Source organism: Triturus cristatus, chromosome 12, assembly GCF_964204655.1.
Source record: "Triturus cristatus chromosome 12, aTriCri1.1, whole genome shotgun sequence".
Lineage (NCBI taxonomy): Eukaryota > Metazoa > Chordata > Amphibia > Caudata > Salamandridae > Triturus > Triturus cristatus.
This window is the reverse complement of record NC_140595.1, coordinates 73052253-73124341: the sequence shown is the minus strand read 5'-3', so window position 1 is coordinate 73124341 and position 72089 is coordinate 73052253. Positions and strand designations below refer to the sequence as shown.

The 72089-nt window shown below is 43.1% G+C and overlaps 1 protein-coding gene across 2 annotated transcripts; it reads left to right on the top strand.

Moving 5' to 3' along the window:
• Positions 1-14363: 14363 nt before the first annotated feature.
• Positions 14364-44951, top strand: LOC146772560 (mucosal pentraxin-like). Of its 2 annotated transcripts, XM_085639620.1 has the most exons (4): positions 14400-14441; positions 20272-20477; positions 32675-32746; positions 44284-44951. In XM_085639620.1, the coding sequence occupies exons 3-4, from the start codon at positions 32689-32691 to the stop codon at positions 44949-44951; spliced, it is 726 nt and encodes a 241-aa protein (XP_085495746.1). In that variant the 5' UTR covers positions 14400-14441; positions 20272-20477; positions 32675-32688. The 2 variants fall into 2 exon arrangements, with proteins under 2 accessions (XP_085495745.1, XP_085495746.1); XM_085639619.1 differs by lacking the exon at positions 20272-20477 and having other exon boundaries at positions 14364-14441.
• Positions 44952-72089: the final 27138 nt, after the last annotated feature.

Here is a 72089-nt window from a genome sequence, read left to right as displayed (position 1 = left end):
AACCATCCACCAGGCAGCACCCCACCGAGGAAAAACAGCTTGAGACGAGTTATGTCAAATGCATAGGTCTGATCTGTTTATTATTAAAAGTTATGGTAAATAAAGGCTGTGGGCCTGAATTCTTTATTCTTAAAAGCCTATGCTAAATCTAATAGGCCTTCGTGGAACAGCTTTCCAAAAAAGATATATGGGGTGGCTTTTAGAGAAGGGTGGAATTTGCGTAGTCGTGCTACTCAAAACTCCGCAAAACGGTAAAAAATCTCCGCGAGCACGCAGAATTCTGCGAATATGCGGAATTGCTTGTTCCGCCCGCTCGCTATGCTTTTTTCCTGTTCGCGAATGCTGTTTGTGTGCTGTGTGGGGGAAATATCTCGTGAACACGCAGTTTGAAAGCGCGAACAAGCAAAAAATTCCTCGAATCCGCGGATCGTGGAATTTTTGGCAATTCCACGTTCTGCGCGGAACGCGAAATTACCCATTTGTGAGTGGAACGGAATTTACCGCCCAGGCTTAGTGGCTTTACACCGTGAGCATTATATTTGAAACTATCTGACAAATACAAATGGAAGATGGTGTACAGTGTGAACTCTGATAAATGCAATCGGAAGAGGCTTAAATCATATGTACCTTTCTTGTTCTGCCTTCGGAAAATGCTTGATATCCAGAGACAGAGATTTAAGATTCATGTAATGTATATTTTGAGTCTGCCTAGATCTTTGATAGCTCGCAATAGGCGGAGCTCACATGTACATGTTTACTTAGTTTCATGTTAAAGCCAACAGGTTTGCTTAATTGACTATTAGATGTGGTGAAAAATGCTGCAGTCCTCTCACTTTATATTTTGAATGACTTGACAAAGCTGGTAGCCTTTGCTTGTTTGATAGAAAAAAGGCTCATGTTTTCCAATAAGCCGAATTGCAATTTTTAAGTATTAAAGCCTGCTCGTGAGCACATTGCCACATTCTCACATAACTGGTGGGGACATTGTCGACATCACTAAGTTAGCATGAGCCCCGCAGCCATTATGCTGCTTTGCGCACGTTACTACACAGCTTTATTTTTGTAAACAACTCTGTGCCTTTCACATGAGAACTCTCTGCTGTGTTTGTTCTCTGCCTTTTCCTGGAGTTTAAAACATTATGTGCAAGGTCGATAAACAATGCCCCTTGTTATTTTGTTCTGGTCAGGCCTTAGCACCTAGACACAACATACCGATGCAGCTGTTACATGGGACAATGTACTTTTGGTCTTATGGGAATACACTCATAGGTGGGACACACTTGGAGAGCGACCTTTCCAGGGAAAAGAGCGCTACAGCACCTATGATGTAGAACTACCAGCTATAGTCTAAGGTATGGGGTCTGCAGACAAAGGCCAGAGATCTTCTAATATATATTAATACTTATTTTTAGCAAGGGGAGGGAGGTTAGGCTCTGTTGTCTTTTCATTATGGCATCTCCCTTCATGATAGATGGACTAGCTGCTATGCTGACTGTATTTGTACTATGCATTTTTCTGCTGGTTGTGGCACGTGTCCTGCATGTTAGGGCACGTTAGTTAAAATAAATATTTTAAACTGTTTTGTGTCTGTCAGATTTTATTGTGAACAGGTACAAGAGTGTGAGCGAAAGGGTGTGTCTTGTTATCGCGATTCCTGAGAGATCTGAGAGTGTTGTGTTCTGGGGTGTCTAATCACTTGTTTCTCTGTGAGTGAGTAGGAGAGCAAGTGAGACACTATACCTAGTCGGTCCTGGGCTTATGGGTACTCAGGTGGTAGGATGACTCAGTCCCCACTCACCAAGGCCCCATAATCCTACGCATAGTTCTGTTCTTGGGCAGAATCCCTGCAACAACATGGTATCTCACAGGTAATGGCAGCAGGCTGCATTTGCAGGGGGAGTTGTCCCATGTGATACTCCTTTAGGGTACGTGGTTTGCACCCTGACTAGTCTGTTTAGGCCTCTAAGGAGAGGTCCCAACTTGTAATTCCACCAGAAATCTTTTAAATATTCTGTACTGAGAGAATCATATTTAATTGTATGTCAATTAAAGTACTTTACTTTTCCAAAGAAGCAGCTGTGGTTGGTCATTTATGGGTTGTCTTTTATTGTTGTGTTTTGCTGAGCACTGACTTTCTAGCCCACAACACTTCCCTAAATCAGGCTTAGACTGTTCTGACTCTGTATCCTGAGGCGGGGTTTACATTGTGAACTCTTTGACAAATGCAAGAGGAAAGAGTTTTACTTTGAGCTCTTTGTGACAACTATAAAAGATGAGCATCCCGTTGTGAACTCCTCAATGAGGGTTAAACTTGGATTAAAAGACCTTAAAAAGAGCTCTGGCTCAGGTTGTGAGAGTACTGATTTCAATATAATTATGTTTATTATTTAGATTTCTGTAAATTAAAGTACTTTTTTCTTTAAAAAATTAAAACAAAAGTTATTTACTTCAGATTTATTGTTCACTTTGTAGATTTTTTAAAAACTTTTATTGAACCTTTTTTGTTCCCTTAATTTGTTAATTTGCATTTATTTTATACCTGTGCTGTTGGTATTGTATTTCTGATAAAACAACGTGGTAGCGAAACTGCCTTTCACCTGAAACTTCAAGAATATCTTGCTTCATCTACATGTTTGATGAACACTAACTGTTGGAAGATGAATGCAGACAAAACTGAAATGTTGGTGATGGGGAATGATCTGTAGACCTGGACCACTGTTTGCTAGTCACTGGCTCTTCGCCCACCCTCAGCCCAGTGCTTAATTTGAGCCGGTGCTTTCCGGTACTCAGCACCGACACTTAATTGGTTTCCGGTGCTTGGCACCTAACTGTTCTAAATATGGTGTTGACAGTCTTCCACATTGTGGCGCTGCTTATCTAATTTAGAGATGGGCAGAACAACCCTTGTTTAGGAATACAATATAAATTACAATAGTGCTAATACCTACCTCCCCAGCCATTCCTTTAGCTTTGGGGACCTAGAATAATGTGAACTGTCACATTTACATGTGAGAGAGATGGTTAGTAGTTGTTTTAGTAACGATGACAAGGATGATGTATGGTGCAAGCCTCAGTGGCCTCCTGGTCGGAGCCCTGGCACTTAATATTTTACAAATTAAGCACTGCCTCAGCCTCTGCAACTGTGACCAAAAATGTTGGTGTTACTATCAATGTCGGTCAAGAACAGGCTTGTAAATCTTGATCAACTTTAGAGAGTTTAAAACAAATCCTTCCTGGCCTCTGCGTCGAAGGAGAGGGTGAAGATCTAGGCAGCCATCTTACCCTGTTTTGACTATAGGAATGCAGTCTTGCTTGGCCAACCTAAAGATCTTATCTGTTGTCTTGAGATTGTGCCGAATGCAGCTACTATATCGATTACTTAATTTACTTCAGTGTACACTGTTAATTCACAATTGTCTTTCCTCTGTAGGTAAACAGTGAGTAAATGCATCTTTTATCGTAAACTTTGTGGAGTGCAGAAGGCACCTGCTGGCACTCACCCTGAGTAGCTCAGCTCTCGGCTGCAGCATAACATACCCTCTCCCATGCATCATTCCTCTTCTCATGCACTCTTAGTTGTCTCTCTGTTGCATCACACCAGAGCAGGCAGATGCTCTTTCTTGGTTCTCGCTCCTATTCCGTGTTCACCAGATGTAAAATACTCCACCCATGTGAGTGCAGGGTGAGTTGTGTGCCTGTGAGAGTGCACGGTGGAGCACATGAAAGCCTGACCTTTTGCACTGCCAATGTTTGTTTTGTTTCCTTCTTAAGTCTGTAAAATCCCCAATTATGTCCGTTCTTTCAAATCCTTGAACTTGGTTCAGCAACAAAAGGACTTCCGTCTTTTCATGAAAAACCATATTGGCTGGCCTTTAGCAGGCAAACCACATCTGGAGTGTTAAGGAATAGCTCGTCAGTGGAATACTTTGTCTTAGTGCGTCGTGGAGGAAAACTGATAAATCACTGTAGTAGCTACTCTTAGGATCTTCTACGTGGCTTGATGTTTCACGTGTTCCTTCTCTCCCACTATAACGCTTTAAGTGTCAGGACTCAAGACAGGATAAGAGAGCTTCGCTGGTCACTCACACATGATAACAAAATGCCTCCCGCAGAGAACCCATTGCAGAGAGATCCTTTCAACCAAGCGTTCCCTCACAGTGCAGCGTGCATGGTGTCCCAAGAACTCACTGGTCACTAAAGGCCAGATAGGTTTTCAGGATGACAACTATGCAAATAATCACTCCAAAATGTCATTTGCTGGGTCTAATGCAAACTCATTGTAGATGTCTTGAAAATCTGACTCCATTTTGACCTTTTGTGGACCCAGGTGCTCAGCCCTAATAACAACTAATAGCCGCAGCAATGTAAATGGTAATGTAGGATTTTAAAAATATATAAAGTAGAACACACAGTTCTTACTTGGTGCCATTGGTTGCAGGTGGTGGGCACTAGTATTCCTTTAGGGAGAACTTGGGCTGGTTTTCTTCATTGGTTTTTGACCAGAGCAAAAGAGAGAGAAAGTCACAAAATGGAGAAAGAAGGATGAGAACAGTGACAGAGGGAGATAATACATAAGAAAAAGAGCCTACAAGAGTGAAACAAAGAAAAAGAAGACAACTCCAGCAACTCCAAAGAACTCTTCAGCATCATCCAGGAATTCACCAAGCCCCCCAGCGAAACCACAGACAACACGCCATCCCAGGACCTCTGCAACAAGTTTGGCTCCTACTTCCTCCTGAAAATCAAGGGCCTCTATGACAACTTCAACGACCAGACAACCGACGCCGAAACCACCTCTCTCTCCAGCAACGCCAGCCTGCCCACCATCTCCTACTGGACCCCAGTCACCACCGAAGACACCACTTTGACTATAAGAGGCATACACTCAGAGGCCCCCACAGACATCTTCCACAGAGCCGCCATCGCTCCAGAACTACGACCCACCATCAACGCCACCTTCAATACCGGCATCTATCCCGATGACTGGAAATGCACAGAAGCCAGACCCCTGCTCAATAAGCCCACCGCAGATCCCACGGATCTCAAGAACTACCGTACCATCTCCCTCCTCCCCTTCGCGGCCAAAGTCACTGAGAAAACCGTCAATGCACAACTGACAAAATTCCTTGAAGAAAACTCCATCCTCAACCCCTCCCAATCCGGATTCCGCAGCAATCACAGCACCAAGACCACCCTGCTCGCCGCCACAGACAACATCCGCACCCTCCTCGACCAAGGACACACCGCGGCCCTGATCCTACTCGACCTCTCAGCAGCATTCAACACTGTCTCCCACCGCACACTCACCGCCAGACTCCATGACGCTGGCATACAAGGAACCCCCCTCGACTGGATCCGCTCGTTCTTCACCGGCAGAACACAAAGAATTAGACTACCACCCTTCCTTTTTGAACCCACAGAAATCAACTGCGGAGTACCCCAAGGTTTGTCGCTCAGCCCCACACCCTACAACATCTACATGGCCCCCCTCGCCACCATTGTCAGACAGCATGGTCTCAGCATAGTATCCTATGCCGACGACACCCAGCTCATCCTCTCCCTCACCAAGGACCCCATCACCACCAGAATCAACTTACTGGAAGGAATGAAGGATGTAGCTTTGTGGATGAGCAGCAGCAGCCTAAGGCTCAACTCTGAGAAGAATGAAGTCCTCGTCCTTGGACCCTCCCCATCTGCATGGGACATCACCTGGTGGCCCACCGCCCTCGGCAGCCCTCCCATCCCCACGGACCATGCCCTGAACCTCAGCATCATACTCAACTCCTCCCTCTCCATGACCCGACAGGTCAACGCCGTTGCTCCAGCTGCTTCAACACCCTCCGTATCCTCCAAAAGACCTTCAAATGGATCCCCCCGAATCAAGAAGGACCATCACCCACGCACTCATAACCAGCAGACTCGATGACGGCAACCCCCTCTACGCTGGGATCAACAAATCTCTGCTCCGCAAGCTCCAGACCATACAGAACACCGCAGCCAGATTCGTACCCGGCATTCCCCGATACAAACACATCACCCAACACCTACGAAACCTCCACTGGCTCCCCTTTCAGAAGAGAATTACTTTCAAGATACTCACCCACGCCTACAAATGCCTCCACAACACCGGACCCCGATACCTCAAAGAAAGAATCTCCTTCCACCTGCCCAAGAGAAACCTACGATCCGCCGACCTCGCCCTTGCCGAAACCCCACTCATCCACAGAGCAAGAATAGGTGGAAAAGCCTTCTCCTACATCGCGGCCAAGACCTGGAACGAGCTCCCGATCGACATCAGATGTGCCCCTTCCCTGAACATCTTCAGGAAGATGCTCAAGACCTGGCTCTTCGACTGAACGGAGCTGCTACCCCCCTACTCCCCAGCACCTTGAGACCCTCACGGGGAGTAGTGTGCTTACAATTCCCTGACTGATTGATTGAGATTGAAGGAAGAAAGAGGCATGAGGGGGTACCAAGGTTAGGCAGCTTTGGTATTCAGCAAACTCATTCTTCTGCAGTGCCAGCCTAAAGAAAAACTGAGGACCAAAGCCCTTTTTAAAAAAAAAAACTAAGCTTTGAGAATGTAGTAGTGTTTGTTGGACCAATCTCTTTCCGCTTTTGGGTGCAAGTGTTGAAAGGAGAAAATTCTTAAGGGAAGAGCGGCAATGGCCTGCCATGAAAGCTTGGGCATTAATGTTAATAGAGAGGAAGGTTTTGTTGTGAGATATAAGTAAATAAAAAGCAACATTTGGTTTATGAAAATGTGTAAGGTTTTTCTTTATTGTTGTTCATCATCCGATAGGGGTAAAAGCCAGATACATGTAAAGTTTTCAGGACATTTATACTGGATGCACTTATAGAAAACATGATGCAAGTCATATATATAGGTGGGGGATATCCGGAAAATGTGACTTAGAGTTGACCCTTCTGGGCCTAGGATGGAAACCCTGGTGATACAGAAAGAGTGCCAACGCGTGGTTGTGCCAATTAAGTTCCAATTTTGTATACATTAAATGAATCTCTCTATCCACATGCCTCATTCTTCTTTAAGGTGGGTTTGTAGGCTACAGAATGTCAAATCCGTCCAGGGAGTCAGGAACATTTGGATTTTAGAGGAGTCCTGTGGAAGATTGTCAGATATATCTTGCTCGCCGGTGGGGGAAGGGCAGAGCCTTTTAATGTATGGGCAAAATGAGAAACTGCCCAGGGCCCCCTCCTTCCAAAGGGCTCCTGGTAAAGCGAGGGCTCTCTCCATCTCTTTCTCTCAGCCTCTCTCCCTCTCTATCCTTGGCTCTATCTCTACATATCTCTACGTTATTACATTCTACCTTTCTGACTATCTCTTTCTTGCTACACCTGTCTCTTACTATGTCATTTCTCTCTCTATCCCTATTGTATCCGGCATCTTTTCATCTCTCTCTTTACTTGTCTATCTACCTCCCTCTAATTTACTGGCTACCCCACATCTCTCTGTCTACCTTGCATCTCTCTTTACCTTACCCCTCTCTACTCCATGTGTCTTTGTGTGACCTCTACCTCTTTATCCTGTGGTATGCCATCACGCTGTACCTCTCTAATCACTAACCAAACCTTCTTTCTACCTTACTTCTGTATTTACTCCTTTCTCTAACTATCTCTGTTACCTATTCCCCTGTTTCATCCATATTTCTTTCTCTTCTCTCCCTTTTTTTCACATGATCTCTTCTGCATAATCTCTTTCGTTTTCACTTTCCCTCAACCTATCCCTGCATCTCTATCATCCTGCCCTCTTCTCTACTTCAACTCTATCTCACGTCTGTCTACCTCACTTCTTATCTCAAACACACCCCTCTATACCCACCATCTCAACCTCTCGCGCAGCCTCAGCACTCTCATTCTCTCTCTACTACTCTCTGTGCCTGCATTTACATCTGCGCCTTTCCACATCCTCTCTCTACCTCTCTTTTCTCTACCTGACCCTTCTTCTGCACCTCACTGCTCTGTGTCCATCTCATATTCATGTTTCTATCCTCCATCTGCTTCAACATTCTCTCACCTGATTTCTTTCTTCACCTCAACTCTATTTTCTTTCTCTCTCTCTCTTTATACCTCAGCACTCTCTACCTTTCTCTCACCCCTCTCTACACCTCACCATTCTCTTCAGTGTCTTTCTTAACCTACATCTTACTCACTACTCATTTCTATACAAATCCTATCTCTAACTTCTCAATATACCTAACCTTTCATTTTCTACCTCACCGTTATCCCTCCCAGCTAAGTCTTTTCTGTCTACCCCATCTTTCTTAATAACATACTCATTTCTCTTTACTTCTATTTTTCTCTTTTTTATATCATTATCTCCTTTTTCTCTTTTTGTCATCTGTCTGTATTTACTTCCCTTTTTCAATTCACCTCTATACCTCAACTCTCTCAATTTCTCCTTTTTCCTCTGTACAATTCATCTTTTTCCAGCCTTCTCCCCTCTCACTAGACCATTCTCCCTGCTTCTCTATTGACTTTTCTTTCTCTACTTCGCAAATGTTAATCTCTCTATGTCCTTCACCAATCCGTCTCTACCTTCCATGTCTCTCCACTTCTTTCAGTACCTCACCTCTCTACTGGTCTACCACTTCTTCTCCACCCCTAGCTTTAATTCGCTTCTCTTTCCAACTTTCTCTACTTCACATCTTTTTGTACCCCGCCCCTCACCTCTTTTCTACTTTTCCTTCTACCTATCTATAGCTTTCTCCACACCTTTACTTCTCTTCCTTCCTCTAAAATCTTACATATCTCTCCACCTACCGCTTCCTCTTTCTGCTTCTCTGTATCAGTTTGTCAGCTACGTCACATCTATGTCTTTACCTCGCATCCCTCCCTACCTCGCCTAGCTCTCTATCTCACCTCTATATCTGCCTCCTCTTTTCCCTATTTCACATCTCTCCCTTCTCATTACCTCTCTTTACCCCTCCTGTCTCTCCTTCCTTTTACTCAACCATCTAGCGATCACAGTCTAGCCAGAGACGTATACACATGCAAAGAGGAGAGGCATGGTGGGGAAAGAGAACTGATGCTAAGATTATAGAGATTTCATTTGATGAAAGGTAAACATTCACAGAGCAGTGCTTTGATTTTCTCTGTTGCAGGAGAATGACACTTCTGAAGGGAGGTGTGTTTTTGATTACAAACACCAGGCATTTGAAGCTACATTTTTTTGTGCTACGTGAATAGATCTTATTGTAATAATATGCAGTAGTCTCTGAGTGTAATAATATGCAGTAGTCTCTCAGTGTAATAATATGCAGTAGTCTCTCATTGTAATAATATGCAGTAGTCTCTCATTGTAATAATATGCAGTAGTCTCTCATTGTAATAATATGCAGTAGTCTCTGAGTGTAATAATATGCAGTAGTCTCTCAGTGTAATAATATGCAGTAGTCTCTCATTGTAATAATATGCAGTAGTCTCTCATTGTAATAATATGCAGTAGTCTCTCAGTGTAATAATATTCAGTAGTCTCTTAATGTAATAATATGCAGTAGTCTCTCATTGTAATAATATGCAGTAGTCTCTCTGTGTAATAATATGCAGTAGTCTCTCATTGTAATAATATGCAGTAGTCTCTCAGTGTAATAATATTCAGTAGTCTCTTAATGTAATAATATGCAGTAGCCTCTCATTGTAATAATATGCACTGGTCTCTCAGTGTAAATATAAGCAGTACCAATTAGAGCATGCTTTACTCCACCACCATTCCACCAAGTCTCCTTTACCATACCTTTCCTACATTTGGAGGAAGAGGCGCGTCAGAAACTAAATTCCATGTAAGGTATTGCTGTTAGGGTGACCAACTGGCATGGTTGCAAATTCAGGACGGTAAGTGTAAAAATTCAGAACAAAGGGTCAAAATTCAGGACAGAAATTCAGGACAAAAGGTAAGTTTTACAGATACATCAGAGGTAGTTGCGTGATAGCATAAAAGTAACTAAATAGACAACCACTTAAGTACAAGTCAAAATAAGTTTATATTAGGTTGAGACAATCGTGCACTTCACGTTTTTTTCAGAATGCGTGCAGCTTTGAGCAACTGTGCAGGTCTTTTTGTGGTATTTCATATGATAATAATCTATTTATATGGTTACTGCACTGGGTTGTCCAGTCTGATATTTTGTTAACAACTCATGGTCCTGAGCAGGCATTTTTGGTGAGAGAAGTGGTCAGGAATCTCTGCTCAGATAGACTTTGTCACTCGCATCTCATATCTAAGTATCATTGTGAGATGTAAAGCGGCACGCATAGGTGAACTAAAGGGAGGATTGCTGTGATGAACCAACTATAAGAGACGCATTATGGGTGTTTCACCAAGTGGAACTTAAAATATGGAATCTGACTTTGCTTATGGGGGCTTCGCAGAGAGTTGCACTAGCTGACGGAAGTCACAAAGGTGCTATTCCCTGCAGCTTTCTTAAAGAAGGCACTGTTGTTACACTATTACATAATTTATGTTTGACACCTTGCCAATTGCTACAAACACAATATACATCCCAAGCACAACGCATGGCACTATGAGGCTCTCCCTAAAACCTTACACCTAAAACAAAGCATGCAAAAATGTACAATTACTAGTGTAACATTCAAGTAGCAGTTGGGTGTCACTCAAAATGTCATATGCATGATGTATAGATCCCGCACATAAGCACACAGCAAATACAGAATAGTAACACATAGGCAAGGGAGTAGCCAGAAAAATTAAATACCTCCCACTCTGAACTAAAGCTCTTATGGCACCAAGAAAGCAAAATAAGTCATCACAACCCTCCCCAGAACAGCTCTTTTGACAAGGATCTAGCTATTCATCCTCCCATCAAACCCCTGATATCCACCATTTCAAATGTACAGTCTGTCATCTATAAATTCTTTCATCCATCATTCAGTCTTTCACCTTTCATTCTGTCCTTCCATCTGTGTGCCTATTCGTATCCAAACCTTTTCAACCATTTTCAAACCTATCCATCATATGTCCTTCCATCCATCATTTCACTCATCCACCCTTTCACTCATCCGTCCATCACCCATCCACCTTTTCTCCCAATCCATCTTTCACTCATCCATCCACACATCCACCCAACCATCCCTTTACTCATCCATTCAACCATTTACCCTTTCACCCAAGCCATCATTTCACTCATTCATCCACTTTTCCACTCTTCCATTCCATCCATTCACTCATCCATCCAACCATTTACCCTTTCACCCAGCCAGCCATCCTTTCACTTACTCATCCATACACCCAGTCACTTATCTGTCCACCCATTCAACTTTTCACTCATCCATCCATCCTTTCTTCCAGTTCTCCACCCTCCCTTTCACTCATATATGCATTCTTTCACTCATCCATCTTTACATTCTCTTTTTACTCATCCAGGCACCCACTCGCCCATCTATTCTGACAATCATTCATCCATGCTTTCAGTCATCCATCCATCCATCCTCTCTTTCTCTTTCCATCCCTCTTTCACTTAGCCACCCATCCTTCCATCCACCCTTCACCCATCCACCCACTTATCCATTTACTTATCCACTCATGAATCCATCCATTAACCCTATCACTCATCCATTCTTTCACAAATCCTTCCACCCTTTCACTCATCTATCTATCCTTTTGTCCATCTACCCTCCCTTTCACTCAGTCATCCATCCACTCTTCCACCAATCCATCCATCCATTCACTCATCCATCCAACCATTTACCCTTTAACCCATCCAGCCATCCTTTCACTTACTCATCAGCCCACCCATTCTACCTTTCACTCACTCACTCATCCATCCATCCTTCCAACTCTCCACCCTTCCTTTCACTCATGTATGCATTCTTTCACTCTTTACATTCTTCTTTTCACACATCCATGCACCCATTCGCCCATCCATTCTGCCAATCATTCATCCATCCATCCATTTTCCCTTTCTCTCTCCATTCCCCTTTCACTTAGCCACCCATCCTTCGATCCACCCTTCACCCATCCACCTACTCATCCATTTACTCATCCACTCATTACTCCATCCATTGACCCTATCACTCACCCATCCATCCTTTCTCTCATCCATCCACCCTTTCACTCATCTATCCATACTTTTGTCTATCTACCCTACCTTTCACTCACTTGCCCAGCCTTAGATCCACCCTTTCACTCATCCATCCATCCATTCATTCACCCTTTCACTCATCAATTCATCAATCCATCATTTCTCTCATCCATCCACCCATTCACTCGCCCATCGTCCACCCTTTCACTCATCCACCCATCCTTTTACTGATCCATTCACCCTTTTACCCATCCATCTGCCCTTCCACCCATACATCCATTTACCGTCATCCATCCTTCCGCTCACGCATCCATCCATCCTTTCTCTCATTATCCATCCATTAACCCTTTCACTCATCCATTCATCCTTTCACTAATACATCCAGCCATTTACCCATTCCTTCACTTATTCACTATACCACCTTTTCACATTAATTATGAGCTGAGCCTTTGTCTACTGAGTTGCAGACAGAAGAGGCACATAAAGAACTTCACCCTCGCTGTTGTTCTTAAAGCAAGGGGTGGGGGGGGGTTGCACTATGCCCCTGCACATAGGTTATCTGAAAACTTGAAAGTCTTGAATCATGCATGATGCACAGTGCCAGGACGTGAGGTGACTGTGACATGGTGTTGTTTCCAGGGCTTTAATTGGGACGGAAAAACTAGGGGTCTCTCCAAGGGGCGTGTCTGATGTAATTACCGGGCGTGGCTTAAAACACCTAAGCTAAAAATATGTGCTGAGCAGAATGTGCCGCCCGACTGGTATTTTGCTGTTTCTATCATTACATCCAGTAACATTAGACCTACAACAAGCCATGACTATTGGCTTTGTCAATGAATGTTAGTTGCATAAAATAAATTACAAATGCAGCAACTATGGCTTCGTTGTATATAATATAAAAAATGCTTCAGCTCTGAAATGATGAGACTGTGAGAGACTCTTCTTTTTAACTTCTTTCGCCAGCTTCTTTTCATGAACTGGCACATAGCAGCAGCATGAGCGTTTCTGTGCATTTGTTTTGTTCATTGCTTCCATCTAACCCACACAGAATGCCTGCCCTAGACTGAGGCTGGAGGAGGCCACCACATGCTGTAACAGCCCAGGCTGGCCCATTGTCATTCTGTATGTGACAATCAGCCCCACACAGAATGCCTGCCCTAGACTGAGGCTGGAGGAGGCCACCACATGCTGCAACAGCCCAGTCTGGCCCATTGTCATTCTGTATGTGACAATCAGCCCCACACAGAATAACAATGGGCGGGGTGGGGCTGACAATGGGCGGGTGGGGCTGCTCTTGTGCTCTGAGGATGAGTGCGAGGGAACAGCTCTGCTCCCTGCAAGGCCCAAAATTAAGGGGAAAAGGCGTCCGTAAAAGGGATCAGCACGGACAACGGGCGTGAGGTCCAAATTACGGACGGTCTGTGAAATTTACGGACTGTTGGTCACCCTAATTGCTGTTGAAATACAAAACCAATATGCAAGTGCACAAAAAGTTACGTCTTTTTCAACTTTTAATTTGCCACTATTTGGCGGCCATACTCTGGACAGCTTGAACTTTCAGCTGTATTTGTGTGACAGCGTTTCTGAAAGTTTAATGTGTAATTCAACATTTTTGGGGTATTTTGATCGCTTGAATAAGCTGATGCCGAGCAATACATTAAAAAAAGTTCAGAACAGGGGACCCCAAAAATATGTCTTGCAATGGGACACAAACATCCTTAAGATGGCATAGGGGAAAACACGTATCATGGAGACGGTGGTTACAAAATCAGTTTATAATATCACATAAAGGAGAAGACGTAGGGCATTAAAGGGCTCCCGCCTGCCCTTAGTAACTCAGATACACACACAAATTAGCTTGGTGCCCTCAGGAGTCTGCTATCTGCTCAATCAGCTGATCTGCAGTTCATTAACAGAGACCCAGTGAGCTCCCTGTGTGTTGCTAATTGTTTTTGACCAAAACTCCAGGCAGTTCCAAGAATTGGACGAGGATGGAACACTCCTAGATTCAGGCTGCTGCACATGGAGGTCAAGAAAAACAAAGTGGTTTGAAAGCTAATTGTTCCTGGACAGCAAACGATTTAAACTCTGACAGAAGTGCCCCTTTAAGCTGGCAGCACAGTTGAGTACACGTGCATACATCATCAAAATCCCATTTATTGCTACACGGATCAAGCGTTCTGTCAACCTCCTTCTTGCAAGACACCAGAACGTCCCAAAGCTTTGGCCCTCTGCCTCTGAGACTTGGGCGAACCGGATTGGTTGATATGTGTCACGTGCATCTCACATGGGGGCTATAAAGCACGTGGCGCTGCTGCTGTCCAGTCCACAACTATCTGAGTGAAAGTGGGTTTTCGAAGACGTTTGCTTCGCATCTGACATGTAAGTTTTCATACATACGCTGCCCAATTACTATGTGTTACTGGTTCCAATTCAGTAGTAGCATTAAATAGCGCTTCCTACTTTCTTGTGGTGTGTCAAGGAGCATAAGTGAGAGGGTGGCATGCTAGGTGGCGCTGTACCTGCCGTGATCCTTCCTATGTGAGGAGCGTCTTATGTAGTGCGTGAGTGACCAGGAAGTGCTCGTTCATGACCTTTTGGGGGGTGGGGGCAGCTCAGAGTGATGGCGCAGGAAGTGGGGAGAAGATGTGGCCTAACGACCAGAGCTGTTTACTTTGGACCTGGGGAGCCAGGTTTGAATCTCAGCGTCGGCTCAACATCCTATGATTCTGGGCAAATCACTTAATCTCCACGTGCCCATCATAAATGAATGTGTCCTTGTGTAACATAACTGGTGCTCAAGTAAAGAGCTCTGATACCTTCGGGTCAAGTTCGCGCTATATAAAAACCGCAACCACAACAACAAGCATTGAAAATGCAATAGGTCTCGCCTTTGATTAAGTTAAAGCCATTTGCTTTGCTAATGGTATTGTATAGCAAAGCAAATGGCTTTATGTTAATGAAAGGTGAGACCTATTGCATTTTCAATGCTTGTTGTTTTGTTGTGTTCACTAAGACATTTCAAGGCTGACTGCATTTAAAACAAAGCACTGAAGTCAGCGGTCTAAAATGATATGTGCCAAACACACACCCATCCATGATAAACACTGCTGCAAATGCTGAAGCTATAAACAGGGCCACTGGAATTATGCATCAGGGGAAGGACAAATTAGGCGCCATTGTTGAGTAAATTATGCAACTGGTAAAGTCAAATTATGCAGTATAATGCGGAGCTTTTTGTGAAGGTATTTCTTCAATATTTTGTAATCTTTAAACTTGTCAACACTGTCTGGGCCTTGGTTGCACCTCGTTAGTACCAGTTTAAAAACCAAATGCAGCGATAAGAAACAGAAAGGTGACCAGTCAACCTTTGCAAAGGGCCTTTCACTGCGCGGCAACACATGATGCTGCGATTTTACTAACTTTTGAACCGTGTGAGCAAGAAACATTTTTTTTGTTAAAATGTGCAGATTATGCAGCAGATGCTAGATTATGTGGCAAATGTGGTAAATCTATAAATATACAAAAAAACGCTGCAGTTGCACAATCGTATCATTCCAGTGGCCTTGGCTATAACTATAAGGTCGAACACAATTTGCAGTTCACAGACACACAGAAGATATCCCATTTTCCATTTGCCCTGCCACTCTCTGATGCTCATTCCATTACTGGATCTAGGACGACAGAATGCCACCCTTCAGGAGAATCGTACGTTGTAAGCATTGTGCTTCAATCAGAACTGAAAATCTTTATAAAAATATAGCATATTGAGTTAACATAAGATAACATGTTGTAAAGCTCACGTTCACCCAAAGGTCTCTTGGCGCTGAACAACAGACGTTTATTGTTACCCAACTCAATGGTACTCATTTTATCGACCTCAGATGGATTAAAGGCTGAGTGGAACCACCAGGATCTGAACCTGTGACCATGAGGTCAAACACAAGCCCCTGCAGTGGATGCATTAGTCCACTGAGCCACCAGACCCAGCAAAAAGAACAGTATGAACAGCAATGGATTAAAAAACAAAAATACAGCATCTGCCTATTGCTCTCCAGTACCAAGTTCACTTCAACTGTGAAAATCGGTGTATGTATTGAGTATGTACCGCTTGTTGAAATATATTCTAACTTAACAATATAATGAACTATTCAGTCTACTGTAGAACAGGATCTTGGTCGCCAAATATTATATCCTGTTTATACCATTCTAATAATCAATATTTGTCTGCTAAAATAAAAACCAGGGGACGTGTTAGGGCCCAAATTAAAAAAAAACTTGGCATTCACACCTGTTAAAGGCAACAGGAAGAAGGCAGAAGTTTAAATAAATTATAGTTCCAGTCTTTGAATTTGTTGTGCAACATATTATTAATGAAAATAACTACTGGCAAAAATGAACCACCACACAATAGTGTGCCCTGTGGGACTAGCATTTATCACCGAGCATTTTATGATGATTTATGTATTTTTTTAGTTAGTTAATTGGTTACCTACTAGTCTATAACTTTCGACAACTTGAACACCACCAACACAAATATGTTTACCTGATGTGGAAAATTCCGTTGAGAAGTTCAAATACAGAAAATAGTAATGGATTTACGATACCCCGCACAAAGGGTTTCTCTTTTATAGGCTGGTCAAAATAGTATTGATGCGGCAGAATATTTAAATAGGACACAGGGTTGCCCAATTCATCAAACTTTTTGGTGGTTGATCAGGCGATAACTCATAGGCTAGATGCATATCTTGATATTATATAACTGTTACATAATATCAAGAGATATAGATATCCTATGAATTAGCGCCTGTTCAACCGCCAAAAGGTTTGATGCATTATTGTAACTATCAGTTGGAATTAGAAGGTTTGGTTTCCTCACAAAGTACCCACTCTAAGAGTCATTTTGCTTTCCTCACATTTTGTGATGTGTTGTTTTTTTCGCAACTGGATGAGGACTATGTTGTCTGCTCCCTTTGTATTTCACACTCTTTAAGTAGTACTTTGGCAGTTTCGAGTTTTAAAATGGCAAATAAGCCTCCAATTTGGTTCAGGCAGGCTTAGCCAAACTCTCACTGTAAGTCTGAGGCGGTATGTTAGGGAAAAATCATATCACTTATTCCTGTAAAACTCATCAAAATACTTGTTAGTGTAAGGGGTTAATGTAAGAGAAACTATACTCAAACTTTCTGTTCATAAGTGCACATGTGTGTGTGTGAATGTTTGTGTGTGTGTTGCGTGTGTGTGTTGGCGTCTGCTGCGCGTGGGTGTGTGTTGGATGCGTGTGTTGATGTTTGAATTTGTGTGTTTGGCATGATGATCTCAGCTTGCCATGTTTTTCAGACTGTGGGGCATATTATCAAGAAACGGCGTTAAAATTATCGCCGCTTTAGCGGCAGTTTTCTGCCGCTAAAGCGGGCTTGATAATATGCCCTTGAGAATTCCACTAGAAACCCATGTTCTGGTGTCACAACGGGCTTCTATGGGAATTCTCACGGGCATATTATCAAGCCCATTATCGCCGCTTTAGCAGCAGTTTCCTGCCGCTAAAGTGGCGATAATTTTAATGCCGTGCTTTATAATATACCCCTGTGTACGTTTGTATTTTTTTCAGACGAATGTATATTTCAAAATTTAACAATTAGGTCTAAGGTAATAGGTCAGATATTGAAGACCTCGACTAAACGAGGCCGTATATGTCTTACATGTGTGAGCCAAGGGCCTTCCATCACCGAGTAATTAAATAAGTGTGACCTGACTTCACACTCTATCATTAGGTTTATATTTTATACAAACACGTCTGTGTGCCCATCCATCCATCCACTCATCCATCCATCTATGCAGTCAGGCTGCTTGTGAGATAATCCTTGTTGTTAAGTTCAGACAGCTCAGAGTGCTAACTTTTCATATTAAGGGCAGGTGTTTGTAATTCAAATGCACTTAACATAACATGACATATCATATCATAATGCAGCATTACATAAAACGTCATAATATACCACAAAGTAAAAAAACACAAAATAACAAAACTGTAAATACCATAACATAAATAACACGCCGTATATCTGTCATCTGAAAGCCACAAGCTCGAATCCTGCCAGGCTCGGTTTACCTGCTCATACTTCTAAGCTCATTAGAAAGAGAACAGTGTGTTTGTTGGGAAATGGCAGCATGCTTTTCTTTGCAGGGGGCCAAGTGTAAGTCGTTGATATAAAGTTTTTATATGGCAAATGTATGAAAACCAGTCGGTATATGGGAAAGGCGTTCTTTATCATTCGTTTATGATCCCACCCACAACTACCTGTGCAAATAGCATCTGTGCACCTATCCTTATGTTTGTGCATGCGCGAATACTACACACAGTTAGACATCTGTGCGCACATACTTTTACTCCTTTTCTAGTTCCCTTTTCTACGTCGTTTTTGTATCTAACGTTGCTTTTCTGCAATCGAGCAATATCAAAACCTTCAAAAAGACACCAATAAATAAATAAATAAATAAAGGGAGCTAAAACAGCCTTCTCCATTTCACACGGTGCTGTTCTTTGTGTCGCTCGAAGTCCAAAAGCAGGGGGCGCTATTGTTCACGTAACACGAAACCAGCTCGTGCCAGGAAAGTGCTTGAAAGGTTGGCTTTGTAACATGCCGGTTTTATTTCTAAAAGACAGCAGCCGATGATCAATACCGTCATGAGAGCTCGAGCCTCACTTCACGAGGGTTCTTTAATGCATTTTCAATACAACATCACGTGTAGCAAGGAGGTTTTAAAGCATAGTGCGCCATCAGGTCAATGCGCAGTGCCTGTTGGAATGTTTTGTTTTATAATGCGCTTCATGCTGACAATCATGGGAACATCATCAACGTTTTAATGGACCTTCCTCAACGTTATTTTTTCTTGCAATTAATGATATGATATATACTTTTAATAAGTTTTTTTTAAAGCGTCACAGCAGCATGTCATTTGCTGCCCACCCCTCTGTGTTGTAAAAAAAGCAACAACTTTGTATTACTTTTATTTCTCTCAGCATCTGTTCACAATTTGAGATTGTTCTGGTAATGTCAGGAACCATGTTAATTCACTTTCCATTTTTCAGTGTAAAAGAAGTAAGGTCCAAAGGAAAAAGGCGAGGCTGGTGGTGAGGCCTCGGTTAATCAGTATGTGGAAAGACATTTAGTTCACTCACTGTAGTACACTACAAGATGGCCGCCCAGTTATCTGAACCCTTAGTCAGCGATAGAATTCTCGCGAGGCTTGATTAGTTAAACGACGTGCGCGCGCTGTTTGCTGCGCACTTCAATTTACCAGAGCTTCAGTACGCATGTACCTTCAATGCTCCAGATATCGGGGCGAGAGTAAAGTCGCGGTAAATACAATTGCCGCTTATCTTCGGGAGAGTATATCTCCATTTAAAGAGCCAATGGGAATCCTGCATCGGGTGAAAAGAGTAGCGGTACAGTGAAAGGATTTCCTTATGTTTCGCTGTTTCGCTGCCGTTCCGTTTGCCTTCAGACGGTTATAGGCTTCAGAACTGTCCGGTCTGAGAAGGCAGTCATTCAAGCTGATAAGTAACCAAGTGCTAGTAACTGCACAACACTCAAGTAAGCTATTTAGTATTTTAAGAATGCCAAGCAGAATCAGAGCGACTCTATCGCTTCACTAACAGAGTGCTAACTTCTCCTGCATTCTTGGATTTACACAACTGCTACCTCCCTTGCGCTTTTCCTATTTTTTCCTTCCCTATTGCTCCGCCCCCTTATTCCCCTTTGCGCACATCAGTCTACCAAAGGAATTGTACAAGCCTTGTGAGTGAACTACTTCAGCGCTACCCAGCAGTTGATCTTCTAGTCACTACAAGACTCAACCAGGAGAATAGACTCTACGTGTATATTATTGTATAAATGTTATGAAGAGTTTCTAGGCATGCTGAAGTAAGCTAGACCCAGATATAGTTTGTAAAGAAAAGAAGCAATATACAATTCAAACAGGTAGAGTCCATTTAGAACTGAGCAGTTCCAGGATAGAAGTGAACCAGTTGTAAATCTTGTTCTTTCCCTTGTTCTACCTGAGAGTACACACATAAGAGATAGTACTTCATGAAGAGAATCTAGACTCCTGCTTTAGCGGGTAGGAAAGGTTTGTGTAGAATAGAATTATAGGGAACAAGTAGGCTGTGTAGGAGGTAACTTAATTCTCTCTCATCCTCTCTGTGCATTAGGTCCTCTCCTATCCAGGAACTGTACATTAAAAGAAGAAGAAGGCTTCCTAGGAGATTGATGGAGAACCTGCAAGACTGGAGTGTCTCTTCTCTGTCCCATTCCCCTTTCCCCCTTCCTGGTGCAACCGTCGGAACAAATCCAATTACGGAGGCACTGGTTAGCGGGCATTGGGACCATTCAGCTATTCTGTTTCCGTGAAGATCAGGTACTTGACAGGTAATTAGGGAAATATGTCTTGTCCAGAACTTATTAGGTTGCATTGTGAAAAATGAAAGAAAATGTCTATGTGTCTTACTGTTGGACAAGTATAGCTGTAAACAAACATGCCTTGTGTTGCGTCATATCATGTTATGCTATGTAATCTTCCGCTCTTTTATGTTTTACAAAGCGCCTTATAAGCCCAAATGTGAACGGTAGCGCTGTACAATAAAATATAGATATCAGGAAGAATAAACAGGCTATTTGTATAAGGGAATTTCTCATGAGTTACCAAACACTTTGTCGATTTTGATAGGAAGAAAAACAAGGGATGGCGGAGTGCTTTCACTTTAAACTGCGTTTAATGTGAAAGCACAACGTGTTTAAAGTGAAAGCACGCGTGTTCAACAAGATGGCGGTGGGCTGTCCACTGTCCTTACATGCACGCGCATGCTGTTAGGTTTGGACAAATGACGAGAGCAGTCATCTTTGTCCATCCCTGCGCGTGCATGTAAGGCTTTCGGAGAATCGATTCCAAAAGGTACTTGCAATAGCGAGTGCAGCGCATGTGCTGCTTTCTCTAGGCGAGACCTAAAAAGTGTGAGGGACAGACGAGCTCCAGCTATGATTCAAAGTATTCATCACATTTAATTTTTAGGTCTCGCCTAGCGTGCAGCGCATGCGCGCTGAACGCTTTGGCGAGATCTATTGTTGTCGGTTTCTTGGTTGAAGGGGGACAGGACATGAGCGCGCCCGGACAGGCGATGTGCCCGCGTATGGCTCGCTGGCTTTCACTTTCCCTCGCTCACCGTTCTGGAAGCTCCGGTTGTGCACGCGATCAGCCCAGAGGATCGCTGTGGACTTGGTGGGCGGCATTCTTGTGCAGGGCAGGACGCAAGAGTAGCGCAGTCATTCCCCTGGTTCCCTCTCGTTTTCGGAAACACCTTATTTGCGCTGGTTTTAGTTTTTTCTGCTCCTTTTAGGCTTTGGAGTTTCCCTTGGAGCCTCACAGAACTTCCGTTTACTGTGTGAGCTGGCGCGCGGCCAGCAGTGCGCAGCGACCTCATCAGCTGAGCTTTCAAAGAGAAAGGAAACGGCCGATACTGGTTATTATATTTATAATCCGCTGCCACCAGCCAACTCGACAGCACTCATTCAATCAAACTCTGCGATCTTCATGTCGTACAGCTCTTAGAAGCAGACCAATTCATTTATCTACCAAGCTATTTGGTCTAGTGCGCCCCACTCTGGTGCTTGTCAGAAGAACAGCAACGCCAGGTGTTATGGGTTAAACATCGTTTTCCCTGAAGTCACGCACTGCAGCAACAGGCCTGGTTCACACGCAAGTGTCACCTGAGGTCTCAGGAAGTGGATTTCTAACTAATAGCAGACAACCCTCTAAGAAAGGAGACAAAATGACTCTAAAAAACACATTAAAAGGTCAGAAAAAACACTAAAAGACTGGACACAGGAGCACAGTGAAAGAGATTGCTTGTGAAAGAGGCAGAACTCGGCAAAAAGGTACAGCGTGCAAAAACAAAAAGCGTGTAAAAGACACATCACAAGAAATACAAAACACCAATTGCTATTGTGATGTGACATTCTGAGAGCAATCCTGTTTCACAGTAAAACAACCGGTAGAATGTTACCCTTCCAAAACATCTGTGAATGCAGATGTTCAACAAGTAGGGTTAGGGGCAAGTTTGAAGGCGTTTCTGGGAGTTAATACCAAAAACCAAACAGGTGAGCGTCTCCAGGTTTGTATAATCGAGGAAAGCCTCATGTCCGTTCCAAATAGTTTTCCAGTGGTGAAAACAACTGGAAATGTACTCCTGTAAAAGGCGGAAGGAAGTACAGCCATTTCCAGACAGGAAAGGCCTCCCTATCAGAAATGTATTCAACTCTTGGAGTTAAATGTGAAAATTAGGTCTGTATTCATTTTCCCTAGCGGAAGTTCTGCATGTGTAAATGCTACGCTGGCCAGCAGCCCTGTAAGTCTATTATAGTTAAAGATTTACACTCACAGGATTATTTGAGGCTGCCACTGAAAGGAGGTTGATTATTTGATCCAGATGCAGAAATCACAGCTATGGAAGCAAGTTCCTGACTTTCCTGAGTTGGCTATCGGTGATATGCAGACGATCACAAAAAGTGATGGCATATGTGAGCCAGGATTACAATCCAAGTCTCCTGGATTCAAAATTCATAATTTTGCAGCTTGAGGGCGCCTCAAACCAGGCAAGTCCAAGACCTGAATAAAATGCCAACGATGCGCTGTGGAAATAACAGTGGCGCCCTCACGTTCTGCCTGGCGTCAGTCGCCTGCCCTGGTAGCAGGGTAACGAGGAGCGGGCAGGCAGGCACTGAGGCCTCCCGCTCCGAGGCCTCCAGAGGACGGAGTGTGTCTTCTGACAGCCCGATTTAAGCTCAGAAACCGCATAGCATTTATGACTGCGTCCCGGAGTTTAAAAGCCGCCCAGGGCACCGACGATTTGTGCAGGGCTGTGATTTATGTGTGATGGTTCAGTGAGCTACTGCCGCCTCGAAGCTTGAACATTTTCTTGAAGAGGAAACAAAACCGACGCTGGGAAATAATTCCACTTTTATTTCCCGACACCTGTACGAGGGGTCTTGTGGCTGGGGCACACTAACTAAAGGGCAAACAGAAACAAGCATTTGCAATGCAACCGGTCTCACATTTGTGAAAGTTAGAGCGGTTGGCGTTGTAAATCACAAAGTTTTTTACCTTTTTGTTTGTAATGGAGTGATCTTATTTGCATAGCGCTATTGCCATTCGTATGATCTCGCGGCGCTGGAGAACCAGAAAGTGGGAAATAGATTAGGATGGAGGGGAGGTGGGAAATAAATGACACCAATGGAAAAAGGAATTAAAACAAGCATTTGCAATGCAATAGGTCTTGCATTGGCAAGCGTTTAAGCTATTGGCATTGTAAATGACTATGCCTTTTATTTATGCTTTAAAAATCAACACATAAATAAAAGGCATTGTCATTTACAATGTCAATAGTTTAAACTCTCGTAAATGCGAGACCTATTGCATGGCAAATGCTTGTTTTTTTATTCCATGCACTTTTGATTGTGCAAAATGCTGCCAACGAGGAAGGGAAATTAGATTTCTAAAGGAAAGGAGTTCTTTGCGAGATTAAAGATTAAAAAAGTGCATTCAAATTCATAGTGTTCTTTTTTTACCTGTCTGTTAGTGCAGCTGCTTAGAGGGAGATGGATTAATAACAGAAGGAGTAAGACCCATCATTAATTTTTCAAAAGTGAGCGTAAAACTTGCATAGTGACCTCTGATAGGTTTATAGAAATGTTTGTGCATCCATTTTCTGTCGAGCAATCGAGACCTCTTGTATATACTTTAGTATAATACTTTAGTATGTATACTTTAGTATATACTTATATATGTATGTACTTTGTGGGCTCTGGAGATCAGCCCTAGGACTTGTTTGCTTCCACTTAGGAACTTTTTTTTATCTGTTCAACTGTCTCTATTTAACTGTCTTCATAGGAAATGACCAGCAGAGGTCAGTAAAATACCAGAATTGCTTTCTGCTGAGGGTCTTCCTTTTTTAGGTCTCACCTACGTAGCGCGTATGCGCTGCATACGAAAAAGACCTATAGAAATCGCTTCGGCTTTTCAGCCAAAAACATGCACACATTGCATTGCTTTCAATGGCAATGCGTGCACGTTTGGCGATTCCCTTGCGGGAGCAAGCTTTGGCAACATATGTTTGCTCACTCCCGCAAGGGAATCGCTGTGTGTTCTCTCACACTCCACCCACCCCTCCCACTAGTTAGCCCAGAGCAGCGGGACGCAGCAGCTGCATTCACGGCCGCGCTTTGTATTATTTTAGAGACATATCTGCACAATGCCGGAGGAAATTTATTGCGATATGTGATATCTACCAACAGTTGTCCAACACAACCCAAAGACAGTGAGGGCATTCTAGTACAAGCACCAACTATCATGATATGTACGTTTTTTTCTAAAAAGCAAGCTACACTTATCAGTTTGCAAAGGAAGTCGGATATTTGATTACACTCCGAGTCCTTTACCGGCACTCCACTTCTTTAAAAATATGTTGTTTTTCAATCATCTGGTTAGAATTTCTCGGGCACGTGACGAGCCCCCGAGTCCTGTTATTTCCTCTGCATGTGCTCAGCAAACCCATTATGAGGCCTCGGCACCGGGAGACAGATAGCATCTCCGCCTTCCCCCTCCATTTTGCAAAGAGGCCTGCCTGTGCCTGGAAACAACTGACTGCTCGGCTCGCACTTCTTGAAAAAGGTCCCAGCAGCCTAACCCGGAGTGTTTATTTAAAAATAAACTATTGTGTCATTTGAATTTTTTAAACCAGGCCGGCGCAGCCAAGGCCGGCTTAGATAAGATGCTGTTTAAACACATACAGTTAGTGTTCGAGTGGAGCGGCTGCTCACCGTGTCTCCTGCCCGTAGAATGCGGCAAATGCCGGGCCCGCCAAGGCCTTGCCTTTCTCTGGAACTAATCTTGACATTTCGCGACAATTTATACCCAGACAGCCATCGCGCTGGAATGTTGGAGCTATTTTGTTGCTCATTCTCTTGAGTTCTGTATTTATGCTTTCCTTGGCCTCGGTCGGTGCACTGCAGATTTCCCCCCTGGCTGGTGCCAGTGCTAACAATACCGCCAGCACAGGGCAGAACTATGAAAAATGTCACTGCCCAGGAAGCTAGGAATGTAAGTGTATACTCCCCCCACGCCATCACACTTACCACCACCTCTCCCATTTATGTCTTCGCTTCCTACTCCACAGATTTCACTAGTCTTGGTTAGAGCCAAGAGCAATCCTGAAAGGACAGACGATATATGGATTAAAGTGCCCCCTGCTGTACACAGGAATATTGAAAGTCACCAAGGAGTTCCATGACTACATCCAGAAACAAGGAGGAAGGTCAGGTTCCTTTGTAAGTCCATAGAACTCTGAGAAAATTTCATTATTCTTTGAATGGACAGCAGAGGGTATTTTATCCCTTATAATACAGAGGAAAACCATCACCATTCCCATAATTAGCTCAAATCCTTGGTGTTGTACACTTTCATGTGAAAGCCAAAGTATTGTAGAAGACATCAAGAATAAAAACTAAATCTGTAGTGCAGAAATAAACACACCAAAAGCCATTTAGTAACTTGCTGCAAATTTTTGCTAATATCAGTTCAATGCAAGTCAAACAAAAAAAATGCTATTGCTCAGAATATTTTGAAAAAGGCAGAGAGAGTTTATCTTTCTTGTAATGACTTGCTTTGAGCAAAAATAAACATGTTGCCATGAATTTCTTTCTGTTGATCATTTAAAAAAAACTGAACACAGGAATGAAAAGCCAGTTCTCATTTTCATTGTTTAAACTGAAGCCGCAATTGTGTTCTGTGACCTGGCTTCCACCTTTTCTCCTTGCTCTGGCAGGACGCAGTATGACGTTACAATTCAACTGTAGTAGGTTATTACAGTTGAACAGCTACTCACTTTGTTATTGGTGCAACAACATCAACTGTTGCATGTCTAAACATTTATAAGGTCCCAAAGGCGAGACCTATTGGCTATGCCAATGCTTGTTTGATTTTTCCGGAAACTGCCTCTATTTAACTTTCTTGATAGAAAAAGACCAGCAGTGGTTAGTTAAATACCAGAATCACTTAAGCATTCTCTAGATTCCAGTCCATAGAAGTTGTCTTCCACGAGCACCCGTAGACAATAATATTTTTTTCAAATGTTGTAATTTCAGTGATCTGAACACTGAACACAGAGCTTTGGACCATACCATTTCCCGCTGAAAGGCAATATTTCTCTTCATACCTGGCGTGTCATGCAGTTTGATGCTTACGTTTCCTCCATGTTAAAGAACAGTAGATGTTTTAACACGCAGGCTAATGTGCTGCATAGCTAAATACATATTAGGTCCCAAAGGTGAGACCACATGCATTGCAAATGCTTGTTTTTCTTCAGTTCCCAGAAGTCAGATTTTAGTATCGAAAGTTTCCAGACTGTATGTCATCCAACCTTGCCCTGGGTCTATTGCCCAGGGCCATTTGTTTTTATAAAGTCTCATCTTTCGGTGCAGGAAGATTTAGAGACCGGATAAATGAACTAAGGAGGGCAGACCCCCAAAATATCACTTGAAAATGTCTTGAAGGGATGCTTAAATATGAGTGTTGTGGTCCATACTGAAGGAATATAGCGATTCAGATGATAGAATGGGCAATTGGTGAGGTCAGGCAACTTTGGCTGGAAAATAAATGGAAAATAAAAATACTTTCCGACGCCACAAATTGGAGGTGAAGGGGTGGCAACAGAAATGGGGCGGAGTCACAATGGGCAGAGCCATGAGGAGCGGAGTCTGACACTCAAATGACACATATTTTTAGGTCTCGCGTTAGCAGTGCATGCACTGCATGCACTGTCTCAGCAAGACTTAAAGTAATCTCTATATTGGCTTCAACTCAGTGTAATTTCTCCTGCCCCTTGTGATTGGTTCAAGTCTGGCATTGCTGTTGTTTTCTTGATTTCTGTTGGCTGTTGATCCTATGGTAACTTCCGTGAAGTCCTGAAGCAGCGGCGCCTAACTACAGTTTTCCTCAGCTTCACTCGCACTTAATTGCTGCAGTGTGACATCTGTTTTTAACCCCTCCCCGACAGACGTGCCAGACCCCGCCGACAAATGTAAGCGCCGGTCGTTGTTGGGGGCGTGACCTCCCTCCTCTCCGTCCTCCCTTTGTTATTGAAGCAAACGCATTGAAGCAAACGCTAATAAAACCATGTCAAATTAGGTCGAAAAAAAACCAAGAATGTCCGAAGAAGGTTCCAAAGATGGGCAATCAGAGGTACAGTGTTGGCCTTTTATTTATTTACGATTTTTTGCCTTTTTTTTTATATCCATTTCTGTATCTAGGTTAACAGCTGACAGGTTCAGTCAGGAGAGAGCCTGACAGGGAGGTGACTGATCCCAGCGCTGCCGAACATGAACACTGCCTAAAACAAAGAAGCCATCAAACATCTCTCAACTGGAAGAGATTTATGCGGCTTTGGTGTTTAATTCCTTCCTCTGGTGCTTCAAACCGGAGCCCTTCTGAAGGCAGAAGGCCGTCTCTTAGGGTAACCCCCTTCATGCATAAGGCAGACGGGAACAAGCAGGATTGTCTTTAATCTGTTTAAATCAAACCGCGACATTCTCCATAGGCTTTAACCCCTTGCCTGCTCATGACGGAACCACTCCGTCATGAGCCACGGGCGCTGTGTGCTCATGACGAAGTGGTTCCGTCATGAGCGGGGAACGGGTTAAAAGACATGAAGTGCGCGTGATGGAAGACAGAGGAAGGAGGTGGAATCAGGACCAGGCATCCTTGGTGGTACCCATTGGCATTGGGTAGCGCTGGCTACAGACTCTTAAGGATATGTTTGACCCACTCCACTTACATATTTATTTTCCAAAATAAACATTGCGGAGACATAGATACAAGGAACTAGAGAAAGCGATGATTGAGAGAGAAGTGGCAGACATAAAAAGAGGGAGACAGAGAGGACCCGAAAGATCCTCACCAATCATAAAGGAAGAAGAGAAAGAAAGGATGAAGCGGAAAGAGAGACGGAATAAGAGGGAAATGGACGGATAAAGAGCAAAAGAGAGGGGTAGAGAGAACGAGGTGAGACGGCTAAAGGAACACAAATTAAAGGAGGAGAGAGAAGTGTTAAAGAGAGAGAGAGAGACAGGTCAAAGAACAAGATAAAAGAGGTGATTAAGTGAGAGCTTACGTGTGAGGGAGAGAAAGAGAAATAGCTTGATGCAGAGATAGCAAAACAAAAAGAGACGGAGAGAGAATAAGAAAGATATGACATGAAAGAAAAAAAGACACAAGATGATGGACGGAATGTTGTTTTTGCATGAAAGAAAAAAAGAACAGAGAAGGCGAAAATGAGAGTTTAGATTTCTTGTCTCCCTCTGACAGGTGAACACACACTCTGACAACCAAACAGGATACATCTATTGCCTCTCACTACAAAGTGTTATCACACGTTTTTGTTTTCTATTCCTTCACAGCTGTTTGACACGTGAGAAGATTGAATGTGTCCGGATTTTATCCTCCTGTGGGTGGGTAACCATAAACCTTTAGTCAGCAGGACTTCGTTGTCAGTTGCGTGGAGATTATCTGTGAATAATGGGGCCTTAGTAGCCATTACCTCCTCGTCCGTCTTCCTGTCCCATTCCTTACATCATGAGCAGCTCTCCTGCACCACAGAAACTGATTACCTAGCAAATGTAAAACAACTTCCCTCAATATGCTTCCGGATTACCCGACATGCATAAAGCGGGAAGTACTTCATGCAAACATCCTGAGAACACCATAGCTACAAATCAAGAGAAGAAACAATAACCAGAAACATGACATGAGAGGGAGGGATGGGCTAGGAATGGGACAGGAATACCTGGACTCAGAGTAATGAAGATTACCGGTAAGTAACTGGGCATTTCACGCAGTGGCATCACTGCTTCAGTCTTGCTAAGCTCTTTAGGTTCAAGTCTGATGAACACAGAGAACTATGGTACATTGAGTCCTCGTCTTCATCAGTAAAATACTGTTAATTTGAAAGAAGACATCTTCTGGCACCAGTCTTGCACTGTAATTTCCGATTTTCACAGAAGAGTCATCTTTCCCAGGGCATATCTATCAGTAGTAGAATAGGTGCAGTAGCACCAGGGTCTCAGACACCCATGCTATGCCACTGCTTTTAGCATGTGTTCAATATGTACCTCATGGCAAAAGAACCCTCACTGTAGAAATAATTATACCCATGCTGCCTGTACATTCACACACTTCTTATCACCACTTATATAAAACATGCCCCCTTAATGTCCCTGTACATTCACACACTTCTCATCACCACTTATATAAAACATACCCCCTTAATGTCCCTTTAGATTCAGACACTTTCCATCACCTCTTTTATGAAGCAGCCATCTCTAATGTCCCAGTACATTCATACACTTCTCACCATCACTTATATAAAACAGACACTCCTAACGATGCTTAAGAGACATTTCACATTTCGTGTAAGAAAGAGGTGACAAACTAATCCATGCTCATTTAGCCTCACATTAAATGACAAGTATGTGCCTCAAAAACGAGAGGCAATCAAAAGCTCCAAAAGTAGTATTCAAATTCTTTGCTGAAGTATGAAACAAGTCAGTTTGTGCTTCAATTTTTCTTTTTGATTCTTGTCTTTCTTCTTTAGAAAGACAGACAAATGCAGCCAACACGTTTTGCCCCAAACATAGGCTTCTTCAGGGCAGAGTTTATCAAATGGCAATGGTTCTGTATTGCATGAATGAGTTTGTTGCACCGAGATTTATGAGCATCTGTTCCACGATAATTTAACACCCTGGAAACAAAAAACAACAGGAACTGAATAGTGTCCAAAATATCAAAAATTTTAAAGACTCTTGTTGGTGTTTTCAGTACTTTGTTATGATTCGCCGTGCTCGGCACCAAAGTCATCAATGCCGTACGTGTACATGGGTGCAGCGCTGTTGACTTTGGTGCTGAACATGACAAATTTTCTAGGGTCTTGCAATTAGCATGGAACAGACGTTTATAAATCTGGGTGCAACGTGGTCATTCATTCAATACACGACCATTGCCATTTGAAAAGCACTTCCCTGAAGAAGCCTATGTGTTGAGTGAAACGCATTGGCTACATTTGTGTGTCTTAAGAAGAAAGAAAAGAATAAAACCAAAAAATTCAAGCACAAACCGACTTGTTTCATACTTCAGCAAATAATTTGAATACTACTTGTGGAGCTTTTGATTGCCTCTCATTTTTTTATGTCTCAATATTTCTAATGTGTGACCAATTGGTAGCTGGTCACTTGAGGTGGGCAATGATTATGTGATGTTAAACGTGTGATTATCTTAGGTGGTGCAGTGACTAAGTTCCCTATTTGCCAACACTTCTTCAGATATGTGCCTCAAATAATCTGCAACCTCCTCACCCTTCAATTATACAGAACAATAACCATGAATAAAGAGGAAGTTTGCTTATTTCTTCCTCTATAGTGCACCGTAATCTGCTACCCAGCCTGTGATTGGCTGCCACTTTCAGCCTCCCTGAAAGGTAGATACACTTTACCCACTGTCTCAGACTGGTAGCTCTGTAGAACAATTCCTCATTGGTTAACTTCCATTGTCACTAATGGAGGTAAAGGGTTGTGTTTTGCATTAGGAAAACCTAGTGTAACTAATGATCCTCATTACTACACTAAGACTGATACTCTAAGTACTCAGTGATGCTCCACAGGCCAAGCAACCAAACTTCACTTAGGGCAGAATGAGACTCTGCAACATAGTGAATACAAGTGTGACAGCCTATGGCAATACAGCTCTTGTTCACTTAGGACGGGGCGGGACTCTGCAACATACTGAATACAAGTGTGACAGCCTATGGCAATACAGCTCTTGTTCACTTAGGGCGGGGCGAGACTCTGCAACATACTGAATACAAGTGTGACAGCCTATGGCAATACAGCTCTCGTTCACTTAGGGCGGGGCGAGACTCTGCAACATACTGAATACAAGTGTGACAGCCTATGGCAATACAGCTCTCGTTCACTTAGGGCGGGGCGAGACTCTGCAACATACTGAATACAAGTGTGACAGCCTATGGCAATACAGCTCTTGTTCACTTAGGGCGGGGCGAGACTCTGCAACATACTGAATACAAGTGTGACAGCCTATGGCAATACAGATCTCGTTCACTTAGGGCGGGGCGAGACTGTGCAATATACTGAATACAAGCGTGACAGCCTATGGCAATACAGGTCTCGTTCACTTAGGGCGGGGCGAGACTCTGCAACATACTGAATACAAGTGTGATACCCTATGGCAATACAGCTCTCGTTCACTTATGGCGGGGCGAGACTCTGCAACATACTGAATACAAGTGTGACAGCCTATGGCAATGCAGCTCTTGTTCACTTAGGGCGGGGCGAGACTCTGCAACATACTGAATACAAGTGTGACAGCCTATGGCAATGCAGCTCTTGTTCACTTAGGGCGGGCGAGACTCTGCAACATACTGAATACAACTTGTGACAGCCTATGGCAATGCAGCTCTTGTTCACTTAGGGCGGGGCGAGACTCTGCAACATACTGAATACAAGTGTGACAGCCTATGGCAATGCAGCTCTTGTTCACTTAGGGCGGGGCAAGACTCTGCAACATACTGAATACAAGTGTGACAGCCTATGGCAATGCAGCTCTTGTTCACTTAGGGCGGGGCGAGACTCTGCAACATACTGAATACAAGTGTGACAGCCTATGGCAATGCAGCTCTTGTTCACTTAGGGCGGGGCGAGACTCTGCAACATACTGAATACAAGTGTGACAGCCTATGGCAATGCAGCTCTTGTTCACTTAGGGCGGGGCGAGACTCTGCAACATACTGAATACAAGTGTGACAGCCTATGGCAATACAGCTCTTGTTCACCTAGGGCGGGGCGAGACTCTGCAACATACTGAATACAAGTGTGACAGCCTACGGCAATGCAGCTCTTGTTCACTTAGGGCGGGGTGAGACTCTGCAACATACTGAATACAAGTGTGACAGCCTACGGCAATACAGCTCTTGTTCACTTAGGGCGGGGCGAGACTCAGCAACATACTGAATACAAGTGTGACAGCCTATGGCAATACAGATCTCGTTCACTTAGGGCGGGGCGAGACTCTGCAACATACTGAATACAAGTGTGACAGCCTATGGCAATACAGCTCTTGTTCACTTAGGGCGGGGCGGGACTCTGCAACATACTGAATACAACTGTGACAGCCTATGGCAATACAGCTCTCGTTCACTTAGGGCGGGGCGAGACTCTGCAATGTAATGAACAAACCGGCACGAGAGCATATAGTAAATACAACTCTCATTCGGTTACACAGGGTTGTTACAGAAGGTTCCCAAGGATTGGAGCCACTCCTGATTTTCACAGTAATCTCTAACTATGCACAGGACTTCCATTTAGAGTTCATTGTGTTCAAATTTATTTAAAGTAGAAATCCTGAAAATCTTGCATGGCTGACACCCTCGTCCTTTTAGATTTGAAAACAATGACCTACAGCATGCAAAGTGCTAATCAGTTAAACACTTTACTTTTCAGAACCGTGGGGAAAAATGAGGCTGACCTTTCTGCTCCTTCTCAGCATCATGGCAGCTGTTTCCCAAGGCGCAAGTAAGTGTTGTTAAAGCAGTGAAGGTGCAGCGGTGGAGGTTTGTGGGGTGTTACTGAAGGGTGCACAAGCCTTGGTCTAAGACCAATGAGCTGTCCTACCATGCACCCTGGAGTACTACAACATTGGGTAGAAGTATCACCTCCTTTTTGATACTTTGCACGTCTTCAGGCTGAACTGTTCCTATTGGTGCAGGGTCAAGACTGATTTGCATATGGCTGGGTCCAAACTGAGTTGGCATGGTGGGCGAAAAACGATGGACTTGGATGTGGCCCAAGCGATTGCTAGTGGCTGAGATTAACTCAAGCATTCCATTCATTACTTGTTGTTGCAGGGGATGGTGTAGGTCATTGGAGAGCAGTGTGGCAGGTAAGTGGAGACAGTACGTCAGTAGATGGGTGATGGTAAGGGATACCAAAGGAGGGACGGGGTGCAGGACACAGATGGAGTTGTTGAAGATGCAGGTCAGTGGATGCGAGAGAAGATAATGTGGGTCAGTGATGGGGGATCGGGGTAGGTCAATGGAGAGGAGAAAGGGCAGGTCAGTGGAGCAGGTGCATGACAATAGATAGGTGAGAGTACAAGTCACTGAAGGTGGGGCGAGAGTGCAAGTCAGTGGACAGGAGACGATGTGGATCAGTGATGGGGATGGTGTAGATCACTGAAGAGGAGAGGGGGCAGATGAGAGCAGTGGAGCAGAGAAGATGCTTGTCTGTTGATACGCGAGGGTATGGGTCACTGAAGGAGGGGAAAGACCAGATCACAGAATGAGTTGTTGAGGAGGCAGGTAAGTGGTCAGTGCAGGAGGGGATGTAGATAAATGGAGGGGAGAGAATGCGGGTCAGTGAAGGCAGATGGTCCATGGAGAGGAGAAGGAGCAGGTCCGGACGTGTGAAGTGAAGAAGGATCTCAGTAGTGGTTGATCCAGCCTGAACATGGGAGGTCCCTTATATCCCAGATACAACTATCAAACGGAGGGATTACACATCACCCTAGAGAAATAAATCGCGCTTTCCGAACTTACTACGCCCAGTTGTATTGTGAGCCGAGACTGCAGCAGAGGGAGACCATAGCAAATTACTTAGCACCCTTACCCCTTACGGTGATACTGCCTGACCAACGAGCAACCTTGGGAGGGCAGATTACTGAGATGGAGATCAGGGCAGCAATAAAAGAGATGGCTCGGGGGAAAACTCCCGGCCCAGATGGGCTGCTGGTGGAGTTTTATTCTATGTATGACCAGATCCTAGTACCAAAACTAGTGGGTGTGTACACCGAAACGTGGGAGGTGGGGGAACTACCCTCTTCGAACAGGGACGCCCTGATCGTGCCTCTCCCCAAAACTAAAAAACCACACCCACAGGTGTCAGATTTCCGCCCACTCTCGATGCTTAACACCGATTTAAAAATTCTGAGTAAGTTCTTAGCTGCACGCTTTAGTTAGATGACCTACGCGAGGGCAACCTTAATCCAATTGTTAGATCACTGAAAGCTTCTGTACAATTCTGGCGCTCCATCAAGCTGCCACTGATGGCTAGAGTGGCACTTTCAAAAATGATTATGCTACTAAGATTACTGTACCACTTTGTGAACCTTACAGTGGTGATACCGCTGAGCTGGTTCTCGGACTTGAATCAGCTGCTTCGGGAACTGATCTGGGATGGGGGATGAAATAGGGTAGCCCTGGAAATAACGCAAAGAACAGCTGAGAACGGAGGACTAGGCGTCACGGATTTCGAACTATATTACCTAGCGGCTCAGCTACAATGGCTAGCCCAGTGGTTGGATGGTCGGAATATGGAATATTTAGAAGAGATAAACAGGGGACATAACCAGGGTCGGTTAGTGGCTAAAGTGGTGCACCAGAAAGTGAGCCTCCCGTATCCCAATGTGCTGCTGAAGATATTGCTCGAGGAGGTGCCTCCGGTGCATGGTAAAGGGACACTGCTACGCGCCAGATATACCACTTATAGGGATCCCATTTGGGAACCCGTTGACCCCCTATTCAGGAGCTCGATTAGCGGCCTGGACAGAAGCGGGGATTACAATTGTGGGAGATTGTTTCCACCTGGGAACATTAATGCCCATGGACGAGTTGATGTCCCGTTATGAGTTACCACAAGGCCAGTTCCTGATATACCATTCACTGGTTCAAACATTTTGTGACCAATGACGGGGTGGCTTAACTGAGCCCTCTACCCACAGAGTGCTTCAAACGCTGATAACCTTGGGGACCGCTCGACACCTAGTGAAATGGCTATACCAAGCACCTATTCGAATCAGTTACAAAACAACTAGACCGCACTAGAGGTAGATGGGAAGAGATCACTGGGAAACCCCTGACAGATGAGGAGTGGGCGCAAGCTCTGAGAGGGTCAAAAATGGTATCTAGAAACTAAAATTTCAAGACGATTAAGTTTAACTATATACATATGGTATATCTGACCCCACACAGATGGAATGTAATGGGAGGGGGGGGTGATAGATCCTGTGCCAGATGTGGATTGATGGATGCAGGCTTCGCACATATGATGTGGGAATGCATACATTTGAAGAACTTTTGGGAAAAGGTCTTGACCGAGATTGGGAAGACGCTGGCCCGTACGTTACCGAACACACCTGCTATTTGACAGCTGGGCCTCTTCCCCAGACCCAAAGCCAAATATATAGGGAGTAGGTTTACCGATCTAGCGCTGGTCCTGGCTAGAAGGCAGATTGCACAGCAATGGTTAGTAAACACCCCCCCTTCGATAACAAGTTGGGAGAAAAGTTTAGGTTTTCTGATCTAGGGCAGAGCTGAAGGCCCTTCAGAAAGAGGACTTGCAAGGAATACGTAAGCGCCCCATTGTGGATCTATGGGCGGAGGTGATGAGCGATTTGGGAGTTTCGGAATAGCGAGGAAACTGATGAAAGAGATGAAATAGCGGAGAACCTGAGGGAAGACACCCTAGATACAAGATCCCAAGACCCGATAGGTTCCCTACAATAACAACAAATGGCTACATTCACATGGGGGCATGACCCGGACACAAGAGCCCCATGACAGACTAAGAGGCATACTCGTGAACACATACGATGTAACAAACACATTACGAGGCACTACACCACAAAGTTTAGTTTGTTTTATTATTTGTTAATAAGTGGACAGGAAATGTCTGTAAGCGCAATGATGAAGAAATTCCCTGGGGAAATTATATGGCTGGATAAGGAATGTAAAAGTATCATGTTTACTGCAAGCTGCTGTTCGGAACATAGATTGAAAATTATTTTAGATTACTTGTGAAATATTGGAACCCGACATGCGCAGATTTGCAGCTCCAGAAATGTTATGTGATAACCCGTATAATTCATTTATATTAAAGGTGAATGTTAATAAAAATATGTTTAAAAAAAGAAGTTTCTTAGTAGATAGTAGATTCTATTGACCATCGTAGGAGGGGTTGCAGGCCACAGGAGGAGTTGTTAAGGGTGGAGGCCACTGGCCAACGTATGAGGTTGGATGTCACTTGAGGAAAAATAGGCAGTCAATGGCACCTAGAAAAACAAACTTATCGCACTAATCTTTCAAAACATAGCTTTAAATATACATCTCATCCAAAGTGATACAATGTGTGTCAACCAATACACACAACTCAGAGTGTCTCAGTTTACCTTTGGTGGAAAAGACTGATGGTAAGAAACTAATGCCGGGAATCTTATACCTGGAGAGTTAAGACGTGTACCTAAGTGCCTCAAATTTTGTCAATAATTGAATAGCTTACTGTTCAAATTTTTCAATCTTACCATTTCATTTATCATTGTTTCCTGCTTTCAACCTTCTTTCTAATATGTTCTTGTTCATTAATTGCAAAAATACTGTCTGGTCTGTAGACTATAAAAATGCCTATGGTATAACATTCTCTACAACATCTGGTGAGAACTGAAGATGGACCTAGCATAATGCAAATGTATAGCAAGTCTGATAAATTCCTCTCTTGAGTTGTAAAGTATTACTAACACCCACAAGACCAGTCCGCTGAAGATATTCCACTTACAGATTTTTAAACTATTCAATGAAAAAACTTTTTTATGTATTGATCTGTATCTGCCCCTATTTTCTTATTTCTCTAGTCCTACAATTTTAAAACCAAACAAGCTTAGCAGAGACTGCCTCTTCATTTACAAAAATAATGTTTTTTTCACCTTCCAAAATGATAGCAGTTGTTTTTAAGTACACACTGTTCTACTTTCTTATTCCACAAAGAGCTTGCATGAAGGGACAATGCCCGACCACTGCTCTAACTCTCTTTGTTGGTGGTGCAGTGAGAAATATCTAACCAAGAGTTCTGAGCTCTCTCGGGACAGAAGATTTGGAGTCAACTCTTGAGATATTCTACGGCCCGAGACACTCCGTCACTTATTGGACAGTGTGAGGATGTGAAATGTTAATGTAACTCGAACAGGTAATTAGTGCATAGTCTTCAAACCAGAACCCGAACTTTTCCAATTTTAGATTTGGTGGTGCAATTATCAAATTGTTACAATACTCAATTTTGTAAGAATTATTCTGATAATCTTGGCATTGTACTGCTTCTTTAAAACAAGCAAACTCATATTAATTTAAGGCTGAGGACAGAGATGAATTCATAGGGCACACATGGCTCACCATTAATATCACAGATTCAAGATTACCCCAAAATGTTTTAATTTGTCTTTGGTGGCTATTTCAGTACCACCCACTTTTAATCCTGGGTGCGTTTTTTTTTTAACTACATCAATCCACAATAATAGAAATGCAAGTTTGACTGACTGTACTTTCCCTTTTGACACCATCTTGCTTGATTCGCTTCCAGAGAAAATTGACTGCAATTGAGAAGAGCTAACTGGAATTGAAGAATTCCTAAAGAATTACCAACGGCCTCACAGGGGCCAAGAAGAGATTTGATCCAAAGCTACCTCGAGACGTTAGGACTGGAAAACTGTTACAAAGGAGTACCTGTTCTAGCCACTTTATGCCCCCACTTCCAAGGAAACTGGGGTCATGGTTCTATAGTGAAGCCAGCTTCTACCTGTGGAACCACTTTCCAGCAGCTGAGAGTGAAGAAGGCCCTGAGAAAATGCGGTGGCCTGCCAGGACGAAACATGTTGACAAGTTATAACTAGAGGTTTCTCTGTCTCTCTTTCTTAAATCTCTCCTCTGTGCCTAGGAAGTGTATGAGGTGATTCAAACATATAGTGCTGGTGCTGAACCAGGAACCAGTTGGAAGTTGAGATTTTGCTGTGGTTCTTTGGAACTAATTGAACGTTTGTAATCTTTTGCGGTCCAAAAAGGTGTCAGAACTTATAAAAACGTTTTGACTTGAATGTAATCTGTGAAGGGCAGGGCAAAGTTGCCTGTTTTACCCACAACAAATGCATTTTAGGTGGAATCCCTTTAGTTTTAAAAAAAAAACTTTTTGGGACTCTATGGCAGATAGGAAGTTAATGCAAGACCGCATGAAGCCATTTTGGCTACAGTTTCTCTCAAAGCCTCACTCAAGATTTTCCTCCTCCATATTTTTTTAAGACCAAGGATCCATTGTTTGACCAAGATGGACCACCAAGAATTACCTATATGGGGTCCATCGTAAATCAGTAACAAAGGGTGTTGACTTCTAATCACCTGCACCTGATAAACCAATATTGGGTTTTCACTTTCCTGTTTGTTTTCAATGGAACACTTTTTGGTTTTGCTATAGTTCTAATCTCTGTATCTTATTTTCTTCATTTTTGCCATTTTAAACCTTATATAGATTTCTTACTAAGTTGGTTTGCAAATTCTAAATTGTTTCTTAGCTGTTGGTTTGTTGTTTCACATGTACCCAAGGGAAGCGTTGTTTCAAGAGACAGGCTACCCTGGGTGTGCTTGGGATTCATCATAGAGGTCAGATTGCTTGGGATCTCAGTCACGACTCATGTCGAGACCGTAACCTACCTATTGCTGTTCCACTTAATCTGGGAATCAACACAGACCACACATCGCAAATTTAGTGGTATTTGTGCTGCTGATTTAGTTACACAAATTAAATTGTATAAGATTGGATCAATAAGTAGTGTGTTTTTTAGCTCATGTATATCACGTTATTATAAACGTTAACAAAACAACACATTTTTATTTCAAGGGTGTTGCCCAATAGATAATATTTCTCATAATTTAATGGCTTCTTTTTATCTCTCAAGGTCGTCAGATTTGGGCTCTCTTTGGCTTTAGTGGAATTTTATAAGAATGCATTGTAGGCAAAAGTGATGAGTTTCAAAGAAAACTTAATGTATAGGGGGTGAAAGCTTTCTCTTTCTTCTGCTTTCTCAGTATCTTTGTGAATTAAAAGTGCTTTAAAACTGCCCAATGCTTGGGGCTCTATTAAAAGCGAGCCTGTTAACTTTGATCTCTGTGCAACCCTCTGTTTGTGTAGTGATGGGAATTCGAAGTAATGAGAAGTTTACCTCACCAGGCAATTTATAGGTACAATAAATGATTTCCCCCATGCAGTCTCAAGTGGTCAATCTCTCTCACATTTAATGAGAGAAATCCAAGGTTATCACCTGAACATGCAGAATTTGTTGCAGGAGGAACCGAATTATGTTTCTTATGCCTGATTTCCAAGTTTGAACTTGGAAAAGGATGTGCCTACCAGATCCGGCAAATACTGCACCAATGCTATCCCTAGTGGCCTCATACCTCATACGCCTCCTCCCGCTTATGACAGGGCTTTAGTCGGCTGCAACTGTATATATTTACTATATTCCATTACACTGTTTTGTTGTTTATTGACCTGAAGGTCTTTAAAGTAGGTGAAATGCAACCTGTTTTCGTTCTTCAAATAGGGGGCACACTTACATTCCCTCTTCCATCTTATATTTTTTATTTATAAAGTTTTATATAGCGCGAACAAGATCCCGAGCGCTTTACAATAGAATGGAAAGAAGGACATATATAGGATATCGACATCGGGTAAGAATCGGAAACAAGAATGATCGTATAATTACAGGACAATTGAGTGAAGGAGAGTAGTACATACGCCAGGTATATAGTGGGTTATGAAGGGGGGCATGCGGTAGAGGAGAGCAGTATACCACATTCACATCATTAACCAAGACAAATCTCTTAGCACTTGCAATGTGAATAGCACAAATCAATCTTCCAATAATCCTTAGGCTTTTTAGTTTTTCCTTTAATTTTGATTTTTTTCAGTTGCCAGCCTTTCTTTAATTTAGATTTCGGTTCATCTGCCAGCCAACACGTGTTTTGTCAATGGGTGTGTCACCCTATGACTTCCTCAGGGCTGAAAACTAATTAAGACCCATCTTACATATACATCACATTTGTTCACTTTAAATTATACATCCCTTATTTAGATCACCCGTTTGGTCTTTGAACATGCAGCAATGGAATCATGCACTGTCTTATACCACAGCTGGTGTCGCAATACAGTATACATTTGCACATGCTTTAAGTGCTTTATAGAATTAGATTCCTTCGGTTGCCACTACAACCTTTATATTAATTATATATACAATTTAGGAAGTGGCCCGTAATCATCCGTTCATGTTTACGAAACGACCATATCTCGCAATGAGTATGTGATCTTAGTGTACACCTGTAAAGTGTACACTCAAGCTCCGTGCAATTGAAACCGCCAGCCGAGTCAAAGAAGTATGGCATGCAGAACCGTATCGCGAATGAAGGATGTGATGTTAGTATACACCTGTAAGGTGTGCACTCATGCTCCGTGCAACAATGAAAACGCAGGTCGACCGCAAAGTGACATGGTGTGCGGGAACAGATGCATATGTCCGAGCATAACAGAAAGTGAAAAGTCTCACAAGCCTGGAAGACCCGTATCTAGATTATTCGCCTTGTATAAGTATGTGAGTAAATCTATATACACCTCGGTACCTGTATTCTTCAGTATCGATCTAAAAAGTAACAAGGCAAAAGCTCAGGATCAAAAAAGAGTGCTAGTGTCTGATAATCCTGAAGAAATCATTACATAATCTCATCCACGTACCTTAAATCCGTAGTTATTTCCCAAAACTATAGTTATAATATAAGTAGATCGCGAATCCAAGTTCAAGCGGGTATGTGTCACTTGTAACCTACAATGAACAAAACTATACTGAGTAACTAGTCCAGATCTAAATACTACAATAAGTAATTGTATTAATAGCCTGCCAGTTCCTTACCCCAGTGCTGGCAAAAGCTCTGTGACTTCTGTTTTTGGCATGTCCGACCGAATCACGTTCACAATCAGCGCCATCTTGGCCATGTCTTAAATACAAAGACCTATCCATGGTTAGAAAATGGACAAACTAAAGTCTGCACGTGTTGGTTCCACCATCTTGAAGTGTCTGTATCACTCGATTAAATAGATGAGGTTATTATGTGTACATTAATGTGCATGCCTTAATGCATACAAAAATCATTTCTTAAAACATACGTCAGTGTGTGTAGAATTAGTAAAATGTATATAGTAACTGCTGAAATAATATTCTTGTTGCTAACAGACTGAAAGTATGGTCATCTTCCATTGTATGAATTTATACTCCTCATAGGCATCGGACACCTACTGTGATATATCTCTCAAAACCAGAGATGATTGATCGGCCATCGACATCTGTCTTGTGAAACAAGATAATCATATAGCATACAACATAAGAGCTGTGTCCGCTCTGCTTGTTAACCGAGTATAAGGCACCTCATCATGTATATTGTTTGAATAAGAACCTATCATTGTTTTTACTCGAAGTGAAACACCCTGTACTCGTATGAAGACATGACCGCTTCTATATCCATAAATAGCAAATCACTTAACAGGGTATGTAGTGGTAAATGATCACAACGTTTCTTAATTGAGTACAGGTTATACAGATCATATCTAATTTGGAACATTACTGATTCTACATCCATTCACAAAATAGATCCGTAAACATTATTAGCCTAGCATTTTCTTCAGGTATTTTACAACTGCGAGTATCACACTCACATATGCTTAAAATGTCCTCTCCACGACAGGCAAAAACCATCATTACAGGGGTGATGATTATTCAGTCACCCAGAAAATAGTATAATTCCTGGTCTATGTTCAGGCCATATTCAACTGTCTCTAATTTCATGATCCACGTAGCTTCTCTTCCTCTCATGATCAATTCCCTATTACCACCCCTGGCTTCCTTGGGCACATGATCAATTCAGTACAACATAAAGTTCCTATGCATTCCTTGTGACTCGCAATTGTTCATGTGAACCGCCACTGGGCATCTCATGTCACCGGTTTTCTCCGCTCTCACAAGTTCACACACCCTATCCTTGAGAGCGCGGATGATGCTTCCCACATTCATACGGTCACACTTACACACCATAATGTATACCACAAATTAATGTGTGACCTCTGCGGAGAGTCTGACCTGACCTTGGTGGGATAAAATCTTCCAACATTTTATCCGTAGATACCAGTGTTTCTTCAAACATTTGTGATATTTGTTAGACAGTCTTTTATAATTGGGGGTCCCGGTTTTATGGTATTTATTTTTTTGACATTTCCGTCTGTATTTATCCATATTTCTTTTTTGTTAATTTTATCTGTATTTATCCATATTTATTTTGGGTTTTGTGAAAAAATGAAGCTAAAACTGGTATATTTCTACATGTATTTAACTAATAAATATGCACTTATGCTTGAATGCCTGCCAAGTTTCAGAGCTGTGACACCCGCAGAAGATACATCAATGCACTTATATGAAAATATGCAAATTCCAGTATCAACCTTGTGCATATCTACTGCTGTTTAAGACTCTTTACTAAAACTCTTTTTTTTTTTAAACACCTATCAGTCCACACAGCTATTGGCCTGGCAGTCATGGTAGAGAGTATGTAGAATCACTCAAAAAGCAACACAATTTCCGTTTGTATCCACATTTAAAAATAAATACAGGCAGGAAAATAAATGATTTTCAGTCTATTTGTAAAAACGGAAAACTGGTAGCCTTAATTATAATCAATAATGTGATGTATCTGTGTTCTTGTCCCCCATCACCGCTCGAGTACTTAACATATGTTTCCTGTCTATTCCAATGATACTTTTCCTTGCCGATCTTACTACATGTATGTTTAGTCTCTTTCTATGAACCGTGTCTCTATTTCTTGTATACACTTTTGGTATTCATGCTCCTCACTGCAGTTCCTTCTGGCTCTTATCTCACCAAATGGTACCCCATTAATCTGAAAGTTTGGGTGGGCACTGGTAGCATGAAAGGTTGCATTACATGATGGGGGCTTACGGTATAGCCTACTATGTATTTTGTCCCCCTTTATGTACGATTCCACATCTAGGCATTTAACTACTGTATTACTGTGTTTTGATGTAAACCTTAAATCAACTTCATTCTGATTAAGGTTAGTTACAAATTCCTTAAGTTGTGTTTCACTACCTGTCCATATTATTAGGTAGTCATTGATATAACAACCCCAGTACAGTTTATGCACATTTTGCGCCATTCCGGCCCCAGATATGGTCCTTCTCAAATGCACCTATAAAAAGGTTGGTGTACGAGGGGGAAATCTAGGGTCCGTGGCGGTCCACTACAATTGTTTGTACCATGATGCCTCAGATAAAACATATTGTTTCCAAAATCATCTCTGCCATAGAAATCAACATTCGGGTATGTTCTAGAAGTGTCACCGGATTCGTATTCAATATGTGATTCAGAGCATGTAACGCCATTTTATGCGAAATACTGTTATAGAAAGATACCACATACAAGGTTACAATTCACATCCCAGGTTCCCATTGTATATCATTCAGTAGGTTTAAAACATATTTGGTGTCACGAAGTTTCTCCAAAAATGCTTGTAAAAATACATCCACATATTCAGAGAGCCTCTCCGGTGGCCCCCCAATACCTTATACTATGGGTCTTGCTGGAGGAAATCTGACTGCTTATGAATATTTGGAAGTGTGCACAGACAAGGGTATCTCGGTCGGTCTATCTGCAAAGAGTGATTTTCATCAGCAGTCAGTAAACAGTTGTCATACCAGTGTTTCAGCTTGGTGTTAACATTTTTGTCAATTCAAAGATTGGATTACAATCTAGTCTTTTATAGCAGGAAGTATTACTAAGTTGTGAGTAAATAATTAAGTGTCAGAAGTGTGGCACATTAGAGTGCTCCATGACACAAAACATATAGAATAAATAAAAAGGTATTTAAATAAATAAGTGATAAATGGATAAATAAATGCAAGCATAAATAATACATTAGTGGTTAAAGTGTATTATCAATTAAATCCATCAATACATATAGAATATGCACACAAATAAATGTTTGCATACATATGATACTGGGCAAATAAATAGATACATACATACAACAGTACAACCAACAGGTTCCAGTACAGTATAGATATCATAGAGTGACCATACACAGCTATATGAAGGATTCATCAAAATGTCTTCCATACTTAGGTGCCATCATCCCTTTTCCAAGGAGCCATACATTCTTCATGCCTCTTTTCTTTTGTTACAGACATGGATGGCCAGGTATTTCTTTTCGCAAATCGATCTGCCACCAACTATGTGACACTGAAACAAGAAGTGACCTCGCTGATAGGTTTCACCGCCTGCCTACGTGCATTCACAGAGCTAACAGACTATTACACTTACCTTTCTTGCAACAGCCCTACTCAAGACAACAATCTTCTACTTTTTCACGAGCAGTCCAAGGAAAGTCCTTTTTCGGTCCACGTGGGTGGCCCAGTAATGTTCTTCAGAGCTACAAGCCCCTCATTTGACAAAAGCCACTACATATGTGGCACCTGGGATTCATTCACAGGGGTGGTCCAGATGTTTCTCAATGGAAAGCCACTAGCCAGGAAAGTCCTTCAAAAAGGCTACTCCATTCAGGGTCCACTGAATTGTATTCTTGGCCAAGAGCAGGACTCTTTCGGAGGAAACTTTGACATAAACCAGTCTTTTGCGGGTGAAATAGATAATGTACATGTGTGGGATTATGTTTTGTCAGCTGCAGAAATATACCAGGCCTTTATTAATAACAAACAATTAAATGGCAATGTCATCAGCTGGCGGAACCTGGTGTATGACATCACAGGAGATGTGCTGGTGGAGTTGGGGCAACAGAGTAGTTGTGATAACCAGGCATGTTATGGAAGTTCCTCAAGATGTGACGCAAACTAGTGGCTGCAGATCATTTTTATAGATATTTAGTGCCATATTTTGAGTTGCAGAAAGTGGCATTCCTGTTGACAATACTATTCTGGGCTACTAGAAGTGGCCCATTATTTTCAGAACTGGTCATTCTGAAGCTCCCCACCCTGTTGCACAAGTGGCGAATTTGCTGTTGGGAAACTGCAATCATTTTGGGCAGGAACTGCAGGCAGAGGCATTAGAATCTAGAATATAGTCTTATAGCACGCTGCTGGAGGCTATACCAGTTGTTAAAGGCCCTGAACCCGAGGTATAGGCCTGAGCCACAGGCGAGGGCCTATAACGAGGTGAAGGCCTTTAACAACCGGTATAGCCCGAGGCAGAAGGGCTATAAGGCTATTAGAACATTCCACCCCCCAAGAGTAGAATGCTCTAATTTAAAAAGGGAGAAACATGAAGACAAACATTGGAATGTTGAAGCCCCGGCTTATACCAACCATTATAAGTCCGGAGCTACTCCATTGTTTTCAATGAAGTTTCCAACATTCCAATGTTCTAATTAAATTTAAATTTATCTGTACAATTCGTAAAGCATTGGAAGAAAAAACAAGAGTATTTGCAACATTTTGACCCCTCTACTTCATCCCATCCAAAAATCGCTGATTGGCCACATCACACCATAAACCACAAACTTTGAAGAGACTAAAACATGGAGGCAAGTCTTCAAATGGTCAAGACCAAAGCCTTGGAATGACCTGAACCCTACTTTGAGGACTAAACAAAGCTCTCTGTCCTTTAGAAAGCTCTTGGAAACAGACTCATTTAGACTAACCTCTCACTAAGATCTAGACTTTAGGGTAGGAAGAGAGGAATACCAGACAGGCAGAAGGCCTCTCATTCATTGGCACAACTAGTGCTCTCCATGCTCTTGATAATGTCCTCTGACTTGATATGTGTAGTGCTCCGAAGTATCAACAAGTAGCTTGCAGTGTTTTCGAAACAAATATATAAATAACGCATACATTAAAAAAGAGGAATGTATTAAAAATGTCAATACGTGATGGTCTGACACACTGAACGGGCTGGTGGACTCTGAAGTTGGGCTCCTCAGCCCTAGCTAATCGAGGTTTTCCTTGCCTAATGCCTGCCTGCAGCGTCCAGATGTTATGTTATTTATAATATGTATAACTCAATCTCCCACAAGTGCCTTGGCGGTGTTGGAAATAAACACATACCCTCCTGAAACAATAAAACCAACAGGTTAAAAATATAGGATAAAGTTGACAAAACTCGATAATTAAAAAGTAAACTGTTTAGTTTGTTTATGAAAAGGCAAAAGCAGAGATGCTTTTCATAATTCCGGTGGCAGGTCATTCCATACTCTGGCTGAAGCAAATGAGTATACCCTATCTCCAATGTAGGCTGTCAGAGGTACAGATACCTGGAAGTAGCTCTCCTTTGCGCAGCCCACTCAATTAGAAGGTTTTGTTAGGTCAAGTTAATATATGTATTCCAAAATTGAAAAGTGTGTATCAGAGATAAAAATGTGGGTATTTTCAGAACTCATAAGCTGATGTTTGGAGAAAAATGCTTGAATTTTATTTAAAACTGATATTTGACTGATACATAATGTGGTGTTGAGGAAACTTATAACTAATATAATTTCCTTGGTGCCAGAGGCATCACAGATATGGTTGTTATTACCCATGATGCACTATGGTGAGCACTGCTGGAAATCTTTTGTATGGTATCTACTGATTTGATCTGCTTAGATGTGGTAACGATTAACTAATATTTTTGGTAGCTCGGGTGATTTTCACTGAATATAAGTAGCTCTTATTACAGAAAAGTTTGGAGACCCCTGCTTTAGGTAGACTCCTACACAATGGAGCCCTCCTCCAACTTCTTTAGCTAAAATCAGAGTTGAAGCCACGCAGCCCACGACAGAGCTGTGACCGATGTTCCAGCGGCGGATCTACTTCTGGTGGCCAGATTCAGCGTCTCCCACTCTTTTCTGTCTTCAGTGAAGAGCCACACCCAAGAAATATCTTATTGGCTGTGCAGAATGCTACAGCCCACTGTGATTGGCCGAAGTTTGCCCCGTCCCATAGTCGTCGTATCCAAACTCAGCTACCACATGTAATCCCAGTATTTCAACCATACACGTTTATTTAAAAGGATAAAGGCCGCAGTTTATTGGCCGCTTTTATTTGCAAGCGATCATTCATTAATTCACTTGGTGTTGTACATTCAAAGTGGTAGCTTTAAGTCATATCACTTTAAACGTTTGTTACCAACTCTACACCTTTTATTAGGTGATCAATCATTTCTGGTACTTTCACAATTTGCTTGTATGGAGTGATCTCCCTTTTTCTGTTCTCTCCATCATTCATTTGCCATTGGGCGACCACTTCACTGAGCCGAGCTTCATTATCCGTCTACCAGGCATACCTGGTGGCTGTACACTTCAGGAAGAGGTGCTATGTTCAAACAGTCAGGTGTGCCGCAGGCTTATGGAAGCGCTGCCTTATCTGCCTTCTGTCAATTAGCCGTGCCAGGAGGCCCTCCATTTCCGGTAGCCGTGCTTCGTTCACTTCCGGTAGCCATGCCACACCAACTCTCAATTAATCAGACACACAGTGAGCTTACTGAAGTTGCAGTCTGACAATATCACTCAAACTCCCACCCGAGTAGCTGCCCTAGGAAAAAAGCCAAGGCAAAGAGCAGGAGGGCCGAGACACAAAAAGCTGAGTAAATTTCCTGAAGACATTCAAGAGCTAAACCTTTCATTGGTTTGGAAATTGTAAAATAAACAGAAAAGTGTAAACTTTAAAACCCCAGACTAGCTGTGGTGGAGACTCCTCTTTGGCGACAGCCATTTTACCCTTCATGGCAAGTGCTGTGATACTGGTGAGGACAACAGAACCATGGGTCTTACTTTCATGCTCCACGTGGATGCTGTTCACTGTAACATTAAAGACACAGCCAGGCTCCCAGAAACAGGGACACATGGCGGAGATTTTTTCAATGGAAACTAAACTATATTAATCAAAAACTGACCTTTGGGAAGGAAGTGAATAATTTTATTGTACTTTAGTGATCGGTAAATCTGCAGCAGGCTGCCTTGTAGGACCCGAAGCCTGGACCTCTGGTAGAGAACATTTGCCAGTGCCACACATTCATCTCACTCCGGGATCCTGTCGAACATCTAGTGGGAGTGTTCATCAGGGTCTTGCGTTGACAGTATCGCTGAAGGGGAAAAGCCTCTATGCCTAAATGCACCCAGCCTTTGGTTTGTAGTAGAGGTGTGGTAAATATTCTTTTTACCGAAACTGAATTTCATACGGAATCCTTAAAATAAAGTAAAATAGCTCAGAATAACAAGAGGCAGAAATCCGTGGTATAAGAGGTTTCTAAATGGGCTTTATTCCATCCAAAATGGCCGACTCGAGTCGCGGCCTTCAGGTTCCGTCACCACGAGGGTTCAGGAAGTGAAGTACAATACTTTATTGACAAGAAGTAACTTTTATAGGTCATACATTTACAATGAAACAAGTGCAAAAAGGCGTAACAATTGATAAGATAAATTAACATAGTGATACGTAATTGAAACTAGGCGTAATAAGGAGTAAAAAGAAACATGATTGGCTCTCATTATCTTACATAGGTGGATCTATACGATAATACTTAACATGGATGCGTGCGCAGCAGCATGACGTGTGATTGACGTGCAACTAGGGGGTGAAGGGGACTTGACATTTAGCTCTACATGTGGAGACGAGAAGTCTAGGGGGTCATGTCAACCTAATCCCAAATCATATCTAACATCCTATGTTTAGAGAACTATGTTATCCACAAGGAAGGACTCTCGGACAGAATCTATTCTATACTAACTGTATGTGCGTGTACAAGCGTCTAAGTGTCTATATGAGAAGCGAGGGGCAGAAAACTTTCCATGGCAACAGGGCTATGAATCACTTGCAGGAGGACGGAAAGGCTGAGTCCTTTGCTTGTGAGCTAAAGGAAATGTTTACCTAAATCACTAGACAGGAATGCATCGGCTGAAGAGCAAAATAGATAATTCGAAGGTGAAATACAGCTTCTTGGCAGGCAGGCGAAAACTGGCCGAGGCAGGCACCGTTAGCTGCACAGGGAGTAGGACAAAGTTCATGGATACAGATGCGAGCTCAAGCTGAAACTGTCAGAGACAGAGAGCAGGGAAAGGCTTTGAGGAAAGAATCGGGCCTACTTGCCTGAACTGTAAAAATGGAGTACCTTAGCCATATAAAGTCGGTGGCTTTTCATACTTAGGAATTGAATATCCAGCCCATTGATGGCGGATCTGACAGAGAACATGTCGACGGTAGACACACATATGTTTGCGTCTTGGAAACTGGAACTGGAGGGAACATACATGTACTTGTGACATGCACATAAAATCGTTGGGGTCCAAGATAGGGGACATAACTGATCAGGAAAATCCACATTTCCACATTCCCTCCTTGTCCCCTACTTGCCCTTCAAGAGATATCAATCTTCATTATTCCATCGATTTGCTCATGGAGCATCATTTCTTCTTCCTTCTTTTTCCGGCATTTTGAACGAGAACTTTGATATGGAATGCATGATGTGGCACACAGACCACAAATCGCTGGTCCACATTGCAGGCATAAACAACAACTAAAGAGCATAAGAAGGCCAATACCTAGGAAGGATAGAACTCTCCATCCCCAGGCTGATATCACACTCCAAAACCACCCGGACCACGTCCAAGTGCCTGGATTCTCGTGTATCTGGCTTACAATCTTATGAAGGCGTGTTATAGCTTTATATACAGATGGCGAATTTTCTGGTATGAATATGCAGCAGCTGGATCCGATGACCCTGCAAGCTCCGCCCCTATCGGCCAGGATGACGTCAAGGACAAGACGATTCTGGAGAACAACAATTCTCATCACTGATTGTTCCTCTGTCAGATTGCCTAGGGCGGTTATAGTCTCGTTTACTACAGCTTCAAGAGTCTTGGTGAGTCTGCGTATCAGCTTACTATTTGATATAGTACCTATATAGGGAAAGATACCTTTATTGAAATCTACATACTTGTCCCATGCCGTCTCAGTATAATCGACAACTGGGAGATCTCTACGCTCTCTTTTGTGTACTAAATGAACATTTCGATAATAATCAGGGGGAGCTAGGAAAACAGGTGGCAAAAGGAATGCTATGTAACAGGTACCATCCCAATCTAGAGGCAGACGCATATATGCCGTCTGACCACATATAAAGTAAGAATGGCGAGAAGCTCTAAATGAAGATTTCCCTTGATCACTATATTCTACTGTAGTAACGCATTTGCTATGGCCCATGTGTATGGAACCAACTTTTCTCACACATAATTCACCCTTAACTGGAAATACTGACATAGTGGGCAGAATTAATTCAACTTCGGATTTGACGTTCAAAATCATGAGGTTAGGCGTAAAATTACCTAATTTATACACTTCATTTTCTAAATCAGTTCCTGTTCTACTGGGGTGACCTTCCTTATTAGGGTGACAGACTTTGAATAAAACTAGATTCAGATTTCCCCATATCCAATGTTGTTGATAAACTGCTGTGTCTGGGTCTATGGAATTTAGTAAACTAAACCATGCTCCACAGGAGCCATTGTGTGTGAACGGATGTGGAAAGAAAGGCAGAACTCCTTTGTTATTCTGATAGGGAGGGAGTCGGCCACACACCCAACAATTGGTGGCATTACTAGTCTGATGGGAATGATGTAACATACTAATGAAGGTGTTATTGCGCAGCGCAAGTCTATAAGATAGTTCATGTGGCGGTAGGTCACTAAAAGAATGTTCAGCAGTAATATTATAAACATGTCTAGAAATAGGATGATATATGTGCAAAATCACACTCGTAATGATTATTAAAACACTCAATAAAAACAGAATTAATAATGTCCTCACACAGTAGCTACGCAGTGATTTACAATACGCCTGTCGTTTCAACATTTCTCTGGTATTTTCTCTACTCAGGTCCAAGGGATACATGTCAGAGACAATTCAACCGCTTCACCTTGGAGAGGACTTAAACAATCAAATTGCTCGACTGTTTGGGCCTAAGTTTTAATTTATAGTTCTGAGAGTCATTCCTTTCAACAAAGGGAAGTTTTGAATCAGTCTGTGAGGGAGTGCAGGGCACAGTGTCTATATCCGAGGATAGTCCATGAAATTTCTTAACGTGACTGGAATGTATCCATCCTTTGCGGCCCTCCACTTTCACGGCTGTTCTTGTGGTCAGCAGGACTAGCTTCGGTGTTTTCCACCTGGGCTCCAATTGGGTTTTCCGATCGAAATTCCTCACAAACACCAGATCCCCCGGAGCAACGTCATGGGGTTTCACCTCAGTGTTGTCAGGAAAAGCTGCAGCTACCTGTGAACGACAAGATCGTAGTGCAGACATCAAGGAAGCCAGGTAATCTGTCAGCATATTACAATTAACATCAGTTATTTTACGTGGTACAGGCGTCCCCCACATATTTGGTGGCCTTCCGAAGATCACCTCATACGGGGATAGCCCTGTTCGAGAGTGTGCTACCATTCTTATGTAAAATAGTGCAACTGGTAAGGCTACTATCCAGTCAACACCTTTCTCCTTACATATTTTAGACAATCTGATTTTCAAAATTTGATTATGTCGTTCCACGAGACCTGCTGCCTCGGGGTGTCGGACACAGTGGAACTTCCACTGATATCCCAACAAAAGTGAGACATGTTTCATTAATTCGGATGAGAAAGGCTGGCCGTTATCTGAATATACAACACGTGGTAGCCCGTACCGTGGGAAGAATTCTCGAACTAACTGTTTGGCAGTAGTCGGGGCCGTGTAATCTGATACTGGGTACGCCTCAGTCCATCGGGAGAGAGCGCAGACAACTACAAGAACATATTTGAATCCTCGACATCGTTCCATCTGGATATAATCCATTTGGAGCACTTCAAAAGGATGATCAGGAGTCTGGAATCCACCCTGTTCTACGGGAACACTTTTTCCCGGGTTGAACTGACAACATATCATACAGGTACGGACCTTTTGTTTAGCTGCTGCTCGTAAATGTTTATTGAACCAAATGTGTTGAATGCTATCTAGCATAGCTTTTTCTCCTAAATGCGCCGGGCTGTGAATTGTAGCTATAATGGCTTGGACCATAGAGTCAGGAAGAAACCATACAGATTTCTCCTTCGTCATCCATCCCTGATCTGTCTGGATCCCTCCTAGTTCAGTCCATTTCTTTAATTCTTCTGCAGTAGCATGTGTCTGTATGTCAATTACGTCAAGTGCGGGATCCTTAATTGTCATACACTGTGTTGGTGTCTGAACTATTGGCTTTGTCATGTCTAATGTGCGATTCTGAGCAGTCTGTGTAGCTGTTCTGTCAGCTAAATCATTGCCTTGAGAAATGATATCAGTAACCTTCGTGTGTGCTTTACATTTCATAATCGATATAGCAGTGGGTAGATGTATTGCGTCTAACAAGGCATGAATGAGGGGTCCGTGCTGAATGTGGGCACCATGGGAGGTTAAATAACCTCTCTCTCGCCACAGTACGCCGAAGTCGTGTACAACTCCGAATGCATAACGTGAGTCAGTGTATACATTAACTTTCTTATTTGTGGCTTGAATACAGGCTTGTGTTAGAGCAATAAGTTCCGCTGCTTGGGCTGACAAAGTATCTATACAATTTGTCTCAATAACTTCAGTGTCTGTTGTGACTGCATACGCGGCCACTAAATCTCCTGTACTTGTTCTCATGCACGATCCGTCTACATACAACGTCAGGTCTGGATCTAACAATGGAACGTCTGTCAAGTCTTGTCTAGGTTTCGTCTTTATTTCAATGATTTCAACACAATCATGAGCTAGTGGGTCTGTTCCAATTACAGGTAATAGTGTAGCAGGATTCAATGTATTACACCGTCGGATCTCTATGTGTGGTTGAAACAATGTTAGTTCATAACCGGTAAGTCTTGCTATGGTCAAGTGTTGTGTTTGTGTTCGGTTCACAAGAACCTCTACTGCATGTGGTACTTGTACTGTCAATGGATGTCCTAATACTATGGCATCGCTTTGTCTGATTGCTAAAGCTGTCGCCGCCACTGATTTCAGGCATGCAGGCAAAGCCTGAGCTACGGGATCTAATGTACTGGAAAAATAAGCACATGGCTTGCGTGATCCTGCTTGATCCTGAGTGAGTACTGACAAGGCAGTACCTTCACGTTCTGTAACAAAAAGTGTAAAATGTTTGCTATAACATGGTGTTGCTAAAACAGGTGCTTGACATAAAGCTTCCTTTAGGCTTTCAAAAGCTTGTGTATGTTCCTGAGTCCAAGGGAGAACAGTCGATGTGGCTGCCTCCTGTGTGGTTAGCTGAATGAGTGGTTTTGCTAGAAATGCGTACTGAGGGATCCACTGCCTACAATATGAAGTGAGGCCTATAAAAGCCCGCACTTCCTTTTGTGTCTGGGGTATTGACATGTTAGTAATTAACTGGATGCGATCTGGTGTAAGCTGCCTTCCCTCCTTGGACAGCGAGTGACCAAGATAAATAACTCGCTGGACACAGAATTGCAGCTTAGAAGGAGACACCTTGTGCCCCTTGTCGGCTAGAAAATGTAAAACTGTCAGAGAAGCCTTTTCACATTCACGTTCGCTTCTCGCGGTGATCAGCAGATCATCGACATATTGAAGCAGTGCAGTATTGACTGGCATGTGGATACTGTCAAGTTCTCGTTTCAGTGCTTGGCTGTAGATGCTGGGGCTTTCTGTGAATCCTTGGGGAGCGCGTGAGAATTTAAAGCTGCGCCCATTTAAACTGAATCCGAACAAATATTGGCTTTCCGGATCTATTGGGACGCTGAAAAAGGCATTCTTGAGATCAATTACAGTAAAGAATGTTGCTTCGGAATCAATTGCTGTCAATAATGATGATATATCAGGGACCACAGGAAATTGTGGTACAATGCACTTGTTTAGTTCACGCAAATCAATAACCAATCGGTATACTGGTGGGGCAGTAGGATCAGTTCGTTTAAGAATCGGAATTATCGGTGAATTACATACATTGGAGTCTGTTTCTACAACTACTCCCTGGGCAATTAGCTCATCAATAATTTTCAGCAAAGCCACTACAGCATCATGTGGCAACTTGTATTGTCGCATTCGTGGTAGTACCACTCCTGCTTTCAATGTGACTCGGTATGGTGTAATGTTCATGCAGCCAACATCCGTAGGGCCTTGTGCCCATAGATGTACTGGTAAAGTCTGTAGTCGGGGATCCATGTCCCTAGACACATAGTGACCTTTAAAATCACGTAGAAACAACCTTACTCCTTCCGGAGAACAACATATTATGGCTCCTAGTGCTTTCAGAGTTTTAATTCCTAACAGATTTTCTGGGCATGATTTAGTAAGCAATAAATCTGTAGTTCGTGTCAAAGGTCCTATCGTAAGTGGGAGAGGCTGTGATACTTCATTAACAATAGGTTTTCCTGAAAAACCAAGGGAAACATTTTGAGAGCCTGAGAGGGGTGCCCCTGGAACTTCACTACGTTTTATAGTTGTTCGACTTGCCCCTGTATCGAGTAAGAATTTTCTATCTTGACCTAACAATTCACTATGTACATACGGTCCTTCTTGATCTACAGGAATCTCGATGAGCGGTAAGTCAACTTCCCTCTCTAGGCTTGTTCATGCGTAACGCTGATACTCAGGATATTCATATTGTGCAGTCTGATACATTTGTCGTGTTGTGGTTTGTGTGGCAGTAGCAGGCAACGGTGGTGCAGCTGGCACAAACTGTATGGGCTGCTGTGAGGCTGGCATGGACTGTTGCTGAACTGGCATGGACTGTCCATGCTGCATAGCTCCTTGTTCATTCTGATCTTGTCTAACTAATCGTGGTCTCTCTTTTGCAATACCTGTAGCTATATTACGTTTCAGGACTGGACAATCGTGTACATAATGGCCTAGTTGCTTACAGTAATTGCAGGTTCCTTTTACGGGAGCTGCAGAATCACCAGAATGTGTCACACCCTTTTTGTGACCCTCTGCTGGTACTGTCTGAGAAACTAGCATTTTCATTTTTGTATCCTTCATGCGTCTATGCTCGTGTTCTTGTTCATCCCTAATTCTATTGTGATGATACTGTAACATTTGTAGCATTTGTGACGGAGTGTTACTTTGCCAGGTACTCTCGAATTTCAATATTCTATTCTTCACTGGAGGCAATGCATTTTCCACTAATTTTGTCACAAATAAATGTGGATATGAGTCACTACTTGCTTTTATACCACTGTTTATACCAAAACATTTTTCAAATCGAGCATAATAATCGCTTGTGTCTTCATCTTGCTTTTGTTTGCAGGCTGTGATTGCACCCCAATCTTCCTTTTTTGTAGTTAATAGACGTGGCAGTACCTGTACTAGTAAACCTGGTAACAGTTTAACTTTATCCCCGAGCCCTGAACCTGCAGTTCGGGCCCTTTCTTCCTCTGCTAATGCTGTCCAGTCTATCTTTTGGTCTCCCACTTCCCACTCTTTTTCTTTCAGTTTTTCATAGATGCCAGCAGGCAAAAGCACCTTTAATATCGTCATAATATCAGGAAAGGTGTACTCTCCCATTAGTAACATGTCTTTAATTTCTCGGTGGAAACCCGCTGGGTCTTTGTCATGACTAGGTACTACTTTCTTCATTTCTAATAATTCCATTTTTGATATGGGTGTGTAAACAAATACACGGTGAAACTCATTGTCTTCGCCTTTTATTGGGTGCACTTCTCGTAAAGGATTTTGTCTATCCATATAGTACGGCGTTCTTTCTCTGTGGGGCAGCGAGAGAGAATCCGGATTTACAAAAAGGACATACTGTTTACGTGACACTAATATCTCTTTAATTAGCTTGTTACTAGAACCTCTCCATCTGTTCGTGAGTAGTTCCGTTAATATATCAGGTAGAGGACCAGGGTCAGCATGTTGGCTCTTATATAATATAAGGAGTTGCTGAATCATATAGCTTCCAGCTAAACGTTGTTCATCTGCACTGAGATTAAAAAACGTGTGTGCTACGATCTCATCACCGTATATTTCAGGACTGTCAATCCAGTGAACAGCTGATCTGGCTAATTCTTGCTCATCCATGGAATCGAGGAGGTGGTAACCCCTTCGTTCTCGTAGTATTTTATCTGCGGCTTGAAACAAACGTTCAGGAGACTTCAGATTTATTACAGGCGTCGGATACGTTCTGCTATTATTTGGGCATACAGAGTGTATGGGATCAGAAAAACATCTAGCATTATTACAGGATCTTCCTCTGCCTACATAGGCTATGGTCTCTGACTGTCTTGCGGAATTCCCTGATTCGGACACTTCATCTTGCTCGAACTCGTCTGTTCCCAATCTTTCTTCATGAATACGCTCTATTTCTCTACGGATTTTTCGGCACATGGCTATTATACAATTTTGCTTATCGTGTCTCCCTTCTGATATATTCTGGCTCCATCTTGTAAGAATAAGCATTGCATTCGGGTCTACCCCCGGACGGTCTTGATTTCTGATCACACAGTTTATGAGGAAACGTAACAGTTCCCCCTGTATCTCTACTTTCTGGAATTCCATAGCTCTGTTAATACATCCTGGATCTCGTCCTGTTTGAACAAAATGGTATATGTTATCTAGATGCGTAGTCATTCCTGGTAACCTTGCTAAATACTCTGCGGCTCGCCTGATGCGTAATGATGCCAGGACCATTTCGTCCTCTTTACCAACCACCGGGTCATATCTACAATTTACAAGGAGTTCCTTAAGCGTACGTTCACTTACGAATTTAGGTGTACGTGAATGCGCTGATTCTTGAAAGACAAGTTTATTTATTCTGGGTGGTGTAAAGGTATTGCTAGCACCTCCCGTGGCCCCATCTGGGGCATCGGGTGTGAATGGGTTCGTTGAACGTGACACAGCAACTATGGGTGTCGATACCACTGTAGAATCGACTGCGGGGACAGATGTGCTTGCCGAAGCTTGTATCGGGACTTGCTGTTGCACGGGGTCGGATACCTGATCCTGACGTTGAACCCCTCCGCCAGACGGTCTATGTAGTGTGGCGTTAGTATACTCGGGAGCTGTGTCGTCTAGATATGAGGAAAGAAAAACATCTTCTGCGGTTCTGGGATGCCCTTTTTGATGTACCTTAATTGGAAATAACGGGGGTGGCAAGTCTTTTGGCATCCCTGGAACAGCCTTTGGTAGTCCTTCGGTTAGAAGGGGATACATACCATTCATAAGAGCATTTCTTTGTCTATTTACTTGTTCTGACTTCACTCGGATACCTTCCTCAATTAATAGATCTACTTGAACTTTATTTGAACTTTCTTTACTCCTCTCTTCTTGTCTACGTGCTTTTTCTGTACGTCTATGAGATTCTTTACGCCATAACTCAACAGCGTCTTTCTGTGACTGTCTGACCTTTCTTTTCCATAACTCTTCCTCCACTTTCATGATGCACTCTGCATCCCAGGTTCCCGCTGCGGGCCACCTTTGACTTTCCGGCAATCCCTTGGTATAATCTACCCATAGATCAAGAAACAATATGGCATCTAAGCCATGCTTGTGGTACATAAAATGCCCTGGAGTGTCCCTAGGAGGAATAGGAACTGCTTCTTCAAGCACCCCTTTTCTGGTAGTAATCTGTCTTAACTTCGAGAAGAGCGGCATATTGACAACTGATCTGATACTTACTCTTGAATTCACTTAATACGAAAAACACAATAATGAACAGCGAACAAGGAACAATCATTCATACCACAATATGCAAGACATTTGAACACTTTTAAACATTAAACATTAAACATTTTAACAATAACCGACAATGATGACAGTCTGCCTAACTAATCACCACGCTGAATTCTTGACAATAACTGAATACTTCGGAATACTTGATATACTGCTAAACAGTACATATACACTGCTAAACAGTGCCGACCGGATTTGTGTACCCAAATCCGTCTTGACCGGCACAACCTATGTGCGCGTCAACACGCCTCCCCGGCGATGGTACTCACCGAGTAGCTCCTTGAAACGGAAGGCCTCAGAGAATGGACAGGACTCGATAACTGCGGATAGCGGACCCTCTGGACATCGGGGTTTCGAAAAACCTGGTGGGCTTCTGTATACCTCGGATCTTGCTCTCTCAGCTAGGCTCTGGTCGGGATACTTCGCACTTCTCACCGCCTCGTCTGGGTTGATCGCAGCCTCAGTCGCCCCCGCTTGACCGGAGGGAGCTTACAGGAAATCCTGCTGGTACGCGTTTATGGTCCGTCCAGCTGTGGCAGGAGACCGGGCCTGCAACGCACCGCCGGCGCGTGAGATGAGAAAGTGTCCCTGTTCGGGCGCCATTATGTGGTAAATATTCTTTTTACCGAAACTGAATTTCATACGGAATCCTTAAAATAAAGTAAAATAGCTCAGAATAACAAGAGGCAGAAATCCGTGGTATAAGAGGTTTCTAAATGGGCTTTATTCCATCCAAAATGGCCGACTCGAGTCGCGGCCTTCAGGTTCCGTCACCACGAGGGTTCAGGAAGTGAAGTACAATACTTTATTGACAAGAAGTAACTTTTATAGGTCATACATTTACAATGAAACAAGTGCAAAAAGGCGTAACAATTGATAAGATAAATTAACATAGTGATACGTAATTGAAACTAGGCGTAATAAGGAGTAAAAAGAAACATGATTGGCTCTCATTATCTTACATAGGTGGATCTATACGATAATACTTAACATGGATGCGTGCGCAGCAGCATGACGTGTGATTGACGTGCAACTAGGGGGTGAAGGGGACTTGACATTTAGCTCTACATGTGGAGACGAGAAGTCTAGGGGGTCATGTCAACCTAATCCCAAATCATATCTAACATCCTATGTTTAGAGAACTATGTTATCCACAAGGAAGGACTCTCGGACAGAATCTATTCTATACTAACTGTATGTGCGTGTACAAGCGTCTAAGTGTCTATATGAGAAGCGAGGGGCAGAAAACTTTCCATGGCAACAGGGCTATGAATCACTTGCAGGAGGACGGAAAGGCTGAGTCCTTTGCTTGTGAGCTAAAGGAAATGTTTACCTAAATCACTAGACAGGAATGCATCGGCTGAAGAGCAAAATAGATAATTCGAAGGTGAAATACAGCTTCTTGGCAGGCAGGCGAAAACTGGCCGAGGCAGGCACCGTTAGCTGCACAGGGAGTAGGACAAAGTTCATGGATACAGATGCGAGCTCAAGCTGAAACTGTCAGAGACAGAGAGCAGGGAAAGGCTTTGAGGAAAGAATCGGGCCTACTTGCCTGAACTGTAAAAATGGAGTACCTTAGCCATATAAAGTCGGTGGCTTTTCATACTTAGGAATTGAATATCCAGCCCATTGATGGCGGATCTGACAGAGAACATGTCGACGGTAGACACACATATGTTTGCGTCTTGGAAACTGGAACTGGAGGGAACATACATGTACTTGTGACATGCACATAGAATCGTTGGGGTCCAAGATAGGGGACATAACTGATCAGGAAAATCCACATTTCCACAGAGGGGTAAGAAAGTAAAGTAAATTAAATTATGCTCAGTGGACAACATAGTGTGCAAAAGTGCCAGCGATGGGCCTGTCTCTCCGTTTCCCCTTGCGGGGGAGGCGGCCAAGGGGCCAAGTCACTGCAATGGGCGAGGCCACAGTAATGCAGAGCAGCGTCAGCGCATCCTTGAAGATGGCACCAAAATCCCTATGTCACACCTGAAAATCACTGCTAGTGAGAGACCGTAGCTGGTGTGAGTCTCACTCAAGCCCAGGAGCACACCTGTGGTGGTGGCTTGATGAGGGGCCCAAGCCCCCCGGAAGGCACAGTCGGCCAAGATAAGAGCCTAATATGGCCCATCAATGCTGCTCAACACTCTTGAGGCATTTACGGCTCTACTTCTGAGCCAGTACTGCTGGGTATCAGTGCAACCTATCGCTGTCCGAGGACAGTGCTGCTCATTGCAGTCTGTGGCCAATGTTGATTATTTTATTACTGTCTGTGGCCAATGTTGATTATTACTGTCTGTGGCCAATGTTGATTATTACTGTCTGTGGCCAATGTTGATTATTACTGCCTGTGGCCAACTTTTCTCTTTATTGTCCAGGGTCAGTACTGCTGATGCCGTCTCGTGCCAATGCTTGTCAAGATGTGTAGCACCAGTGCTGATCATTACTCCCTGTAGCCCATCAGGCTCATATAAAGAGGTCGAATATAACTTTTTTCTGTCTAGCATTAATGCTAGGATTAATGCTATTAAAACTGTCTTGAACCAATGATGCTTGTCATTGCTGGTCACAGCCGATCATTGCTGTCTGTGGCAAACTGTGGTATAATGTGTGTGGTAGATAAACAAATATAGCTAATACTTATCTTTAATAACCGAGGACCGTGTGTCTTATGTCGAATGAGCGATTTGTGCCTTTTTTTACGCTTTCAAATTGTTATATTTTACAGACTTTGGAGGATGGAGGATTGTTCATCAGGGCGACAGAATAAATTACTCCGTCCCCATGACTGAAATCAAATTCCCAAAATGTACAGATGTCCGTCGGTCCCGATCTCTTAACATTTTGTAAATATTTGACGGACACGACAAAGAGGGAATCTGTGTTTGATGTCCCTCACCTACCGGTTTTTATCTGGCAGTGACAAACAGCAAAAGAAAGCCATCCAAATGCCCATGGTAAACCGGGTGGTTGGACATTTGGCTTACCTCTGACGGGCCATACTCTGTCGATCGATCGGAGGACTATGTAGGCGATGGAGCCAGAGTATTCTCCATTGTCACCATACTGTTGGTCCGTCCACCTGTAAATCAGGCCTGTCGACTGTGAGTATGGCGAAGAGGGTACCCCGTCATCGTTGCAACGTCGAACTCTCTCCACCAAATTCTAATTCAGCCCATAGTGTGTATCCATGCACGAAGTCAGTGAGATTTTAAGTCATGCCTAATTTCATGCAATACTGTATTTAGTTTATGTTACATTAATTTAAAAATAAATTCTTCACTTCCTACTATGACATTTTTCTTCACTTCCTCCTATGACACTTTCTGGAGTTAAAGGTCACGTGACATCACGCCCCATGATATAATCAAATATGCAAAATTACACTCACCCCGAAGGAGCATACTCTTTATAGCAAACTCAGGAAAACTGTGAAACAGAGTAAGAAAGACAGCTTAGCTTCAGTCGGTGCAGCTCACCAGGTCCAACTGATAAACAAGACGTTCAGGTACCAGGTCAAGCGAGCACGTCCTCATGACAAGGGAGGCGAGCTAACTATGTCTGTTACATGGACATTTACATTTGAATGTGATGGGTTTGTTAGGTGTCCTGTTCCTAGGACATGATTTACCGTATTAATTTAAGGAATGTGATGCAGAATAAAAAGGTGATGGGGTTCTATATCAAGAGGAGTGGCATTATAAAGGATGCTACCACACCGGGTTTGTCTGAAAATGTATGACATTCTGATACAAAATTGTTTTCTTTTTGCATTTAACTTATTGAGTACTTTTGATCATTGTTGTTATTGAAATTGAATATGCTTCCTGTGATGTATAATGCTGAATTAATTGTTTGTATGCCATCTTGTATAGCACAGATCTAGCTGAGCGCCATTCAGAGTAAAAGGCAAAGAGATGGTCAGCATGGGATTGTGCTGATAGCCACCAGAGATGGCGAGCTTGTCATTAATTCGAAATAAAAACTCCAATTGGTAGCCTTTGTTGCATCCTTTATAATAATGTTGTATTGATCAATGATGGAACATGGAATGGAGGGATAGAATGTTTAGAGTCAATGCAGCAGGACACTTTGGCTCAGAAAGTTGCTGCCTGCCGGTCGATGTGGGCGGGCCTCTGCTGAAGTGTTGTTACACCATCGATAAATCTTAATACATCCATGAGCCATATTACACAAGTGCCCCAGCGGTGCTATGGGTATTTGCGCCTGCTTTCTCGCCCTGGGGCACTTTGGTATTACAGAAGGGGCCACAAATGCTTGTGCAGCCCCTTCTGTAATACCGATAGCTCTGGCGCACACATTGAGTGCCAGCTCCATCACCAGAGAGTGTTCCCTCATTTGCACGGGGGCGTGAGCCAATGCAATTGAGGGAATTCCTGTGCCTCTGCCCCTGTGCCGTATTATAGATGTGGGTGTAGAGGCAAAGAAGCTGTCAGGAGGCGCATTACCAGTGTGCCACCTATAAGGTGGCTCACTGTCAGTGCGCCCCCACATGGCAGCCCTCTGGAGGGGGGAAAGGGGGTCCCATGGACCTCTGGACATGCCCTTCCTGGCGGGTGCAGTCACTCACTGCACCCTCCTGCAAGGGGATCTCTCCCCTCTTAAAAGTGGAGTCGCGTTGCCACTTGCACTGTAAAACAAGGAGTGGCTTCAAAGCTTTTCACATGAATACGCTGTCCCCAGTGCAGCATGAGTTCGCAGCTGCCCTGGGGGCCGCGCATGTATCCTAATACGGTGCATCTTCCTTGTTTGTACCAGGCGCACCTTTTAAAAGGTGCGCCCGGCCCGGCACAAACAAGGAAAATGCCCCACGTGTACGATGGCCCCAAGTCTTGCAAACTAAAGTTATTTTCAGGTGTAACAAGGTTTATGTGCCACCAGCATTCTCTCCCGACATGTGAATACTGGTTCTAGCGTAGAAGCAAATGGTAATGTGTCTAACTCTAGGGGGCCAATTGATAGTGAACAATATGCTACAAACATTCTGTTGTTCTACCTCTTGGGAGTGGAAGGCATTGCTGAATCTGATCACCGGTTTGGACTAATTCTGCGCTCAGATATTCCAATAACTGAGTGAATGTCAGGCAAAAAGAACAAATGTCATGAGCTGATGTAACAAATATTCCCCGGGGAAGAAGGTCAAGTCAGGAAGCATGCATCCAGGTACGCATGGTAACTTCCAAACATATATGTTATGAAACAGTGTTCTGAAGAACGCCCAGCAAGAGAGAGCTGGATGTCGCTCTGTGTCCCGACACTGTGGCACAGCCACCATCAAAGCAGAACAAGGATTTTCACTTGCCTGACAGAGATGCACTGATCCCCGCGAGTTAGCTTTCTAGGTATTGGCTGGAAAATCTAACGATTGTCATCTGGATGCAGTGGTCGCAGTATCTAAATTTGGGGAGTACTTTGGATGCACCCTCTACTGACATTGCCTCACCTGTTGAGTCACATTGATCAAGACTACTGGAACATGACTTACTGAAGTGATAACAAACTAGTTCTTTTGATTTCAGCATGTGCCACTGAGCAACTTTTGAATGACCCTACATACTGCTGACAACAGTGGCTACTTTATTTATGTTTGTTTACAAATCACAAAATTAACTCAGGAAAGGGAGAGACTAAGAGGTTCATTACGATGGCTGGTGGACCGCAACGGAGCTTGGGACCGACCGCCGAAGTCGTGGCGGTCCAGCAATGCAAATTAGGATGCGCCCGCCACACTGGCGGACGCATCCTGGGCATTTGACATTGCGGGTAAATCTGCTGGCTGCAGACCTGCCCGCAATGCAAATGCAGTGCTTACATCATTGCCATGCACTACATGGCAGGCACCACGTGTTGCCTGCCACGTAGTGCATTGCAATGAGGGGGGTATCATAGGTACCCCCCATGTGCACACCCCACCACCCGGCACCCTGGGGTCCCGCAACGGGCCCCCAATGTCAGCCACCGCATGCCTTTCCATGGCGATGGGCCAATGACCGCATGCATCCTGATTTGGATGGCAGTGTCTTGCAGACACCGCTACTATATCGTGTCCCTTTTCCGCCCGTCGACGAATCGACCGGCGGAAAAGCGGCGGATGGTCTTCCCGTCCGCCGCGGAGCCCCCTGCCATGCTAATATGGCAGAGGGAGTACCAAGGACATTCGGCGGACGGATCGCCACAGCCGGGCCGGCGGTAGCCACCGCTGACCCGGCGGTGGCGAGCCACCCGACATGCTAATGGGGCCCTATATTGCAAATGGCCCGTGGTGGGGTTTGTGAGGTAAAATAATCTACTGTGATAGGAAGATGTCCATAGGAAGTTATTACCAACTATGGTGTCAAAGGAAGGACTTTTTAGAAATGTGTGGCATCAAACACCCTTCCACTCTCTTTCATCACTTTGGGTGAAAATTTGGCAGCTGATCACCAGAGCGAGCTGGGTTGGAAATACGAGATTTGGAGTTTATTTTTAAATTACAGAACCACACAACACTTGACTGTGGGTAAATCTGATTTTTCACTGTTGCGTGGTCATGTTCCTTATTGGAAGGTGTGCCCGGCTCGGATGTCCAGAATTCCTATTGTTTAATAGGAAAAGAAAAAATTTACTGGTCTTGAAGAGTCTGATTTTGATACTTCGCTTACACAAGCAGAGTAAAAGAGGTACCATTTTTATTAGAAGAAATCTATAGCAGCAGGTTTATATCCTAATGTGTGTTTTATTCAAATTAGTTCATTATGTGAGTAAGAGGAATAAAGCAGAGGCCTGATACTTCCAGGCCTCACAATACATTTCTAAATAGATTATAACTTGTACAGTAATACTTTTGGAATATGTATTGTACTCTTTCATAAGAAGGCAAGGATATCAGTTTTACTTTTCATGTGAAAGAAGTAAATAAACACAGAAATGAAAGACTTAAGGTAATTTTAAGTCTGAAAGAGCAGTGGCCAGACTGCTTCATACATAGGGTCTTCTTTAATTCCTTCTGACAGTCGTAAAACTGTCGTAAGTATGGGAAACTGTTGTAAATCAGCGCTACTATGTTTTATTTATACTTACACAGGGTGTCATTGGACAACGTGAACGTGTCTTTCACCCATGCAACTTCCTGGAGAGTTTGATAGTGCTTACACCAGCAGATCTGACCGCAACAAGATATTTTCCCAAAACCTAGTATTAAAAATCTTGACCCATATAAATATCTTCCTACAATAGACAGCGCGAACTTTGAATCATGTGTAGCTTTGACTGTTGCATGGAAAGACATTACAATAAGGTGAGAAGTATGAACCGATTATTAATGCATTAATCATAATAAAATGAAGGAAATTGAAATATTTCATCGCAGGTCTGTGTCTCTAAAAATGTTTTGAGGGTGAGGACGAGTCCGTCACACTTCAGCCGTCTTGAGTGTCTTGGTGAAGACCACAGCTGAGTTTGAGGACTTTGAACAATGTACATGTCGCTGATGGTCAGTAGCCCCGGCACGAGACAATGAAGGACACAGAACTGCGCGAATCAGTCTCCCTGACGAGTGGATGGCCATGTTTTGCTATCTTGTAGCCCACACCACACACTGCTACTAAAGCAGCCCGTGTGCGCCACCCCTTCAGGTTTATAATAAATTGGCTTCTATGAGCCCTATTGTGGGTGGGGAGGATCCTACATAATTCCACAGGACACCGAGCTAACTATGCAAGATCCGGTAACACATGTCCAGAAAATTATATTTTATTTCTACTCCAATTTTCGGAAATAAATTAAATTGCTTTAAATCAAGTCTATGGTGTTCTGTTAGGGAGGCAAGGGAAGGGCCATACTTGTTTCCTGTTTGACTCAAGCCTTCTCCAGGAGGTGATTGGGAGCTGCTGTATATTCTTCTGTGAATCCGGATTCACAAAGATGTGTGTCTTCTTCATCTCCGGATCCACCATGGATCACAGGCCTTTCACACAAGCTGCTTGCTTGGGCACAAATCAGTCTGAACATGTGTAAATTCTGTTTGAGATTTAGCACTCATATCAAGTGTGCTTTACTTTGTGGAAATGTTTGTGAGCCTGGCCATTTTAATCCAGTTTTATGTTTTGCACGCATGCCACAGACACAAAATGCACAGCAACTGTGTTTGATCAAAATCTATTCAACACTTATAAGCACACATTCTCCCGATATGTGACTGACTCTTTACCAGCCCTATTTATAACCCATGACCCACTAAAAAGAAGGGAGTCAGGGGAATGAGAGGAATGTATGGGCTGCCTATGTTTGCTTCCTCCCACAACGCATTCTAAACCACAAGACAGATAAACAAGACAAAAGAAGGTAGCACCGGGTCCAGGCCGTGGTCATTACCCTAATACCAGTGGCGGCTCCTACGCTAAGGGGGAGGAGTGTCGCCCCACTGCTTTTCAGCAGTGCAAAAAAGGAAAAATAAAATGATAATAACAGAATGTTATTATCGTTTTATTTTCCGAACTGAAGCCAGTTTTGGGGTGAGGTGGGGCTTGGCTGTCATCGCAGACAGCATCGGGTAGAGTGATTGGTGCACTTAGCATGTTCTCTACCTGACTGTATTGCACAGCCTGGGTGGGGCACATACACAGGTTCCCACTCCCTGTCTGAGTGCCGAACCAGACCGCTCAGACCAATCACAACGCTGCTGCCATTCCGGGAACTTACGCCGAGAAGTCTAGGAGAGTCGGCATGCTGGTGGGACGAGCGGGTCTACATCAAATACGTTATTGAACAGATTGACTGTCATCCTCTGACCCAGCATGACTGTGTACTTTTGATGCAAGGCCATTAGATGACTGCACTTTGATAGCCCATGTCTGGTTTCCGTCTCTTATATTTTAAGAGTGTGATTATACTTCTTGCGGATTTCTCTGATATTACAGCAGATTATGCATCTACCTTTATGTATTTGAGGCTACGAATTCAATTGTGTCCCATACATCTTCTATGGTGATTCCCTCTTCATGTAGATTCAGAAGTTTTTATTGAACTACAGTGGACGCTCTTCTAATTGATATCTCTGTTCTGATGATGACCATCGAATCATTTAAAGGGTTGAAACGTCGTCGACGCCAATAATGTGGCTTCAATGAATGAGGATACCATTGTTTTTGTTGTGTATTTTTGTTTTGTTTAGAAACCTGTTTTTGTGATTTTCCCTCAGCCACTATTTGTTTACACCTATCGATGTTCAAAACTGTAACACCGTCTGTGTAACTGTATGAGCGCCCCGATTATTATATTTAAATGTGTTCCTCCCTTTTTTGATAACATTAAAATGTATTTGCTAAAATTGTAAGGATTATCTGTACATGGGTATTGTGTGTAGTAGAAGCCCAATATTTTGGTAGTATATATATTTTTCTTTTTCTTGATTGCTATTTTAGAATGTGAGGTTTTCTTTCTCGTTTAAAAAAAATAATTATTTTTCTCTTTTCCTAAGTGGTGTACTTGAACCATTGTTTGGACTATAATGCTGTTGACAGCAGCATTGAGATTGGCTTAGGGGAGCCTGTGTGTTTCCTGCTTCTGGGAAGAGAAGCGGAGGAGAGATGATGGCCGTGCAGAGGTAAGTGAAATGGGTTTTTTTTTCACCAGCCCGCCTCGCCACCTCCGTTCCGTACCAGCCATCACTGGCTAATACTGGGGGCCCTGACGTCCCTAAAAGACAAGGCATAAACACGATCAGAAAATGACAAAAAATTACAATCTCCACCTGCATCACACCTGCTATAGCCTTCATCTCCGGAGTCCTGATTATGCCATTAAGGATGCGCAATAAATGGGATCAAAACACATGCTGTGGATTCTGCGCCTTCAAGAATAAATTCTCAACACAAAAGAGGTCAAAGAAAACAAAAATCTTTTAGCAGAATTTAAAGGTTGTAAATTGCATATTTTTCTTAATTTTTGATATTTTATTACAATATTTAGTTTTTAATTACAGAATATTGCAGTGGGGATTTGAAACTGTCCTATATTCTCGTAGAGTTCAAAGGTTTGAAATTACTGTTCTGGGGTAGGCCTGGGCTAAATTTCCGTTCCGCTCGCGGAAATTGCGATAATTTGACATTTTCGCGTTCCGCGGAGAGCGCGAAAATGTCAAAATTTCCGCATTCTGCAGCTTAGCGATAATTTGTTTCTTGCTCGCGCTGTAAAATAATACATTCTCGCGTTCGATCGCCTTACCTGAATCCCCGCGTTCGCCGACAAGTTTTCCCGATCCGGTTGCGTTCTCCACGAGATGTTGGATTGTCGGTAGCCATTTGCGCTGTCTCGCGACAGTTCGCGCCCGCAGTAATGTCATTGGTCGCGCGATCACGTCTTTCTTCTCGCGATCATGCACCGCGAGAAGAGTGAAAACAAGATGGCCGAGCCCGCGAGCAACCGCATGGGTAAGTTGGCGAGCCGTGACCATGCAGAAAATACCGCGAACGGGCGGGAAAAAAACTTCTGCATCTTCGCGATATTTCCGCGTGTTTGGGGCGATTTTTAACATTTTCGCGATAATTTGCAAAAGTCACTTTCGCAAATTCCGCCCACCCCTATTCTGGGGTCCTTCAGTCCTCCAGTTGAGAGTGAGGCTTGTGATGGGGGAATTGAGGAACTTGAATAAATAATCCTCTCCACTTACAATTTTTGAATAGATATTGATACCTTTAATCCCTTGTACTGTGAAAAAAAAAAGTATATTTGAAATTTCATTTTTAACAAATGTGATAATTTTGGCTTTGTGTAACAACATTAATTCTATCTCAGTCAGATGTTTGGTTTCTCTGACAAATCCAACTTGACAATGTCAATTACCCATATATCAGAATGTATCATACACATGTGCGCTCTTGAAAATCGCACATGTAAGCCCATTTTTTGTTATTTTCCAGGGTCGGCTTTAAGGCGGGTTGACTGGTGCCATTGCACCGGGCGCCGAGTTTGGTGGGGGCGGGGCGCTGTGTTTTGAAATATCTTATGGGTTTAAAAGACGTGCACCAGAGTTCCTTGTGTGTCCAGCAATTTTCAGGCGACAATAAACATGTCCAGATAGCTTTAGTGATTAATATATTCGCTGGAGAGAGATCAGAATTTTGTCAGCAGGAGCTTTAACTCATAAGAAAGTCTTACAGAGAGTTAATGTGCCTTCTCTAAAGAACGTGTATCATGCAAATGCCAGAATTATTTATGTAGATAGCTCGTGGGTTAATGCTTTTGTCACAGAGATCCTTATGTTACTTGTAGTTTATTAAGTCATAACCCAAATATAGGACAGTGAGCTATGAACTGTCAGCAAAGAGCTGCAGTAAACTGCAAGGTACAGGTTACAATGTTATGTTTTTCCCCAGTCATTCATTTCCTAATGGTGCCAAAAAAGGTTTGTTTGGGTGGAAATACATTCTTATTAGTAAAGCCGACCCCAAACACTATGTTACGTTTTAGATGCTGAGTCTGTGATTCCCCAGAATAAGACCTCTTAAAATATACTTAAAATAATCTTAAAATATACTGCCTACCAGTGTGGATGGCATGTGACTCCCACACCTTGTAGCCCTCATTGTCTTATGTACCATTTCCTATACATTGATTGACACATGTATGATTTATTGTTTCTGTGTAATGTGCTATCTAAAGCTTAGACACTCCATTTCCCGAGTTAGTGCAGGAGCTGCAGACAGCACACTCTCCACCCTCTTACCCAAACCCACCCCAGCTTCACTTGTCACGTTCCTTTGTTCCCGCTTCTCCTCGCCCCCTACTTCCGGGTCCTGTTCAGGCAGCAGTAGACACAGAAGACAAACTACACAAATCTCATCTTTTTACTTTTCATGTCGCTTCTGAGCAGGGCCGGACTGGGAACAGAAACCGGCCCTGGCATACTGCTCAGCTGCCCCCCCCCCCCCCTCCCCCCTCTGGGGTGAGGGAGAGTGCCGCTGAGCAGTTTGGGAGGGCCGATTTTGTTACAGGGGGCTGATATTGCTGACCCCCGGTAACAAAAACGGCCCCCCTGGGGCCCAAAACCGGCCCCCACCCTAGCAGCCTACCGGGGAAACGCCTGGTGCCCGCTATGGCCAGTCCGGCCCTGCTTCTGAGTTTAGTTTTTTATGTATATTATATTTCAGGAACTTTAATAGTTTTACCTTTTTAAATGTTTTTTTTAATTCACTGAAAATCTAGAGTTTGATAGCAGGTTTGTGGTATCCATCTGTGCTTGCTGCAGGCGATGTTTGTGGTAATATCAGGGAAATCAACTGTGAAAACCGGCCTACCTGGCCATAAAAAAGAGCCACAAACTGCTAAAAAACAGACCCACACATTGGTCTGTCAGACCATCCCATCGGGCTCTGCCTGATCGCCCTGTAGGCCAGTCCAGCCCTGTAGGCGACTCAAAAACGATGGGTGCCTGACGTCAGCAGCAGACAGAGAGACAACTGAAGCTTGCGGTCCTCTTTGTTGATCGTGTAATAATAATTGATGTTTTACACCTCCACGCGGCTTGTGCAGGTTAATAATGGAGTTCAACTTTTCTTTCTTCCCACACTTATGTAGTTAAATTAAATTGCACATTTGTAAAGCGCAAACGTATCACCCCTAAGGGTATCCAGGCGCTGGGGCATTGGGGAGATTAAGTGAGCTGGCTGCCAAGAGTCACATGATGCTGAGCTGAGCTGCCGCCGGGGATCGAACCGAGAGCCCCACGCTCTGGAGTCGGCCGCTCTGGCCGCTACGCTACACATAGTTGATGAACACTTGCTCTGCACTAGCTCTGGGGTCCTCTGGACAGGGCCTGATAGGGTCTGGGAATGTCAAACTGCAGGAAACCCCATATCCTAGTCCTAGGCCACTATTTTTCTCCAGGCTCCCTATCTACAAGGCCTCTTCCCTGTGTCATCTCCAGGGTGATTGCAGTCACTATTAATAACTTGTTGCATAAAACACACAATAACATACTGAGTATGACCTGTCTGCTGGAAGTGCACCAGGCTCTAAAGAAAGATAAAAACTGCACATTCTGAAAACTTTATGAAATAATCCAGCTTGGTGCACTGTTCATGAGAACATCTGTGGCAGCAAAGAACGAAGTGAGTGGGAACTCGCAGGAACGGAACTCTTCCTTTCCACAGCCGTTGTGGCAGTTGTAGTAGTCTCCTTTTTGTAGTTAGTGTACACCTCAGTTAGTCTAACTGTTGTACGTGCTCCTCTCTTTCAAGAGGATTCTTTAACTGTTGCTCCTAGCACCTGAGAGTTATCTAAATTGAACTTGATTTCAAGCAGTACTATCTCTCTCTCTCTCTCTTTTCTCATCTCTCACTCTCACTCTCTTCCCCCTTCTCTCTTCACCAAGTCACATACAGCTCGAGGAGAAATTCTATATAGGAAGGGACAAAGAGTGTCATATAAAGAGACATTTGAAATTTATACCACACCTAAAAGTAAATCTAATTGTTTGGAAGTTTGTTGTGCTCTGTGGTAGAAAGTAGACGCTGGTAGCCAAGAAGACCTATAATCTGTAGTCGGTTCAAGTACATCCAAATGGTAAGTAAGTACATCATAGGGATAGTCCAGGTAACAGGTGAAGTATAAGTAGATTAGCCAGTAGTCAGGCCTTAGTTCCATATCACAGCAAACCCCTTGTAGTATCAAAGCCCACCAGGAGCAGGCTGCCTGCTGCTCAGCCCCTCTCTAACTGTCATTCCTCACTCACACAGACACCCACTATTCCATGCATCACTGCATTCCCAACATTCTACAGTAAACATGCACATTGGCTGAGCAGCAGGAAGAAAGGGTGAAATGTGGAAAATAGAATAACTATGCAGGGAATAACAAAGTTACACCTATTTTGTTATTTCACACAACATTCCTACCAGAGCATGAGTAACTTTCAACATTCTAAAGATACAATGATAAGTGTACGGTATGTGTGAGTAAACACCTTTACAAATATTTGTAACTTAAGTGAGCAAACTCTATGCAGTGCAGAAAACACACCCAGCGTTGAATGTTTAGCAGATTTGCGGTGGATGTTTCTCACTAAACGTCTGACATACACATGGCAATGCACACAAATATAATGTAAGCTCAAAATTGTGAGCGTGCAAGTTGTACAAAGACACATGCACCCAGTCAAGTTAGTTATGCACTCATTTTTCACACCTGTTCGACTGTACGTAAATTGTTGTAAGTAATTGGTCCCCTACGCACACATATGTTACAGCTTTTTTTCTGCTTTAAGTTTCTGATTGGGAAATTCTTTTTAATTTGCGCCGCTAACAAAAAAAGGAA

Coding starts and splice junctions, on each gene's coding strand:
- LOC146772560 (XM_085639619.1), top strand. CDS start 32,689: ATGAGGCTGACCTTTCTGCTCCTTCTCAGCATCATGGCAGCTGTTTCC. Junction 32,747..44,283: donor AGCTGTTTCCCAAGGCGCAA/GTAAGTGTTGTT, acceptor CTTTTGTTACAG/ACATGGATGGCCAGGTATTT.